This window comes from Salvelinus namaycush, chromosome 10 (genome assembly GCF_016432855.1).
Source record: "Salvelinus namaycush isolate Seneca chromosome 10, SaNama_1.0, whole genome shotgun sequence".
NCBI classification, from domain to species: domain Eukaryota; kingdom Metazoa; phylum Chordata; class Actinopteri; order Salmoniformes; family Salmonidae; genus Salvelinus; species Salvelinus namaycush.
Window position 1 is genome coordinate 24,831,489 of NC_052316.1, and position 72,089 is coordinate 24,903,577.

The window sequence follows — 72,089 nt, forward strand, 5'->3', positions numbered from 1 at the left end:
TCTTGATTACTTTCTTATGTCATTCTCTCTGGAACCAAAAGTTTAAAAAAGTGTTGATAGGGGACAGAATACGGTCGGACCATCACATAATTGGCATATATATTACTCTTACAGAATTTCCACGTTGGCAAGGATATTGGAAATTTAATAAAAGGATGATAACTTGTTTTTAACTAGGACAGGAGAATTTATAACTGAGTTTATCCGACATAACATTGTCACGGCCGTCGTAGGGAGGAGACCAAGGCGCAGCGTGGTAAGCGTACATTCTTCTTTATTTAAAGAACGAACACTGAACAAAAGAACAAAACGAACCGTGAAGCTAATATGGATAGTGCAGACAGGCAACTTAACATAGATCAAGAACCCACAAAACCAAAAGGGAAAATGGCAACCTAAATATGATCCCCAATCAGAGACAACGATAAACAGCTGCCTCTGATTGGGAACCAATTCAGGTCCCCATAGACTTACATATACCTAGATTTACCAAAACCCCTAGACATACAAAAAACCCTAGACAATACAAAACAAGCATACCCACTCTCGTCACACCCTGACCTAACCAAAATAATAAAGAAAACATAGATAACTAAGGTCAGGGCGTGACAAACATAGATACAGCAGATCCCCTTATTGTAGGGACACTTTTAAATGTGCCTTTAGAGGCCATGTAATTCAGTACTATCTATAAAACAAAATACATTTAGATCAAGAGTCAATATTAACAAAGGAAATTGAAGGACTAACAGTACAGATAGATAGCAATAAAAACTGTACCATAGAGGCTCAGAGTAAGTTAGAGGAAAAACAAAAATAAATGGAGGAACTTATTCAAGAAATATCCAGTGTAATATATTTTAAAAAATAAAGAAAGCTGGATGGAATATGGGGGAAAATGCACCAAATTCTTTTTCAATCTTCAACATAGAAATGCTACCAAAAATGTTTTACTGAAACTTGTTACAAATGATGGAGCCATTAATGATTGACCAAACAATATTTTGAAAGAGATAAAATCGCCCTGATTATCACAGTGTACCTATTTGCTTATGATTTTGCCTACACTTAGTGACCTGCTTTATAAATTATATGAGCAAAAAATATTACATTTTATTTGGAATGGCAAGCCAGACAAAATTAAAAGGGACTATTTATATAATGAACATGAATTCGGAGAGCAGAAATTATTAAATATTAAAGCATTAGACCTGTCACTAAAGGCATCAATCATACAAAAGTTATACTTAAATCCGAAATGGTTCTCTAGGAAATTAGTAAGAATGTCTCACTCCATGTTCAAGAACGGCCTTTTACAACCGCTCACTTACGGTTATTTGAAAACAAAATTATCTCCAAAGTACTGTTATTTTTTAAACAAGCCATAGAAAGTTGGTTGCAATTTCAGTTTAATCCACCTGAAAAGAGAGAACAAATAATACAATAAATATTGTGGTTAAGCTCAAATATACTAATTGATCAAAGAAATACATATTTTTCAATAAAATGTTTTTAAAAAGTATAATCTTTGTAAATTATATCATAAATAAGACTGGTGTAGTTATGTCACACATGCAGCTAACACAGACATATGGAAATGTCTGCCCTGCTCTAACTAATTGCAGCATTACCATAAAAAATGGAAGAGGCAAGTGGAAGGGTGAAAAAGTAAGGAATTTGTCTGCAAAAAAAAGAAAATTGTGATAAATAAAAATATATACCAGCTTCATTTAAGGACCAAAAAATGGACAGCTGTGCCATATAAATTGCTAAATAGTTGGGAAGAAATTTTCGATGTACCGATTCCATGGCACATGGTTTATGAATTGACACGCAAAACGACGCCAGATTCAAAACTTTGCATTTTTCAATTTAAACGATTATACAAAATTCTTGCAACCAATAGAATGTTATATATATGGGGGATACAATCTTTCCAGCTCTGCAGATTTCTCAATGTCTCAACGTCAACAGTGAAGAGGCAACTCCGGGATGCTGGCCTTCTAGGCAGAGTTGCAAAGAAAGAGCCATATCTCAGACTGGCCAAAAAAAAAGATTAAGATGGGCAAAAGAACACAGGAACTCTGCCTAGAAGGCCAGCATCCTGGAGTCACTTCTTCACTGTTGACATTGAGACTGGTGTTTTGCAGGTACTATTTAATGAAGCTGCCAGTTGAGGATTTGTGAGGTGTCTGTTTCTCAAACTCTAATGTACTTGTTCTCTTGCTCAGTTGTGCACCGGGGCCTCCCATTCCTCTTTCTATTCTGGTTAGAGCCAATTTGAGCTGTTCTGTGAAGGGAGTAGTACACAGCATTGTACGAGATCTTCAGTTTCTTGGCAATTTCTCGCATGGAATAGCCTTCATTTATCAGAACAAGAATAGACTGACGAGTTTCAGAAGAAAGTCTTTGTTTCTGGCCATTTTGAGCCTGTAATCAAACCCACAAATGCTGATGCTCCAGATACCCAACTAGTCTAAATAAGGCCAGTTTTATTGCTTCTTAAATCAGCACAACAATTTTCAGCTGTGCTAACTAAATTGCAAAAGGGTTTTCTAATGATCAATTAGCCTATTAAAATGATAAACTTGGATTAGCTAACACAACGTGTGTCACGTTCCTGACCTTATTTCCTTTGTTTAGTCTTTGTTTAGTTGGTCAGGACGTGAGCTGGGTGGGCATTCTATGTTTTGTGTTTCTATGTTGGGTTTGTTGTTTGGCCTAATATGGTTCTCAATCAGAGGCAGGTGTTTGTCATTGTCTCTGATTGGGAACCATATTAAGGTAGCCTGTTTGCACTGTTGGTTTGTGGGTGATTGTTTTCTGTCTTTGTGTTCTGCACCAGATAGGACTGTTTTCGGTTTTCACATTTATTGTTTTGTAGCTTGTAGTGTTCACGTTATTATTCTTTATTAAACATGTTGAAGACTAGCCGCGCTGCGTTTTGGTTCTCTCCTTCATCCCAGGAAGAAAGCCGTTACAACGTGCCATTGGAACACAGGAGTGATGGTTGCTGATAATGGGCCTCTGTACGCTTATGTAGATATTCCATTAAAAATCTGCCATTTCCAGCTACAATAGTCATTTACAACATTAACAATATCTACACTGTATTTCTGATCAATTTTATGTTATTTTAATGTGCAAGAAATGTACCCATAATGTTCCAGCGCCATTTCAACTTAAAACATTTAAACATCATCAAATCAACAAGGCTATATATGCTTAGTTTAATACACTGAAAACAAACTTAAAGATAACAAAAACAATTTAGTTCTATCAATGTTGCTAAATATCATCTCGATTGTGTGTGTGTGTGTGTCACGCCCTGACCTTAGTTCCTTTTTTATGTCTCTATTTTGGTTTGGTCAGGGCGTGAGTTGGGGTGGGCATTCTATGTTTTGTTCTATGTTGTCCTTTTCTATGTGTTTGGCCGGGTGTGGTTCTCAATCAGAGGCAGCTGTCTATCGTTGTCTCTGATTGGCCAGTACAGAGAATTAAGTCAGAACCACAAATCCAAATCTCCATCTCCATCCAAAGGAGGCCAAATGCTTGCTGGCATCAATCAATCAAATGCTACGGCGGCAACATGTTTTAGTCTTTTGGTCCAGACAGCATCATATCCTAAGTGGTGCAGCGGTCTAAGGCACTGCATCACAGTGCTAGAGGTGTCACTATAGACCCGGGCTGTACCACAACCGGCCATGATTGGGAGTCCCATAGGGCGGCGCACAATTGGCCCAGTGTTGTCCGGCTTAGGGGAGGGTTTGGCTGGGGTAGGCCGTCATCGTAAATAAGAAATTGTTCTTAACTGACTTGCCTAGTTAAATTTTAAAAATACATGGGCTACACATACTGAGACAGAGGGGTGTTAGTTTCCTTTGCTCTGATGATTTCTTCGGTGAGATTCAGCCACTTGCGAATTGACTGAATATTATGTAAACACAGAGAGAGATGAAAGATATTCTTTTATAATTTATCATTTAAAACATGTATGGATAAAATATTTGGGGAAACCTGGCTTCCCTTGCCAAGCATGAAAACAAAACATTGGTTGGGCTCACCAAAAAAACGAACTAAATGGAATTCAAGTAATTTAACCGACTTCGGTCAATTAGTTGTTTAATAACTGGGGGGAAAATGACTCCTTCATAGCACAGCACTACTAATATGTGAACATGTTATTATTGGCTTTGTTGATCCAAGGTCCTCGTCATGCCTGGATGTGAATTGGAGTGTTAGGGAGGATGGAGGTACAGACGGAAGGAACACAGTCAGGGGATCAGAGCCACTACCTCAAACAGCACACTGGAACTTCAGGAGTTGTTTTTTTATATTTGTTTCTAGTTCATCTAAAAAAAACACTGTATGATTATGTTACGGTATCTTAGATGCATTCACAGATGTAGGATCTTCATTTTATCCAGTTTGCTACAGCAGGAAAATAGTCCTGCTGAAAATGGACATGTGAATAATTATGGGGTTATAATTAATGGGCATTTTTGTAGGGGATGATACATTTTTTGTAACGGAGGTTCAAATCTGAAATGTCTAAGTGAAAATTACAAACTTCTCCTTCAACAGGGTGATCAAATTAAGATCCTACATCTGTAAAAGCAAAGCACCAACTGGCTAGCTAATTTGCACAGTTTCGTTCATATCAAACCTGTCTAATCCAGTGTTTGGTAGTGGTGTTACAGGTTTAATAAGGGATGTCCTGAAAGCATTATGGAAAAATCCCTCAAATCCCATCAACAATATTCATACATTACCAGGTTCCATCCTGGGAGTACAATGTCTTTGACCACAACAGGTTTACCCACACTCTGTTATTGTCTCTCTTTAGAGGTGGACAGGGGACTATAAATAGAGTGTTGTTGTGTACCGTAGGATCCTAAGAGCTCATGGTGACAGGCAGTGTGTGTGTCTGACAGCATGTTCCAGGAACCAGCGGCTTAGAGGGCTGGCCTGCTTATGGAGGTAACCAGTTTCCGCCCCCAGACCCCAGCCTCACCTCATCTGCTTTATCTCCCTGAACCATCAGTAACAGGGGATCAGAGTTCTACGACCTCATTTGACATGCTGCAAAGGCCTCATGAGCTACGTGTCAGTAGCCCTTTCCTACAGTCAAATGTCCTAGTGGCTTCATTGTTGGAATGTTATTAATATGTTTTATAGTTTCATAATTAATAAACGTTTTTCTCTTTTTTACGCAGAAAATCTGGTGTTTCTATGTCAAATAGAAAATGGTTATACTTCAGTCTTCTGTGATGTATGTAAAGTGTAATATTGGGATGGAAACTCATCATTTAATACATTTGAACTCTATATCTGACATGGCACAGGTGTCTTTATTTTTAAACCCCATAGCCATGTGTGAGGTGTATATTTTTGTTTCAAAGTATATTTGTTTAAGACTACCAAGAAATACTCTGTGTGACCCTGATTTAGCCCAAAAGGTTTTAAGGAAAACATAATGGAGTGTATGTTGGGTCAGGCTTAGCAAGGCGATACAAACACACTGATGCATGTTTGCTGTATAATGAGCTATGGATACACTGTAAGACTGAAATGGGTTTGCACTTGAGATTTGTAATCTGAGGAGTTGTAGCTTAAAGGTTTAGGGTAACTGTAATCACAGTTGACACACAATAACAAAGGAAAGGTATCCTTGAGATTAGAGGCAGCATTCAATCAATGTGGCACAGTCACATTGTTATTCTTCCCCTGAGCAGATTTAGCATAGTGCTGCCAACCATCTTAAAGTTAAACTCACTGCATTGAAAGTAGTACGGCCATGTTAAACTCACTCACTGTGAAAGTAGTACGGCCATGTTAAACTCACTTACTGTGAAAGTAGTACGGCCATGTTAAACTCACTTACTGTGAAAGTAGTACGGCCATGCATAACACATGGATTCAATAGTTTGCTCACCACAATACACAACAAAGCACATGACACTTCAGTAAATGCTGCTCAATTCAGATATCCATTTTATAGCTCAGGGATTCTTGAAAGTCGAGACAATCCTTGTCCTGCAGGGAAACTTTATTTTGTAGTTGAAAATGTGATAATATTGTTTTATAAGTGGAAAGATTTGCTTTTAGAATTTTCTCAATATTTTCAATATTATACATTTTCATGTCGGCTCTATGCCCAGAAATGCCCTTATCCGGAGCAAAGAATCTCAATTTCAACTCTCCAAAAGTGTTAAAAATGATAAAATTTGACAATAATGAAAATTAACCGGACAACAATCTTATGACTTCAAAGAATACAGTATTTCTCTCAAAACTGTAATTCCTAACAAATTTGACGGAGATGTGTTCAACTCTGTCAGATTTGTATAAAATCCTAAATGAATCAGGAAAGAGCAGGGCCGACTACACCATAAGGTCCCCTTCTTCATGTTCTCACATTACATGTAGTGCAACAAGAGTACTCATGTTCTAAAGTTCTGTATTTTTGATAGATTTAATCAAACAACAGATTAAGGATATTAATTTTGGTTCAAGTATGTTTATTTTAATTAGGTTTTACTCATGAAACAACTGAGGAAAAACAAAATCCCTACTTTGTATACCACTTGAATGAAGAAGACAATTCAAAAATATGTAAACTCCATAACCTCCTGTCCAACGTCTACTCCATCTGACAAAATGGCCATGTTTTTATTGGAGATATTCAAATTAATCATTTTCAATATACAACATGTCTTTTTTAAGTATTTGTTGTCAACTCCGTCAGTGATGGCTAACGATCGATTTTAATCACTGTTCTGTAACATGCTTATACAATTGAAACATTTTCTGTGCTAGATCAAACAGATAATTTTTGGTTTATATATGTTGTTTAATGTTCTTCATCTTGAAAAACATGCCAAAACGCGAACAAAATTTGCCCTGGAGCATTATATACGTCAATGCATTATTTAACAACATTTTTTATTTGTATTTCATATTTGAATAATCTAATGTTAGAATTAAACATTCAAGGCCTTTAAACAGTTGTTCGACAATAAATGTAACAAATTAAATGCCTTTTTTGGTGTCTAAAGGAGTTGACAAATCAGTTAGTTGCATTTTATGAAGAACATTGTGTGATGGCTGATATTTGGTCAAAATATGTTTCAAATGTTGTTAATATTAAGAAAAATATTTGAAGAGTTTATTTCCAAAATTCTGCGTTCACCAATTTTTTTACATTTGTGTTTATTCACTAGAAAGTATTTCATATGGGTACCTTCATGTGTGTATAAAATATTACTGTTATCAGATTTTTTATTTATTGAATTTAGTTTTTATTGCAAAACGCTATATATCCATTGTTTAGCTGGAATGGAATGTTTGTATTTGACTGTGACATTTGGTTGTCTGACCTAACTACAGTTGAAGTCGGAAGTTTACATACACTTAGGTTGGAGTCAACATTGATGAATACGCTGATTCGGTGAGCGGGTTTATTAGCAAGTGCATCGGCGATGTCGTACCCACAGCATCTATTAAAACATTCCCAAACCAGAAACCAAACTAGAAACCGTGGATTGATGGCAGCATTCGAGCAAAACTGAAAGAGCGAACCACTGCTTTTAATCAGGGCAAGGTGACCGGAAACATGACCGAATACAAACAGTGTAGCTATTCTCTCCGCAAGGCAATCGAACAAGCTAAGCGTCAGTATAGAGACAAAGTAGAGTCGCAATTCAACGGCTCAGACACGAGAGGTATGTGGCAGGGTCTACAGTCAATCACGGACTTTTAAAGGAAAACCAGCCTCGTCGCGGACCAGGATGTCTTGCTCCCAGACAGACTAAACAACTTCTTTGCTCGCTTTGAGGACAATACAGTGCCACTAACACGGCCCGCTACCAAAACATGCGGGCTCTCCTTCACTGTAGCCGACGTGAGTAAAACATTTAAACGTGTCAACACTGTGTCAACGTGTCATCACTGGGGCCTCACAAGGGTGCGTTATATATATATACACTGCTCAAAAAAATAAAGGGAACACTTAAACAACACAATGTAACTCCAAGTCAATCACACTTCTGTGAAATCAAACTGTCCACTTAGGAAGCAACACTGATTGACAATAAATTTCACATGCTGTTGTGAAAATGGAATAGACAAAAGGTGGAAATTATAGGCAATTAGCAAGACACCCCCAATAAAGGAGTGGTTCTGCAGGTGGTGACCACAGACCACTTCTCAGTTCCTATGCTTCCTGGCTGATGTTTTGGTCACTTTTGAATGCTGGCGGTGCTTTCACTCTAGTGGTAGCATGAGACGGAGTCTACAACCCACACAAGTGGCTCAGGTAGTGCAGCTCATCCAGGATGGCACATCAATGCGAGCTGTGGCAAGAAGGTTTGATGTGTCTGTCAGCGTAGTGTCCAGAGCATGGAGGCGCTACCAGGAGACAGGCCAGTACATCAGGAGACGTGGAGGAGGCCGTAGGAGGGCAACAACCCAGCAGCAGGACCGCTACCTCCGCCTTTGTGCAAGGAGGAGCACTGCCAGAGCCCTGCAAAATGACTTCCAGCAGGCCACAAATGTGTATGTGTCTGCTCAAACGGTCAGAAACAGACTCCATGAGGGTGGTATGAGGGCCCGACGTCCACAGGTGGGGGTTGTGCTTCCAGCCCAACACCGTGCAGGACGTTTGGCATTTGCCAGAGAACACCAAGATTGGCAAATTCGCCACTGGCGCCCTGTGCTCTTCACAGATGAAAGCAGGTTCACACTGAGCACATGTGACAGACGTGACAGAGTCTGGAGACGCCGTGGAGAACGTTCTGCTGCCTGCAACATCCTCCAGCATGACCGGTTTGGCGGTGGGTCAGTCATGGTGTGGGGTGGCATTTCTTTGGGGGGGCCGCACAGCCCTCCATGTGCTCGCCAGAGGTAGCCTGACTGCTATTAGGTCCCGAGATGAGATCCTCAGACCCCTTGTGAGACCATATGCTGGTCCGGTTGGCCCTGGGTTCCTCCTAATGCAAGACAATGCTAGACCTCATGTGGCTGGAGTGTGTCAGCAGTTCCTGCAAGAGGAAGGCATTGATGCCATGGACTGGCCCGCCCGTTCCCCAGACCTGAATCCAATTGAGCACATCTGGGACATCATGTCTCGCTCCATCCACCAACGCCACGTTGCACCACAGACTGTCCAGGAGTTGGCGGATGCTTTAGTCCAGGTCTGGGAGGAGATCCCTCAGGAGACCATCCGCCACCTCATCAGGAGCATGCCCAGGCGTTGTAGGGAGGTCATACAGGCACGTGGAGGCCACACACACTACTGAGCCTCATTTTGACTTGTTCTAAGGACATTACATCAAAGTTGGATCAGCCTGTAGTGTGGTTTTCCACTTTAATTTTGAGTGTGACTCCAAATCCAGACCTCCATGGGTTGATAAATTTGACTTCCATTGATAATTCTTGTGTGATTTTGTTGTCAGCACATTCAGCTATGTAAAGAAAAAAGTATTTAATAAGAATATTTAATTCATTCAGATCTAGGATGTGTTATTTTAGTGTTCCCTTTATTTTTTTGAGCAGTGTATTAAATAGCAAAGCAGGTTTTTAGAATTTTTTGCTAATTTATTAGTTTAAAAAAAGTTAAATATCACATTTACATAAGTATTCAGACCCTTTATTTAGTACCTTGTTGAAGCACCTTTGGCGGCGATTACAGCATTGAGTCTTCTTGGGAATGGCACTACAAGCTTGGCACACCTGTATTTGGGGAGTTCTTCTCTGCAGATCCTCTCAAGCTCTGTCAGGTTGGATGGGGAGTGTTGCTGCAAAGCTATTTTCAGGTCTCTCCAGAGATGTTCGATCGGGCTCAAGTCCGGGCTCTGGCTGGGCCACTTAAGGACATTCAGAGACTTGTCCCGAAGCCACTACTGCGTTGCATTGGCTGTGTGCTTAGGGTCGTTGTCCTGCTGGAAGGTGAACCTTCGTCCCAGTCTGAGGTCCTGAGCGCTCTGGAGCAGGTTTTCATCAAGGATCTCTCTGTACTTTGATCTCTTCATCTTTGCCTCAATCCTGACTAGTCTCCCAGTACTTGCCGCTGAAAAACATCCCCACAGCATGATGCTGCAACCACCATGCTTCACCGTAGGGATGGGGCCAGTTCTCCTCCAGACGTGACACTTGGCATTCAGGCCAAAGAGTTTAATCATGGTTTCATCAGACCAGAGAATCTTGTTTCTCATGGTCTGAGAGTCTTTAGGTGCCTTTTGGCAAACTCCAAGCGTACTGTCATGTGCCTTTTACTGAGGAGTGGCTTCCGTCTGGCCACTCTACCATAAAGGCCTGATTGGTGGAGTGCTGCAGAGATGGTTGTACTTCTGGAAGGTTCTCCCATCTCCACAGTGGAACTAGAGCTCTGTCAGTGTAACCATCGGGTTCTTGGTCTAGGCCTTTCTCCCCCGATTGCTTTCTCCTTCACCAAGGCCTTTCTCCCCCGATTGCTTAGTTTGGCCTGGCGGCCAGCTCTAGGAAGAGTCTTGGTGGTTCCAAACTTCTTCCATTTAAAAATGATGGAGGCCACTGTGTTCTTGGGGACCTTCAATGCTGCAGAAATGTTTTGGTACCCTTCCCCAGATCTTTGCCTCGACACAATCCTGTCTTGGAGCTCTACGGACAATTCCTTTGACCTCAGGGCTTGGTTTTTGCTCTGACATGCACTGTCAACTGTGGGACCTTATATAGACAGGTGTGAGCCTTTCCAAATCGTGTTCAATCAATTGATTTTACCACAAGTGGACTCCAAGTTGTAGAAACAGCTCAAGGATGATCAATGGAAACACGATGCACCTGAACTCAATTTCGAGTCTCATAGCAAATGGTCTGAACACTTATGTAAATAGGGTATTCATGTACATTTGAAGAAAAAAAAATGTAAACTGTTTCTTCTTTTTCATTATGGGGTATTGTGTGTATAGATTGATGAGAAAACATTTTTTCATCATGTTTAGAATAAGGCTGTAACGTAAAAAAAATTGGAAAAAGTCAAGGTGTCTGAATACTTTCCGAATGCACTGTATATTGATGTCACAAATGTATCAATTGTACATTTCTTTACAAAAAAATGTAGGTAGGCTATTTGTGTCACGACTTCTGCCGAAGTCGTTACCTCACCTTGTTCGGGCGGTGTTCGGCGTTCGACCTCACCGGTCTTCTAGCCATCATCGATCCATTTTTCATTTTCCATTGGTTTTGTCTTGTCTTCCCACACACCTGTTTTCAATCCCATCCATTACCTCTTGTGTATTTAACCCTCTGTTTCCCCTCATGTCTTTGTCAGAGATTGTTTCTTGTTAGTATTGTTTTTTATGTGTATAGGTGCGCGACGGGTCTTCGTACCCATATTTGTTTGTTCGTTTCTTATTAGTGTTATGGAGCATGTATTTGGACTTTCATTAAAAGACTCCATTTTACACTCCGTTTGACTCTCCTGCGCCTGACTTCCCTGCCACCTATACACACGACTCAGACAGAATCTCTGACCATAATATGAAGTCAGCAGGAGAGGACACTACGCTCATGGAGGTGGAGGAACGCGTCCGGGAACAAACGGAGGAGATTGAATGTTTGAGCGCAGTCATGGATCGCATTGTCCAGAATATGGACCGCTGGGAGAGACAGGGAGTTTCTCCAGCGCCTCCACTCCCACAACGAGGGTATTCCTTGAACACTTTTTCCCCTCCTGAACCAAACAAAATCCATTTACCCCTACCCATTGGATACAACGGAGATACTGCCGGCTGCCAGGGTTTCCTCCTTAAACTTAAGTTGTATCTGGCCACGGTCTCCCCAGTACCATCGGACCGTGAGAAGAGTTGCGCCCTCGTCTCATGCCTCACCGGGAAAGCCCGGGAGTGGGCCAGCGCTGTGTGTAGAGAGGAGGATGCGGCGTTGGACCATTTTGAGGAGTTCATCCGCCATTTCCGGATGGTATTCGACCACCCACCCGAAGGCAAAGCGGCGGGTGAGCGCCTCTATCATCTGAGGCAGGAGACGAGGAGTGCACAGGAGTTTGCTTTGGAGTTTAGGACCTTGGCTGCCGGCGCTGGATGGAGCGACAGGGCCCTGATCAGCCATTACCGCTGTAGTCTACGCGAGGACGTCCGTCGGGAGCTGGCCTGTAGAGACACCACCCTCAACTTCGACCAGCTGGTGGACATGTCCATCAGGCTGGACAACATGCTGGCTACTCGTGGACGTCTAGATCGGGGTCTGGTTGTTCCATCCTCCCGCACCCTCTCTCCCGAACCTATGGAATTGGGAGGGATGGTGCGCAGGGAGACCGGAGGGGGTTCCCGCTCGAGCACTATCTATGGTCGCAGAGATCACACTGCTGGTCGGTGCCGGGCTGGTTCCTCTGGGAATAGAGAAGGCAGGCAGGGCACTCTGGCATCACCCCAGGTGAGTAGGCACCATTCTCATCCAGAGCCCTCTGTCGCACTAATGTTTGTCTCTGTCACTTTTCCGGATTTTTCCCTGCATTCCCAGTATAAGGCGCTAGTAGATTAAGGCGCAGCTGGGAATTTCATTAATAAAGATTTAGCTCATAGTCCCTATTGTTTCTGTGGATATGCCTTTCCCTATTCATGCCTTAGATAGTCGACCATTAGGTTCAGGGTTTATCAGGGAGGTCACCGCACCTTTGTGTATGATAACGCAGGAGGGTCACAAGGAGAAGATTAGTCTTTTCCTTATTGATTCTCCTGCGTATTCTGTGGTGCTAGGCCTACCCTGGTTAACTTGTCATAACCCCACTGTTTCTTGGCCACAGAGGGCTCTCACAGGGTGGTCGCGAGAGTGCTCAGGTAGGTGTTTAGGGGTTTCCGTTGGTGCTACTACGGTGGAAAGTCCAGACCAGGTCTCCACCGTGCGCATTCCCCGCGACTCAATTACCACCCCATCGACGGGGGGATTGTGCGATAGATCTCCTGGTAGACGCTGCATATCCCAGGAGTCACGTGTATCCCCTGTCGCAAGCGGAGACGGTGGCTATGGATACATATATCTCTGAATCCCTGCGTCAGGGGTTCATTCAGCCATCCATTTCACCAGCCTCTTCGAGTTTCTTTTTTGTGAAGAAGAAGGATGGTGGTTTACGCCCGTGCATTGATTATCGATGTCTCAATAAAATCACGGTGAAATATAGTTACCTGTTACCTCTGATAAATACAGTTATTGAGTCAATGAACGGGGCACGCTTCTTCACAAAATTGGATCTCAGGAGTGCGTACAATCTGGTGCGTATTCGGAAGGGTGATGAGTGGAAGACGGCATTTAGCACCACCTCAGGTCATTATGAGTACCTTGTCATGCCATATGGGTTGATGAATGCTCCATCAGTCTTCCAATCATTTGTAGATGAGATCTTCAGGGACCTGCATGGGCAGGGTGTAGTGGTGTATATCGATGATATTCTGATATACTCCGCTACACGCGCCGAGCATGTGTCCCTGGTGCGCAGGGTGCTTGGTCGCCTGTTGGAGCATGATCTATATGTCAAGGCTGAGAAATGCTTGTTCTTCCAACAATCCATCTCCTTCCTAGGGCATCGGATTTCCACTTCAGGGGTGGAGATGGAGAATGACCGCATTACAGCAGTGCGTAATTGGCCGACTCCAACCACGGTAAAGGAGGTGCAGCGTTTTTTAGGGTTTGCCAATTACTACCGGAGGTTTATCCGGGGTTTTGGTCAGGTGGCTGCTCCCATTACCTCACTGCTAAAGGGGGGCCCGGTGCGCTTGCAGTGGTCGGCTGAGGCGAACAGGGCTTTTGGACACCTGAAGACTCTGTTTACCTCGGTGCCTGTGTTGGCTCATCCGGATCCCTCTTTGCCATTCATAGTGGAGGTGGACGCATCCGAAGCTGGGATAGGAGCAGTGCTCTCTCAGCGTTCGGGTGTGCCACTGAAGCTTCGCCCCTGTGCTTTCTTTTCGAAGAAGCTCAGCTCGGCGGAGCGAAACTATGATGTGGGGGACCGGGAGCTGTTAGCTATCGTACAAGCCTTGAAGGCGTGGAGGCATTGGCTTGAGGGGGCTAAACACCCTTTTCTCATCTGGACTGACCACCGCAATCTGGAGTACATCCGGCAGGCGAAGAGACTGAATCCTCGCCAGGCAAGGTGGGCCATGTTTTTCACTCGTTTTGTGTTTACCCTTACTTACAGACCAGGCTCCCAGAACGTCAAGGCAGACGCATTGTCTCGGCTGTATGACACAGAGGAGCGGTCCATGGATCCCACTCCCATACTCCCAGCTTCGTGTTTGGTGGCGCCAGTAGTGTGGGAGCTGGACGCGGACATTGAGCGGGCGTCACGTGCAGAGCCCTCTCCTCCTGAGTGTCCAGCTGGTCGTCTGTACGTTCCGTCTGCTGTCCGCGACCGATTGATCTATTGGGCTCACACGTCACCCTCCTCTGGTCATCCTGGGATAGGTCGGACGATGCGCTGTCTTGATGGGAGGTACTGGTGGCCCACTTTAGCTAAGGACGTGAGGATTTATGTTTCCTCCTGCTCGGTGTGCGCCCAGTGCAAGGCTCCTAGACACCTGCCCAGAGGTAAGCTTCAACCTTTACCCGTTCCTCAACGGCCGTGGTCGCACCTGTCGGTGGATTTTTTGACTGATCTTCCACCTTCACAGGGTTACACCACGATCCTGGTCGTTGTGGATCGGTTTTCGAAGTCCTGTCGTCTCCTCCCTTTGCCCGGTCTCCCTACGGCCTTACAAACTGCAGAGGCCCTGTTTACACACGTTTTCCGGCACTATGGGGTGCCTGAGGATATAGTGTCTGATCGGGGTCCCCAGTTCACATCAAGGGTCTGGAAGGCGTTCATGGAACGTCTGGGGATCTCGGTTAGTCTTACCTCAGGTTTTCACCCCGAGAGTAATGGGCAGGTGGAGAGAGTTAACCAGGATGTGGGCAGGTTTTTGCGGTCCTATTGCCAGGACCGGCCGGGGGAGTGGGCGAAGTTCGTGCCCTGCGCAGAGATGGCCCAGAACTCGCTACGTCACTCCTCCACTAACCTCACTCCTTTTCAATGTGTATTAGGGTATCAGCCGGTTCTGGCTCCTTGGCATCAGAGCCAGACCGAGGTTCCTGCGGTGGACAATTGGTTTCGGCGCGCTGAGGAAACCTGGGAGGCAGCCCACGTCCACCTTCAGCGCGCCATAAGGCGCCAGAAAATTGGCGCAGACCGTCGCCGCAGTGAGGCCCCGGTGTTCGCACCAGGGGACAGGGTCTGGCTCGACCCGAAACCTGCCCCTCCGCCTGCTCTGCCGGAAGCTGGGTCCGCGGTTTGTGGGGCCGTTTAAAGTCCTGAGGAGAGTGAACGAGGTATGTTATAGGTTACAACTGCCCACTAATTACCGTATTAACCCCTCGTTCCATGTGTCTCTCCTCAGGCCGGTGGTGGCTGGCCCGCTCCAGGAGGCTGAAGTGCGTGAAGTTCCTCCGCCTCCTCTTGACATCGAGGGGGTCCAGGCGTACTCTGTTCGATCCATTTTGGATTCGAGACGTCGGGCGAGGGGCCTTCAGTACCTCATGGACTGGGAGGGGTACGGGCCGGAGGAGAGATGCTGGGTTCCGGTGGAGGACGTTTTAGATCCTTCCATGTTAAAAGAATTCCACCGCCTCCATCCGGATCGCCCTGCACCTCTCCCTCCGGGTCGTCCCCGAGGCCGGTGTCGACGCGCTGCTGGAGCCGTGCGTCAGGGGGGGGGGGTACTGTCGCGACTTCTGCCGAAGTCCTTGCTTCTCCTTGTTCGGGCGGTGTTCGGCGGTCGACGTCACCGGTCTTCTAGCCATCATCGATCCATTTTTCATTTCCATTGGTTTTGTCTTGTCTTCCCACACACCTGTTTTCAATCCCATCCATTACCTCTTGTGTATTTAACCCTCTGTTTCCCCTCATGTCTTTGTCAGAGATTGTTTCTTGTTAGTATTGTTTTTTATGTGTATAGGTGCGCGACGGGTCTTCGTACCCATATTTGTTTGTTCGTTTCTTATTAGTGTTATGGAGCATGTATTTGGACTTTCATTAAAAGACTCCATTTTACACTCCGTTTGACTCTCCTGCGCCTGACTTCCCTGCCACCTATACACACGACTCTGACAATTTGTTATATTTGACTGTGTAAAACCTTGGAGTATTACTTATTTTTCTGAGAATGAGTCAGATATATAGTGTTTTGCAAAAAATATATAATTTTTCTTTCAAATGACAACATCAAGTGATAGATTTCAAACAAATACATGTCTGTCATTTAACAACCCAATTTATTTATTTAACCTTTATTTAGCTAGGCAAGTCAGTTAAGATCAAATTGTTATTTACAATGACGGCCTACCCCGGTCAAACCCTAACCCGGACCACTTGTGTGCAGCCCCGTGGGACTCCCAATCACGGCCAGTTGTGATACAGCCTGGAATCGAACCAGGGTCTGTAGTGACGCCTCTATCACTGAGATGCAGTGCCTTAGACCGCTGCGCCACTCAGGAGCCCATGCCATGATTAGATAGTGAAAAAACACACCAATCTTATTCATAAGTTCTTTAAAACAATAAAAGCTCATTTACCAACATTTCTGAACATGAATAGATAGCATTTTGTGATTGTCCTGTCTTTCAAGAATCCCTGAGCTAAAGATGTCTCCAGTATCCTGGTCTTGAGCTGAGCTCAACAACAAGACTCTCCTGTAGACCAATAAAAATAAAAATAAATTAAATAAATAAATTGCACCTGTAGTCGACATTCAGTAAGCTCAACCTACCCAGCGATGATACCTGTGCTGTGGGCATAGAGAGCAGAGTGAGAGGAGAGGACTGCTACATGGTGCTCCAGTCTAGTTAATCCTCTGGAGCCTGTGGCCATGGGAAGTGTCACTGGTTCTTTGTAACAAGGACTCTGTATGGGGTGATGTGGAGGTGGAGGGGAGTAACACGACACAGCACTCCCAACATGGTGACATCCCATTGTGGCATCTCTCCACGGCCAGGGTGTCCCTGAGGGTGATAGCTACCTCACATTACCACCCCTTTTTTCTCTTTCCCCCTTTTCCCTCCTTCCCCCTTTTTACAACTTGTCCGGCTTGGCACAGTACAGCATCAAACTGCGGTGCCGACACATAGCCGGAGAACATTCTAGGTCATTAGGGCTTAAATGAAAGAGGTCTGAGACTAGCACCCACACTGGCACAGTACATTGTGTTCCAGCCAGGAAGGTTGGTTATGGAACAAAGAGTCATGATGGCACATTCATCATTCTGCACACAGCCTCTGCGTCAAGCGACCCCTAAGCTATGGCCTTGTTCCCAAAACATTTTATATTTATGCAGAGTGTACGTGTGTTGAGACTACTTAATCTCATCAGATCCAGAGTCAAAACAGAGGACAGTTTTGGCGTGTGCCCTGACAAAATAGGTTTATTTACAGCATTTTCAAAATCGGTAACAGGTGTGTTACAAAAATGCATAATTATCTGACTATATTACAGAGATGGGAAAGAGCTCATTTACATTGCTCTATGTCTCTTGTGTTGGAAATATCAGACAACTTTATATCCTCATCACAATCAAACCTGATGATAGAACATCCTGCTATTAAACATGTCACACCCCCATCTGCCACAACCAACGTTCATTATATCCTTTACCAAATGGCCCTACCCAGTAGTACATGCATTCCCATACTGTTTATAGAGTGAGTTTGGAGGTTTTGGTTTGTTTTGTCAGATGTTCCTGGCATGGTGCAGAATCTGCAGAATCATTCCCACAGCACTGCGAGGCGAGGGTGTTGTTCCACCTGAGGTGACCACTCTGTATCTCGACACTAGCGCTACACCAGCCATCTACAGCAGACCCAATGTGGTTGTGAGGAGCATTGTTAGCCTGCCACTGATGCCAACAATCAGAAGGCTGAAGCCAAGCTGCTACTAGAGAACAGACTCCTTGTGTAGGTGCCAGATGCACAAATGGTTCTTGGGGAGTTACTATGCTACGTAAAACAAAACTGAATAACAGTGTTACTGTTAGTCTGCCAGGGAACAATCACTGTTTAAGCTCTTGGATTCAAACCTAACTTACAATGGAAATATAACCTCTAATGCTACATAATTCACAATGGGCTTGTGAAATATTTTAACTTAGTAGGCATTAACATCAACGATTAGCCAATTTACTTTACATTTGGGGATGTAATGATTTCTTCTGAGCATTACATAAGTGCCTTCATTGTGTTCAAACGTGGCTTTCAAATGTTCTCCTGTTATTACGCATGTATGCCTCTACACTATTTTATGGCCTGTCGCTGGGGATAAGAGTATCAACTAAATCAGAGAATGCAAATATTCCCCCGGCAGGTTTTTCAGATTCAGGGAGGAGACAATTTGATTTGCATCTTAGTTCCTATTTCCAGGTGTCCCACTTATAATTCATTGGATTTTCTCTCACCTCCAATATTCATAAAACAACACACTAAGATGGTCACATTTAACATTATACTGCTAACAACTGCTTATCAGACAAAATTTCTCCAATTATATTTAATATGATAACTCCTCTGCTGTTGATTAAGAAGTCAATTGGGGTAGGCATTATTTGTGGTCGGCTTCTCAAAAGAACACATCTCTGTTAAGAATGTCTGAGTAATTTATAATAATATATAATAATTAGGTTTATATTATTGCTGCTCTTTCCCTTTTCTGAACACAGAACAAGTTAGGCAATCATTCGGGGAAAATAGGTCATTCACAGCAGACCCAAATATCCAATGCACAAAAAAAATCCACCCTTTGGTTGGAGTAGCACAGAGCTCCTAGAGGAAAATGTCTGGGGCTCCAAAGCACTTCACTTTCACAGAGATTTGAGGGAGAGGGGCACAGGGCAAGCAAACGTTTGAGAGGACTAACAGCACAATGACAACAGTGTGTGTTTATACAAAGAGAAAACAAAATCCTGTGTAGCTACCCCTTCAGGGAGTTATCCAGTCCTACTCTCCTTAGTCACTGATCGCCCAAACAAAACATTTGAAGGTTATCCGTTTTTTTGGAGCACGTGACGGAAAAAGGGAGAAGTCTGGCATGAAATATAACCTCTTGTCTCAGGGGTGACTGTAATTCTGGACCCAAGATTGCAACAGAACAATCAATGACGGGTGAAGTGGGTTTCTATGCACCATTCCCATGGCAACCAGTCACATGGCTTCTGGGAAATGGCAGCATGGTCTCTTATTGCATTATGGTGAGACAGACGGCCCCTCCTCCACAGCTCCTCTCTACACTCTCCTTATCTCTCATTCAATTCACATATTGATTCACCAACACAAAAAGAGCTACAGGCGTAAAATGCTCCTTTAATGCAGGAGATCAATTGTAAAGCTCCGTTACTTGAATTCTCTGAAATATACATAAAGATTCTAGACACCTTCCATTCATTATTTACATGAGGTAACCCAGGGACATAGTGGTGAGAGAGACCACTATTGATCATACTAGTACATCGTTAATGTAAAAGACCTGAAGAGTGGATTCAAAACAACATGCCTGGTTCATTAACACCTGTGGCCAGTCCACCAAAATAAACACTGAATTAATTAATCATTAACGTAATGTGCTCTACTGAAAACCACTGTCTCAGGGGGCCAGAGCTGGAGACCACTGGGGTGGGAGAGGAAATTGTATAATTGCCTCTGACCTAATAACAAATTATATGATTGAGTGTAGTCTGGCCCAGGAGTGTGAAGGTGAACGGAAAGGCTCTGGAGTAACAAATCGCCCTTGCTGTCTCTGCCTGGCCGGTTCCCCTCTCTCCACTGGGATTCTCGGCCTCTAACGCTATTACAGGGGCTGAGTCACTGGCTTACTGGTGCTCTTTCATGCCGTCCCTAGGAGGGGTGCGTCACTTGAGTGGGTTGAGTCACTAACGTGATCTTCCTGTCTGGGTTGGCGCCCCCCTTGGGTTGTGCCGTGGCGGAGATCTTTGTGGGCTATACTCGGCCTTGTCTCAGGATGGTAAGTTGGTGGTTGAAGATATCCCTCTAGTGGTGTGGGGGCTGTGCTTTGGCAAAGTGGGTGGGGTTATATCCTTCCTGTTTGGCCCTGTCCGGGGGTATCATCGGATGGGGCCACAGTGTCTCCTGACCCCTCCTGTCTCAGCCTCCAGTATTTATGCTGCAGTAGTTTATGTGTTGGGGGGCTAGGGTCAGTCTGTTATATCTGGAGTACTTCTCCTGTCTTATCCGGTGTCCTGTGTGAATTTAAGTATGCTCTCTCTAATTCTCTCTTTCTCTCTTTCTTTCTTTCTCTCGGAGGACCTGAGCCCTAGGACCATGCCTCAGGACTACCTGGCATGATGACTCCTTGCTGTCCCCAGTCCACCTGGCCGTGCTGCTGCTCCAGTTTCAACTGTTCTGCCTGCGGCTATGGAACCCTGACCTGTTCACCGGACGTGCTACCTGTCCCAGACCTGCTGTTTTCAACTCTCTAGAGACCGCAGGAGCGGTAGAGATACTCTTAATGATCGGCTATGAAAAGCCAACTGACATTTACTCCTGAGGTGCTGACTTGCTGCACCCTCGACAACTACTGTGATTATTATTATTTGACCATGCTGGTCATTTATGAACATTTGAACATCTTGGCCATGTTCTGTTATAATCTCCACCCGGCACAGCCAGAAGAGGACTGGCCACCCCTCATAGCCTGGTTCCTCTCTAGGTTTCTTCCTAGGTTTTGGCCTTTTAGGGAGTTTTTCCTAGCCACCGTGCTTCTACACCTGCATTGCTTGCTGTTTGGGGTTTTAGGCTGGATTTCTGTACAGCACTTTGAGATATCAGCTGATGTACGAAGGGCTATATAAATACATTTGATTTGATTTGATTTGATGATTGTTGGTGGAGATGATGAGTGTGTATGTGATGAATGGAAAATATTCTGTCCTTTATAAAGACTATGGTTTTCAGATGTCAAAGCACCCTCATCCCCCAACAACCAACTCCCCCCCCCCCCCCCTTGCTGTGAAGCAATCCCCATTTCTCTGTATGGCATAACAACTGGTACTATGACAAAATCTTGGAGTCCACAGCTGTGTACTACTTACTGTTCATTATACAACGCGTGGGTCTAATCCTGAATGCTGATTGGTTAACTTCTACTTGCACACAATCCCGGATCCGGGAGCACCCCCATCAGTAAAAAAGCTGACTAGCATAGCCTAGCATAGCGTCACAAGTAAATACTAGCATCTAAATATCATTAAATCACAAGTCCAAGACACCAGATGAAAGATACACATCTTGTGAATCCAGCCATCATTTCTGATTTTTAAAATGTTTTACAGGGAAGACACAATATGTAAATCTATTAGCTAACCACGATAGCAAAAGACACAACTTTTTTTTCTCCACCATTTTTTTCCTGCATAGGTAGCTATCACAATTTCGACCAAATAAAGATATAAATAGTCACTAACCAAGAAACAACTTCACCAGATGACAGTCTGATAACATATTTATTGTATAGCATATGTTTTGTTAGAAAAATTTGCATATTTCAGGTATAAATCATAGTTTACCATTGCAGCCACCATCACAACTCACCAAAGCAACTAGAATAACTACAGAGACCAACGTGAATTACCTAAATACTCATCATAAAACATTTATGAAAAATACACAGCGTACAGCAAATGAAAGACAAAGATCTTGTGAATCCAGCCAATATTTCAGATTCTTTAAGTGTTTTACAGCGAAAACACAATATAGCATTATATTAGCTTACTACAATAGCCAACCACACAACAGCATTGATTCAAGCCAACAATAGCGATAACGAATAAACCAGCAAAAGATATTAATTTTTTCACTAACCTTCTCAAACTTCTTCAGATGACAGTCCTATAACATCATATTACACAATACCTATAGAGTTTGTTCGAAAATGTGCATATTTAGCGGCACAAATCGTGGTTATACAATGAGAATAGTAGCCAAGCTGCCAACAATATGTTGGGAGAAATCTTGGGAGAGGCACCTAATCTAATCACTAACTAATCATAAACTTGACTAAAAAATACAGGTTGGACAGCAAATTAAAGATACATTAGTTCTTAATGCAATCGCTGTGTTAGATTTTTAAAATTAACGTTACTACGACATACAGCGTGCGTTAAAGCGAGACCGCACCGAAATTAATGGCGGAATATGAGTTTTACATTTTTCAACAGAACAACAAATTAACATCATAAATAGTTCTTACTTTTTGATGAGCTCCCATCAGAATCTTGGGCAAGTTGTCCTTTGTCCAAAAGAATCGTTGCTCGGTTGTAGATTGTCGCCTTCAACTTTGGAATTAGCAGTAAACATTAGCCATGTGGCCCAGACGTGCCCAACTCACTAGAACGCAGCACAAATAAATACCCGAAAATCGCAATATACTGATATAAACTGATATAACTCGGTTTAAAATAACAACATTATGATGTCTTTAACACCTATATCGAATAAAATCAGAGCCGGATATATCTAAGGGCTATAACGGGAGCTTTCTAGAACGCCATCCTGAGGTCTGTCTTGCGTCATGGCGAACGAAGGAAGGAGAGGACCCCACGTTGCCAGCCCATTTATAAGGCCTCAGATCTGCCTAGCAACTCCATTCCAATTCTCACTATTTGCTGACATCCAGGGGAAGGCGTATGCAGTGCATCTCAACCAATAGAAGACATGCAAATTATTAAACTGACCTCAGAACAGCCTGCAGATTTCAGATTTCTCACTTCCTCATAGGAAAATTGCTCCAACTCGAGTTCTGTTTTACTCACAGATATAATTCAAACGGTTTTAGAAACTAGAGAGTGTTTTCTATCCAATAGTAATAATAATATGCATATTGTATGAGCAAGAATTGAGTACGAGGCAGTTTAATTTGGGAACGAAATTTTTACAAAGTGCAAACAGCACCCCCTATTGAGAAAAGTTAAACTACATTTCAGCCGATGTCTATTCTACAAGTTACCACTGGCTAAATCTATGATGTTAAAATGCCTTTTTTATCTGTTCCATCTGACTATGCAATCCACTGTCTCATCAGCCCAGCCAGGCTATTTATAAACTTGATCTCCACTATAAAAAGCATCTAGACATTATCTCACATTTCTTTTAGACTAACATCTAGTTTTCAACAGTGGAGATTTGTGTTAACCTTGCTGTCTCTCTGAAAGTTGCAACATTGTTTCAATATTCATTTGATCTCCAGCTGTCCCATAGTAATGAACTTGTCATAAGTCGGGACGAGACAGACAGACAGGCAGGCAGTGTTTCTTAGCCAGTCGAAATCATGAATCAACTGACATAATTTTTATGGATATAAACAAAGAAATGTAAATTGAAAAAAGGTTCAACCAAACGAAGTGCAGCTAGTTTTCAGTCTTTCAAGCTTCAGGGTGAAGTGTTTGTGTTAGCTGAGTTGTTGGCTAGCTCCTCTGAACGACAGTGTCCAGTGAGCACATTTTTTATGCCAGGTGAAATCATGCCTCATTACCTCATTGTTATGGATGCATCCAAATAAATGTCAATAGAAAACAACTTGCAAATGCACCTACTTTGCTGTTATTCTGGCTGCACTTTTGGCATGACTATAAGTTAGCCGTAGTTGACTAGCTAGCAAGCATGAGATAAGAACGTTGCCAGCCAGTATGGCAATGGAACATTTAGAATGAACGACTGGGTCGAGTCCATAGATACTGGGTCGTGTCTCTGGCAACCGAACCGATAGAATGAACGACCAGCTGGCTTGGGAAGCAACACTAGATGTATTTCGGAATATATCTTGTGGAAGGATGAAATAGTATTAATAAATTCATCAAAATAAAGTTTTTTAATGAAAATATGTTGATCATTATCTCAATATGTTGGTAACCCGTTGTATAAAAGTGATAATGCCCCCAAAGCCGGTGTTTGGATGATAAACACAGGCTTCTCGGGCATTATCACTTAATTATAAAACTGGTTATTTGGATCTTGGATGCTGATTGGAGAAGCAGTGCTATACTGGACAAGCAGTGCTATTCCAAGCCGTGCTATACTCACAGGTACACTATGCCTGTTAACAGTTCACTGTGCCACCATAAGAATATCATGTTCATGTTGCTGTCCGAATCATCTCTTGTTTTTATCTCTACTTGCATATTATTTCCCCTTGCTTCCAGCCTAGCACTTAGTTTGGTACAGTGGGGGTTAATTTAAGCCTCGCTGTCTGCCTGTCCGACCTCGGAAACAATGTTTCACTTTTGAATGTCGATCTAGAGAGTGAACGGTGACCAGACGAAACGAGACAACTTTTTCTGAACTAGGCAAAATCACCCAATAACGTCAATATCATGGACAAATCAAAATAAATGCCAATAGAAAAAACCTCAAATGAAAATACAGCTAATGTACTGTGTATCCAGGTTCTATGTTTGAAGTGACCGAGTTAGCTGAAGTTGGATAGCTAGCTAGCAAGTGACAAGCCTGTATAGCAACCATTTTGTTTAGAATGGACGAGCAGTCATTTTGCATAGAAACTATGCAAAGAGAATTAAAGACTTGTATCTGTAGAAACATGACCAAAAGAACAAACAAACAAAAATAGCTTTGTATGTATAGGCCATATATCTTTGTATGTGTAGGCCTCCCTTGATAATGAAAAAAAAATAAATAATAGCCTATCAGTGTTGAGCTAAACTGAGTGAGCTGAACTGTGAATGGTCCTGGCGCACCAAAAAAAAGCGTCAAAGGAAGTCAGTTTGGATTTGGCTTCACTCCTATCACAGAGAAATACGTCATGATAGAAACAACTTGAATTGTTGCATCTAGTTGTGTTGTTGTCCTCCGGTGGTTAGCTAGCTAGCTAACATTGTGTCACGACTCCGACCGAGGCAGGCTCTCCTTCCCGCTCGGGTGGCGCTCGGCGGTCGTCGTCACCGGCCTATTAGCTGCCACTGATCCTTTTCTCCCCCTCCTTATGTGTTTATTGGTTACACCTGTTTTGTATTTGTTGGTAATTAGTTGGGCTTATCAGTCAGCCGGCCCGCCCGTTTCTTTGTGCGGGATTGTTATTTGGTAAGCGTGGTGTTTGTGTCAATCTACGTGTGTACGTTGGTACTGGACTGTTTTCGTTCCCCCCGTGTCTGGGGTAGTTTTATGTGAGCACCCAGTGTTTAGAAGGGTGGCCTAAGTTGCACAGTGTTCATTAAAAGAACATTTGTTATTGCACCCTCTGTTTCCTGCGCTTGACTTCGCACTCCGACACCCAGTCCTTACACATTGGCCCTTTCCTAAATTAGCCATGGATGGAGATAGGGATTTGGACTTGTGGTTTTACTTAATTCTCCGTACTGGCCAATGATTATAACGGCAATTCTGATCCAATCATAAAATACATTGAGGAAGGAAATCAATATGTTGCTAGATGTAGAGGGATAATGTTAACTAGCTAACCTTGCCCATGAAAGGAAGTTAGGATAGGGAGCAAGTATTTTAGCCAGGTGGACTAGGACAACAAAAAATAAAAGCATGTACTGTATGACGAGTCATAGACCTTTTTGTCAACATGACGATGGCATTGGCGATTCTCCACAAGTAGGGTGTCAACATGTTTTTTCTAGGCTACTTACACTAACTCACACACTCACACACACACAAATCAGAACGATGGACAGCCACATCATATTTAGCTTACTTTGATTGGACTAAATTGTTTTTGGTATCTTTTAGTTGTCACTGTATTAGACTAAGCATAGGTGATTCGATATTGAAATGGTGCTGAATAGTGGAGGCAGCTCCTGTTTTCTTTGCGAATTGCAGTAACTCTTTGAGGTTCTAAATCAATAGTTGTTAAGTTGTCCAAAAATGTTGGAAACATGAACATTCTTTTATTTTTTTTACTCCTTTTTCTCCCCAATTTCATGGTATCCGATTGGTAGTTCAGTCTTGTCCCATCGCTGCAACTCCCGTACAAACTCGGGAGAGGCGAAGGTCAAGCGCCTTGCGTCCTCCGAAACACAACACAGCCAAGCTGCTTCTTGACACAACGCCCACTTAACCTGGAAGCCAGCCACACCAATGTGTCGGAGGAAACACCGTACACCTGGTGACCGTGTCAGCGGCCCGCCACAGGAGTCACTAGTGCGTGATGGGACAAGAACTTCCCTGCCAGCCAAACCCTCCCCTAACACGGACGACGTGTGGCCAATTGTGCACCACCCCATGGGTCTCCCGGTCACGGCTGGCTGTAACAGAGCCTGGACTCTAACCAGGATCTCTAGTGGCACAGCTAGCACTGTGATGCAGTGATGCATCACAAGTGATGCCACTTTAGAGGCCAACATGAACATTCTTGACCATGCTGTAGGTCATGTAAGTGTTTGTCACATGCAATATGCTTTGGGGCGGCAGGTAGCCTAGTGGTTAGAGCGTTGGGCCAGTAACCGAAAGGTTGCTGGATAGAATTCCAGAGCTGACAAAGTAAAAATCTGTCATCCTGCCCCTGAACAAGGCAGTTAACCCACTGTTCCCCGGTAAGCAGTCATTGTAAATAAGAATTTGTTCTTAACTGACTTGCCTAGTTAAATACAGGTAAAAAAAATAAAAAAAATTGTGGGCTTCACCGGATGGAGGTTGCTCTCCGGTTTCTGTGATGAAACAAAGGTGTGGTTGAATTTATTCTGCCTCTGTGTCTTCTTATTGTCTCGGCCTTAGGCATATATCACGGTTGCGAGGCATGAACTAACAGATTATAGAGCAAACAAAGCAATTATCAGAACACATATGTTGTAATATGTTTGTTTTTTCTGTCTTGGCTACCCCAATGATTTTACCCATGCCCTGCTACTGGTCCGGACTATATCTTCTGGTGGAAGAATGAAATTGTATGAATTTACTTATCAAAATAACATTTAAATGAAAATTAAATAAAAATCAATGAGGCACACAAGGCAGTGCTTTATCGTGAATACAGTCACAGGTAAATGGGTTGACTAGCCCTCAGCTATTGCGTCGGGCTGAACAACGCCATGTACCTTACTTCCATTTCCACACACACACACACACACACACACACACACACACACACACACACACACACACACACACACACACACACACACACACACACACACACACACAAACACACGTCTTTGATAATAGAGCAGGCTTGACTGTGTTGCCATGCCAACGGGGTAGAACAAAGACTGGAGACATAATGCCAGCATTCATGCGAGATGTAACAACTATTGCTGTAGCCACCAGAAATAGAAAAGCAATTCAACCTTTCAATTAGTCTCTTTGCTTCTTACTCTATATTATTTATTTGCTTTGCATAGCCTAGATTGATTTCTCTAATATGTGTATTCTGTATTCGACTGTGACTTGAATGAGACGTCTTCTAATTAGTGAGAAAACCATTAATATGGTGGAGCTGTGAAACACCAAGAGCACGCAAAGAGGAATCGCCAAAGGCCTCGTCTTCCCCCATGCTGTTTTGAACTGGCAAATCCTAACAGGTTTTCCTTTCTTGCCTGATTAGTATTTAGGTCACTCCATTTGGAAGGCGGGGGAAGTGGAAGGGAGCATCGCCCCGCCACCCTCGCTGACTATTCGTTTTTCAGATGCCATTCACATCTCCCTGTGGGATAAGCCTTGTATCCTCTGTTCTGTTCTGACTGCAGCAGCATCTCATCAACTATCACACGATACCACAGTTAAAGACCAACCCCCATTCAACAGCAACTAACCACTACTTATATATCAAACAATGATGACATGCTCATTACTATCTGAACATGGCAAGCATGACCATAAAAACATACAGTATGACTCTTTTAATGCCATACGCTGCAATGAGCACATGGCCTCCAGGGCACATTCTTATGCTCTGTGTAGGAGTCTGCGCCGATACATCCTCTGCATGAGAGAGTTTCCGTGTCAAAAGTCTTAGCTATTTTTATTTCTTAGTCTCAGCTAGTATTTTCAGTCCAGGGGGATTTGCTGTTGTGATTTTTTATTTTACGCTAAAGGCTGTCAGCTGGAAGCGCAGTGCCAATGCGAAACAGTTTGAAGTACAATGCAGTGGCATGTTTATATAGATGTGGTTGCATGTTGTGTGTGTTTGTCATGGGTTAACAATGCAGCATATTATGTTTGAGTTTCATCCTCAGCCATAATCAATCATATTATTTAATGTCCTGTAAATAATATAGTGTCATGAGATTTACTTCAAGCTGATGTGTAACAGTGGTACCAGTTATGCATTGGGCATACCCTCACCAACTCTAACACAATGGTCCAAACCACACCATAGCAGAGCATGTTGAGTCAGCCACATGCAACCAAGAGAGGGAAGAGGAAGGGAGGGGCCTCTGTGGATGTCAGAGTATGCCACACCTCCCCATAGGCATCACTGCCACAGTCTCCCTCCCGCTAGACGCTCCTTTACCTGAAAACAGACACCGGGCCACATATGGTGTAGACAAAGCACTGCCAAGAAGAAAGTTAAACAACCCACATCTAATCTCTCTGTACTCCCGCTCTCTTACACCCCCCCCCCCCCCCCCCTGTCTCACACACACTCTCTCCCTCCTCTGCCTCTCTTGCCCTCTTTCACTCCCTTTTCAGTCATGAGATTCCCCTTAGATGGTGGAGCCACTTGGTTGGTAGGTTGGCTTGCATGAATAAGCAATTGACTTTCCCTAGGCATGATCGTGGCTGGCCTATCTCTAGATTCCAGGCATTTTGGAGGGAGGGCTGAGGGCAGGCATGTAAAAAGCAGTCTTATGGGCGGCTGAGAGGGGCCTGGCACTCCCTGCTCTAAGACTCCCAGTCTGAGTCCCTGGCCACGTGGCTCTCCCTCCACACTGCTGCTCCACTCCAACAATCTGACCTACATTCTCTGTAATACAGTACCTCTCGCTCCCTCCAAACTGAGCTCAGCACAACACAACCCAAATGGATCCCCCACAACTACCTACAGTGCATCTCATTACTGATCATGGCATTTGTTTGCTTACACACCGATTACGCTGGTTAATGCTGTTAAAATGGTCTCCATAATGGGGAATCAATGGATATCTGTTGGGAGTTATCCATTACGGAGTCATTAAAACATGTGATTCCACTATTCTTATCCTTGTGTTCATTCCTCCAGTGCCAATGTTTGGAGACTTTTATGTGAGTATGACCGCAAAAGAAGCCATTCTCATTATGCGGCCCAGTTTTAGTGGCCTTGTTTTGATGAAAAAAATAAAATAATTTGAAATCAATGTTCAAGGTGTGGTTTTTGAAAATAGAAGGACAAAATCAAGGGAACATTATTCCAAAGAAAAGAAGAGAAAGAGTGCTTGAAGAAAACATAAGGCCACTGCTGGAATTTTTATGGAAAACATCAGGCCACTGCTGGAATTTTTATGGAAAACATCAGGCCACTGCTGGAGTTTTTATGGAAAACATCAGGCCACTGCTGGAGTTTTTATAGAAAACATCAGGCCACTGCTGGAGTTTTTATAGAAAACATCAGGCCACTGCTGGAGTTTTTATGGAAAACATCAGGCCACTGCTGGAGTTTTTATGGAAAACATCAAGCCACTGCTGGAGTTTTTATAGAAAACATCAGGCCACTGCTGGAGTTTTTATAGAAAACATCAGGCCACTGCTGGAGTTTTTATAGAAAACATCAGGCCACTGCTGGAGTTTTTATGGGAAACATCAGGCCACTGCTGGAGTTTTTATGGGAAACAGGCCACTGCTGGAGTTTTCATGGAAACAGAGACACCAACTTAAGGCAGCTGAAGCATAAACTGTTCAGAAGGTTGTACTGGACAGTAGGTTGTACTGGAAGAGACAACACTGTAAATAAAGAGAACATATATCAACATACACTGTGAAATGTGCCATGTCAATTGAAGATATAACTGTTATTATGGCAGTGGAAAGAATGCTTATAATGTAGCTATGTATCATGTGATACAATAAAGCAAATTTTATCTAAAAGCCTGACTTTGCCTTACTTATAAATGTATTAAACTTCAAATTGTATTTTGTTGTGTGCTACTTACATGATTTTCCAAGATAAGTTGCTGGTGAAACAGTCACTGTAAGAACAGGTAACCCTCCTGACCTGTATGAATCCATACATCCCCCTAGTGGACAACAATAAAATAACTAGACAATACGTTTTAGTTCCTTTCTTATCAGGTGTCTAACTGCTCCTCCTACTGATGAAATCAGGGCATTGAAGTGTGGTTCTTCGTTTCCTGTAGCTCTTACAGGATTTACAGCAGTGGGGGCTGCTGAGGGGTGGACACCTCATAATAATGGCTTTGAATGGAGTCAATGGAGTGGTATCAACCACATGGGAACCACATGATTGATGTGTTTGATACCATTCCATTGACTCCATTCCATCCATTATTATGAGCCGTCCTCCCCTCAGCAGCCTCCACTGATTTACAAATGTGTAAAACAATAGGCCACCACTATATACACTATATATACAAAAGTACGTGGACACCCCTTCAAATGAGTGGATTTGGCTATTTCCGCCACACCCGTTGCTGACAGTGTATAAAATCGAACACAAGGCCATGCAATTTCCATAGACAAACATTGGCAGTAGAATGGCCTTACTGAAGAGCTCAGTGACTTTCAACGTGGCACCGTCATAGGATGCCACCTTTCCAACAAGTTAGGTCGTCAAATTTCTGCCCTGCTAGAGCTGCCCCGGTCAACTGTAAGTGCTGTTATTATGACGTAGAAATATCTAGGAGCATCAACGGCTTAGCCACTAAGTGGTAGGCCACACAAGCTCACAGAATGAAGCTCACAGAAAGGGACCACCCAGTACTGAAGCGCGTAAAAATCGTCTGTCCTCAGTTGCAACACTCACTACTACCAAGTTCCAAACTGCCTCTGAAGCAATGTCAGCACATGAACCGTTCGTTGGGAGCTTCATGAAATGGGTTTCCATGGCTGAGCAGCCGCACACAAGCCTAAAATCACCATGTGCAATGCCATGCATTGGATGGAGTGGTGTAAAGCTCACCGCCATTGGACTCTGGAGCAGTGGAAACGCGTTCTCTGGTGTGATGAATAACGCTCCACCATCTGGAAGTCCGATGGACGAATCTGGGTTTGGCAGATGCCAGGAGAACTCTACCTGCCCCAATGCATGGTGCCAACTGTAAAGTTTGGTGGATGACGAATAATGGTCTGGGGCTGTTTTTCATGGTTCAGGTTAGGCCCCTTAGTTCCAGTAGAAGGGAAATCTTAACACTACAGCATACAATGACATTATATACAATTCTGTGCTTCCAACTTTGTAATAACAGTTTAGGAAAGGCCCTTTCCTGTGTCAGCATGACAATGCCCCTGTGCACAAAGCGAGGTCCATACAGAAATTGTTTGTCGAGATCGGTGTGGAAGAACTTGACTGACTTGCACAGAGCCCTGACCTCAACCTCATCGAACACCTTTGGGATGAATTGGAACGCCGACTGCGAGACAGGCCTAATTGCCCAACATCAGCGCCTGACCTTACTAATGCTCTTGTGGCTGAATGGAAGCAAGACCCTGCAGCAATGTTCCAACATCTAGTGGAAAGCCTTTCCAGAAGAGTGGAGGCTGTTATAGCAGAAAAGGGGGGACCATATTAATGCCCATGATTTTGGAATTAAATGTTCGACGAGCAGGTGTCCACATACTTTTGGTCATGTAGTGTATTTATCGGTATGATCAGTTAATGATTCATGTCAATAAAACAGTCCCAAAGAAACATAATATACTCCGTTTTAATATGCAAACTGCATCGCTCATGCCTGAATGTAATCATTGAGTTGACATGGGAGGTAACAGACAGTAAAAATACAGCAAAAGATGATGCTGTACCAACAATGACAGACAATGGTCAAAGTCCACTGACAAATGCCCACTGGCAAATTTGGCTTGGAATACAATTTGTTACCATGGCTCTTACTAGCGACCTTCCTGCATTAACGTAAGAACTTCCTCTATTTCTTCCCTCTTGGAAAAAACACTGGAGGCCCTGCCAGAGTACAACGCCATGAAACAAGACAGTTACGCCAGACGACACCAAGGGAGAGTGGGGTGAGCTTATGTCTTTCTTTCTCTATTTAGCCTTTCAGCTTTTGAAGAAATGACTACCCATAGACTTTATCTGTGATTGTGGCTCCTGTTCATTAACTTTTGTTCAGTCTAGCTGTCCTATGCTATTACTCTAGATCAGTGCTTAACAAGAGGGTACTAATAGATTAACAATGAGGACAAACATGATGAGGAATGTAGAAGTTACACTGTAACTTCCATTGTGTAATCACAATTTCATGTAGGACTTTTTCTATCTTTTATTTAACCTTTATTTTAGCAGGGAGTCCCATTGATATTTAGATCTATTTTACAATAGATCATCAACAAGACTGATTTTAGGAGTGTAGACAAAAAACAAGTAGTTTTGAGACTCCAATCATATATACCTGACATACAGCCACTTATGAATCTGGGTTCATGTTGATGTTCAGTTCCAGAACAGTGTCCTTCCTGGAGCACAATTGTACTGTCTCCTGTAACTCACGATTGCATTGGTGTACTTCTAACACTAGATGGCAGTAGAGGAATGAGTGTAAGCATCCTCACATCGTACATGGCACTGTGTTTATGCACCTCACAGTATACCCCGTTCAGTGGGTACAGTAGGAAGTTAGAACGTTTGGGATTGCTTAAATACGCTTGTAATTAGATATATTTTCGAAGCTATCTCTGTTTTATAATGTATGACTAAATCTAAATTTCTGCAGTGAAAACGTGTTTATTAATATTAAACAGATTCCTGACAAAAGATCCAAACTAGAAGTCCAAAATATAAAATCTTGAAGAGACAATATTCAGACGACATTCCTTCCGCCAGATATCCACTCTAAAGACACAGACTCTCTCTCTCTTTCTCACACACACACCAAATACTTTTAAGCATGAGCAAGGGATAGTCCATTGTGCCTGTCACTCGTATGGCTCTGTAAGGTATGTGAAACATTTTGAGCACACAGGCTTACAACAGGGGTTAGCAGGACTATGTCACTAATAGCCTACCACAGAAACTGGCTTCAACAATAGGACATCTGCAGAAAAGTTAAAACAACTGCTGACAGTCTCTCCTGTCCTCAGCTTGGTATGGGATTATCAATAAGAGAAATTTGCAGCAAAATCTGGACGCCTAAAGGTAGGACCTGACAAAGTCTTAGCACCAAAACAAAACACTGTTTCAACTGCCGTCTCCAACTGCTTTGGGGGACTAGATAGATAGATGAAAACTCTCTTAAACTGTTAATTGAATCACTGATAGACATGTAACTGGTTTGCCTTCCATCAGCCCAGTGTTGTATGATGTATTCTTGTTGTTGCTGCTTTTCCATCAATTGGCAATGCCATATTTCACTGTCATTATGTGAGTTTGTTTGATTGCTTGAAAGGAGGCAGAGAGAGAGAAAGTATAAATGCCGTTATGTGCATCCATGCAAAATGTTAACAGCCTGGAGATATGAAAGAGATACTATTTTCCACTTTTTACCCTCACATTTAGGATTCCTCTTCATCGTTAATTAGACTTAAAGAACACTTTGAAGGTGCCTCCTCTCCTCTGGTCTGTCATTGTAAGACGCTGACTTGACCTCCTGACCCAGAGTGAAGTCACTCGCTGACCTTTAGAATGACAGCGATCCGCCAGGTGCAGCTGTGGCTCTATTTTCAGTCCTCTTATGGTGCGTTCAAGACAACTGGGAACTCGGGAAAAAACTAGATCTAATCATGACGTCAGTGATCTTCAGGTCGGAGAATTCTAGAAAGATGACCTAGTTTCCGACTTAGAATTCCGAGTTGGATGACCATTCAAAACAATTTTCCCAGTCGGCGCTCTTTTTTTCTGAGTTCACAATTGTCTTGAATGCACTGAGTTCCCAGGTGTTTTAAACGTGGCATTACTGCACAGTCTGCCCAGATATCCAGAGCGGCACAGCCCATTAGCACTTAGTACGCGGGGGAGACGCCAGCACTCTCACCACAGACATCATTAACGCTCCATTCTGTCACTCCAGCCGGGGAAATTAATGCTTCAGGCAAATATAGCCTATAGACGAGGTAATGCCTCCTGCCTGCCTGCCTCTTACTCTAAACTGATTCTGAATGGATTTGTTCGTCTGGGGTTGGTACTGTAGCTCAATTATATTCAGTCATGTGAGGAGTAAATGATATACAAATTTAGTAAAAGCCTGCTGGTGAATAGATACAGTAATGGTCAAACTACGACCTCTTTTTTTCAAAGCCAAGTTATCCTTCTCTTAAGGATTCTTGATAAAAATCCAAAGATGTTATCACTTTTAATGAAAAATTATAAATAATACATGCAATAAAAAACATGTGTATGCCTGTACAAGAGCAGTCCAAGGAGCGCAACTACACAGCAGGGCTGCTTCATATGTCCCCGATATGCAATACAGCTGTCTATACTGTCTTCACTGTTACTATTAGGTACAGTTCATTTATCAAATAGCTTAAAAAGGTATGTTATTTAACGTATAACACAAAGGAAAGAAGATTGTCTCAAGGCCATTCTGAGTAAACAGTCAGGTGCCTGTGCCTGTGCCATGTGCCAACTGCACAGCCAGCAGACAGAAATAGCACTCCAGAAACAGTCAATGACATCAATTCAAATCAAATTTTATTTGTCACATGCCCCAAATACAACAGGTGTAGACTTCACCGTGAAATGCTTACTTAAGAGCCCTTTCCCAACAATGCAGAGTTAAAAAGTAAGAAAAATGTGCTAAATAACAAAAGGAAATAGTAACACAAAATAACAATAACGAGGCTATATACAAGGAGTACTGGCACCGAGTCATTGTGCAGGGGTACGAGGTAGTTGAGGTAATATGTACATGTAGGTAGGGGTAAAAGTGACTAGCCAATCAGGATAGACAATAAACAGAGTAGCGCATGTGAAAAGCGAGAAAGAGTGGGAAAGTGTGTCTGTGTGAGTGTGTGTGTCATTGTAGTATGTGTGAATGTGTGGGTAGAGTACAGTGAGTGTGCATAAAGTCAGTCCAAAAGAGTTAGTGCAAAAAAAAGGGGGTCAATGCAAAGAGTCCGGGTAGCCATCTTATTAACTGTACAGCAGTTTTATGGCTTGTGGGTAAAAGCTGTTCAGGAGCCTTTTGGTCCCAGACTTGGCGCTCCGGTACCGCTTGCAGTGCAGGAGCAGAGAAAACAGTCTGACTTGGTTGGCTGGAGTCTTTAACATTTTTTGGGGACTTCCTCTGACACCGCCTGGTATAGAGGTCCTGGATGGCAGGGAGCTCGGCCCAGTACGCACTACCCTCTGTAGCGCCTTACGGTCGGATGCCAAGCAATTGCCATACCAAGCGGTGATGCAGCCAGTCAAGATGCTCTCAATGGTGCAGCTGTATAACTTTTTGAGGATCTGAGGGCCCATGCCAAATCTTTTCTGCCTCTTGAGGGAGGAACATCATGGGTTTTCTCTGATGGGCATAATGTGTCGGGTGATGAACATGTCTACTATGATAGCCACACAGTTTTAGCATATGACAACACCTGTCTGTGCAGTGTGCATTCTGTGTGCCACCTGATGCTCAATGTCTTCTCGGAAAGCCCTGGGTTTTATATATCAAAGCGACAAGTGCTGGTGGGTTATTTGTTGTTCTTGTGTTACACAGAGGGGTGTCTTGGTCTCCTGACAGACCTTTTGGCAAAGAAATAAGTGCATTCTCCACAGTATACACCCTGCACTGTTAAGAGTCAGCTGCCGCCCGCCATGCTGTGGTTTGGCTCTGCTATGAGGGGAATTCCTGTCCAACATGCAGACCATTTGAGTATTTGCCCACAGAGTCATGCCGCCATGGCCCAATGGTATTACAGAAAGGCACATGTTGCCAGTGACCTTTTTAAAAGAGGTGAAGATCTATTTAAAATAACATCAATCACCAATGAAACCCTATAATATCACGCTATCTGATACAGCTTTTGTGAAAGGGTATACATAGTATTATTAGATACAATCATTCATTTATGCATTCGTTCACACACTCATTCAACAAACCATTAATTCATGCATTTATTCTGCATTTTTCCTGGAATCTACGCAAGATACTGTGGCATCTTTCCGTAATTCTGATTGCCACTGTTTGAGGGATTGGGGTAGTGATTTGAGTCAAACTTTTCTTGGGTAATACAGGAGAAAAAACTTTTTGTGTAAATACTGAACTATATCAAATAGATTTTGTGACAAAAGACAGAGTGGAGTAGATTACTGCTGTGGAGCTCAGAGAGTTTATTAATTGGTGGATGGTGCTTTTAATGATAGAGATTCTGAGAATGGCTGAGTGGGAGGAGAAATATCTAGGGACAAACCGAAAAAGCAGTTACTTCCAAATATAAAACAATATACATGGTCATAAAAGAAGAGATGGTGATGAGAAGGTGCAGAGAAGGTGATGGGATGGTTTGTTTGTGTTCTACCTGTGTTTAGTATTTACTATAAGTGCTGTATGACTAATGGGAAATAGAGGATGGTATAATTGGCTAATTCCTGAGAGACTCTGCAAATTACTGTGAATCAGTCATTACGAACTTCTGACAAGCAAAAACAAAGAGCTGCAGTTCAGAACTAAATCAACCAAACTTTTCCAAGAGACGTATTATTCATGTTGCTAATTTGCTTTAGGGCGCTATAAAAAAAAAATATCGTTCATTCAACCTTTGCCTCAATAGCAAACCAGTTGACAAGGACAGTTGAGACAGAGGCAATTGTGCTTCAGAATGTAGTAGAAATAGTGAGGGATATGAGGCTTTCAGGATGCATATTATTGTCCCAGTCGTGATATAAGGTCATTGTTGGAGTGTCATTACCTTGTTGCTGCAGCGGGGCCTCTGTAAATGGGCCTGAATGAGTGTTATTAACAGCCTGCAGAGTGAATTCCTGCCTTGAGGCATTGCCTGAGGAACACCACAACATTCACCAATTGATGGCTGCTGCCGGGCGCCACCTCTCTCCACTCACAACAATATTGACAAATGCTCAGACTGCATTCACAAGAGTGGTGTGTAAATCTTGTTGCCAGTCGCTGTCAAATAATATCCTGGCAGACACTGCATGGGAAGTCCCAGTGGTAGTGTAGCGAGCGGCCATGTTGGATAACTCAACAGAAACACTGACCCCTGACTCTGACTCCCTCTTCCCTCTTTGGACCAAAGGTGAGATTCAAGCTGTTTCTATACTCAGGGTAGGGTTAGGGCTACCCTCAGTCTGGCTACACTTCTACTGCATGGTTATAAAAAGCTGAAAGCTTGATGAAACAGAACAGACAGGGCTTTACCACGAAGAGCCCGAGTCACCTGAGTGCACTCACCCTCAGACAAATATTTACAATGACATTGCTTACATTGACCACACTCATTCTTTCAGCAGGTGTGTCTTTCGTGATGCATTTATTAATGGAGTGATCATGCTGTTGGACTGTTCAAAGGTTTCTTTGTTTAATATTTACTCCAACATGTTAACTCCTGTTCCTGTTATAGCCAGGTGCTTACGAATGGTCCCAAAAGACCAACCATGATCAATGGGAACCTACTTGTGTTTTAGTCTCATGATGTCACATGATTGTAAATTGGGAGTGATTGTGTACTTTTATCAACATTGAAACAAACAAGGATATGCACTTAAAAAATATAAATTAAGTTAACATTATAGAATATAATCTCTGTGTAGAATCACCAAGCATGGATGGTCCAGTGTATATGGAGAAGTTACATGTGTTTATTGTCTTCTACTTTAACAGTGTCCTGTTTGACCCAAATATTTTAGAAAATGTGTTGAACATCTACTGTCTGGGCTATGATATCCTACAGTATGTGATGCCCCAAAAATGAAATAAAAAATATATGAAGAGTTAATTTGAGCTTTATGTATTCTCCCATAAAAAGCAGAGTCCTAATAGTCTTAAATTAACAACATCCCTTCTTGATATAAACAGATGCTATGTGATGTGATCTTTATTCACTCTATTTGCCTCATAACAAAAATAATAGTGTATAAACTTCATTCCAAAAACAACTACATTTCTTACCATGATTTCTTACTATAATAAATGCAAGCAAGCATAAAGATTGGCACCGGAGGGGATGGCTGCCGTTTTAAGAGCTCCTAACCAATTGTGCTATTTTGTGTTTTTTCGCATAGTTTGTAACTTATTTTGTACATAATGTTGATGCTACCGCCTCTTATGACCGAAAAGAGCTTCTGGATATCAGAACAGTGATTACTCACCTCGAACTGGATGAAGATTTTTTATTTAATGAGTCTGACGCGAAGGATATAATGTTGCTCCCAGACAAGGCCCAAATCCCCGTCATTCACATGAAGAAAATAGGGAAATACAGGGGGCAGAGATCGGGGTGCCTTGTGAGAATTAGTCGGCGAGTGAGTAACCTGCCTCTACCATCTGTTCTATTACCCAACGTGCAATCACTGGAGAATGAACTGGATGAGCTCCATTCGAGACTATCCTGCCAACAGGACATTAAAAACTGTAATATCTTACGTTTCACTGAGTCGTGGCTAAATGACGACTCGGATAATATACAGTTGGCTGAGTTTTCCATGCATCGGCAGGACAGAACAGCTACGTCTGGTAAGACGAGGGGTGGGGGTGTGTGTCTATTTGTCAATAACAGCTGGTGCGTGATGGCTGGTGCGCAATATTTTTCGTAGCCGTCTATTTACCACCACAAACCGATGCTTGCACTAAGATCGCACTCAACGAGCTGTATAAGGCCATAAGCAAACAAGAAAATGCTCATCCAGAAGCGGCTTTCCTAGTGGCCTACTTTCTACCAGCATGTCACATGTGCAACCAGAGGGGAAAAAACTCTTGATCACCTTTACTCCGCACACAGAGACACGTACAAAGTTCTCCCTCACCCTCCATTTGGAAAATCTGACCATAATTCTATCCTCCTGATTCCTGCTTACAAACAAAAGCTAAAGCAGGAAGTACCAGTGACTCGCTCAATACGGAAGTGGTCAGATGACGTAGATGCTATGCTACAGGAATATTTTTCTAGCACAGACTGGAATATGTTCTGGGATTTATCCGATGGCATTGAGGAGTATACCACCTCAGTCACCGGCTTCATCAATAAGTGCATCGACGACGTCGTCCCCACAGTGACCATACGTACATATCCCAACCAGAAGCCATGGATTACAGGCAACATTCGCACCGAACTAAAGGCTAGAGCTGCCGCTTTCAAGGAGCAGGCCACTAATTCGGACACTTATAAGAAATCCCGCTATGCCCTCAGACAAACCATCAAACAGGCAAAGCGTCAATAGAAGACTAAGATTGAATCCTACTACCCCCCCGGCTCTGACGCTCGTCGGATGTGGCAGGTCTTGCAAACTATTACAGACTACAAAGGGAAACTCAGCTGCAAGCTGCCCAGTGACGCAAGCCTACCAGATGGGCTATATGCCTTTTATACTCGCTTCAAGGCAAGCAACACTGAAGCATGCATGAGAGCACCAGCTGTTCCAGACGACTGTGTGATCATGCTCTCCATAGCCAATGTGAGCAAGACCTTTAAACAGGTCAACATTCACAAGGCCATGGGGCCAGACGGATTACCAGGACGTGTACTCAGAGGATGCGTGGAACAACTGGCAAGGGACTTCACTAACATTTTCAACCTCTCCCTGACCGAGTCTGTAATACCTACATGTTTCAAGCAGACCACCATAGTCCCTGTGCCCAAGAAAGCGAAGGTAACCTGCCTAAATGACTACTGCTCCGTAGCACTCACTTCGTTAGCCATGAGGTGCTTTGAAAGGCTGGTCATGACTAACATTAACACCATCAACTAGGAAACCCTAGACCAACTCCAATTCGTATACCACCCCAACAGATCCACAGGTGACACAATCTCAATCTCACACCACACTATGTGAGAATGCTGTTCATTGACTACAGCTCAGCATTCAACACCATAGTGCCCACAAAGCTCATCACTAAGCTGAGGACTCTAGGACTAAACACATCCCTCTGCAACTGGATCCGGTGATGTAATGGACTGTGTTGAGTTTCAAGTTCCTTGGTTTCCATATTACCAATAAACTATCATCAATCAATCAAATTTATTTATAAAGCCCTTTTTACATCAGCTGATGTCACAAAGTGCCGTACAGAAACCCAGCCTAAAACACCAAACAGCAAGCAATGCAGATGTAAAGGCATGGTGGCTAGGAAAAACTCCCTAGAAAGGCCAAAACCAAGGAAGAAACCTAGAGAGGAACCAGGCTCTGAGGGGTGCCCAGTCCTCTTCTGGCTGGGCCGGGTGGAGATTATAACAGAACATGGCCAAGATGTTCAAACTTTCATTGGTGACCGGCAGGGTCAGACAATAATAATCACAGTGGCTGTAGAGGGTGCAACAGGTCAGCACCTCAGGAGTAAATGTCAGTTGGCTTTTCATAGCCGATCATTCAGAGTTAGAGACAGCAGGTGCGGTAGAGAGAGAGTCCGGGACAAGGTTGCACGTCCAGTGAACAGGTCAGGGTTCCATAGCCACAGGCAGAACAGTTGAAACTGGAGCAGCAGCATGACCAAGGAGCCAGGTAATCTTGAGGCATGGTCCTAGGGCTCAGGTCCTCCGAGAGAAGAGAGAAAGAGAGAGAAGGAGAAAGAGAGAAAAAGAGAGAGTGAGAATTAGAGGGAGCATACTTAAAGTCACACAGGACACCGGATAAGACAGGAGAAATAGCCCCCTGACACATAAACTATTGCAGCATAAATACTGGAGGCTGAGATAGGAGGGGTCGGGAGACACCGTGGCCCTGTCCGACGATACCCCAGGACAGGGACAAACAGGCAGGATATAACCCCACCCACTTTGCCAAAGCACAGCCTCCACACCACTAGAGGGATATCTTCAACCACCAACCTACTACCCTGAGACAAGGCAGAGTATAGACCATGAATATCTCCCCCACAGCACAAACCCGAGGGGGGCGCCAACCCGGACAGGAAGATCGCTTCAGTGACTCAACCCACACAAGTGACGCACCCCTCCTAGGGACGGCATGGAAGAGCACCAGTAAGCCAGTGACTCAGCCCCTGTAATAGGGTTAGAGGCAGAGAACCCCAGTGGAGAGAGGGGAACCAGCCAGGCAGATACAGCAACGGCGGTTCATCGCTCTAGTGCCTTTCCGTTCACCTTCACACTCCGGGGCCAGACTACACTCAATCATAGGACCTATTGAAGAGATGAGTCTTCAATAAAGACTTAAAGGTAGAGACTGAGTCTACGTCTCTCACATGGATAGGCAGACCATTCCATAAAAATTGAGCTCTATAGGAGAAAGCCCTGCCTCCAGCTGTTTGCTTAGAAATTCTAGGGACAGTAAGGAGGCCTGTGTCTTGTGACCGTAGCGTACGTGTAGGTATGTAAGGCAGGACCAAATCAGAAAGATAGGTAGGAGCAAGCCCATGTAATGCTTTGTAGGTTAGCAGTAAAACCTTGAAATCAGCCATAGCCTTAACAGGAAGCCAGTGTAGAAAGGCTAGCACTGGAGTAATATGATCAAATTTTGGGGTTCTAGTCAAGATTCTAGCAGCCGTGTTTAGCACTAACTGAAGTTTATTTAGTTCTTTATCCGGGTAGCCGGAAAGTAGAGCATTGCAGTAGTCTAATCTAGAAGTGACAAAAGCATGGATACATTTTTCTGCATCATTTTTGGACAGAAAGTTTCTGATTTTTGCAATGTTACAAAGATGGAAAAAAGCTGTCCTTGAGATATTCTTGATACGTTCGTCAAAAGAGAGATCAGGGTCCAGAGTAATGCTGAGGTCCTTCACAGATTTATTTGAGATGACTGTACAACCATCAAGATTAATTGTTAGATCCAACAGAAGATCTCTTTGTTTCTTGGGACCTAGAACTTGCATCTCTTTTAAAAGTAAAATCTTTTTTTAAAGTAAAAAAATTGCCGCCATCTACTTCCTTATGTCTGAAACACAGGCTTCCAGAGAGAGCAATTTTGTGGCTTCACCATGTTTCATCAAAATGTACAGCTGTGTATCGTCCGCATAGCAGTGAAAGTTAACATTATGTTTCCGAATGACATCACCTAGAGGTAAAATATATAGTGAAAACAATAATGGTCCTAAAACGGAACCTTGAGGAACCTGTGGATGGTCAGAAGACAAACCATCCACAGAGACAAACTGATATTTTTCTGACAGATAAGATCTAAACCAGGCCAGAACTTGTCAGTGTAGACCAATCTGGATTTCCGATTTCTCCAAAAGAATGTGGGGATCGATGGTATCAAAAGCAGCACTAAGGTCTAGGAGCAAGAGGACAGATGCAGAGCCTTTGTCTGACGCCATTAAAAGGTAATCTACCACCTTCACGAGTGCAGTCTCAATGCTATAATGGGGTCTAAAACCAGACTGAAGCATTTCTTATGCATTGTTTGTCTTCAGGAAGGCAGTGAGTTGCTGCGCAACAGCTTTTTCAAAATGTTTTGAGAGGAATGGGAGATTCGATATAGGCCGATAGTTTTTCATATTTTCTGGGTCAAGGTTTGGCTTTTTCAAGAGAGGCTTTATTACTGCCACTTTTAGTGAGTTTGGTACACATCCAGTGGATAGGGAGCAATTTATTATGTTCAACATAGGAGGGCCAAGCACAGGAAGTAGCTCTTTCAGTAGTTTAGTTGGAATAGGGTCCAGTATGTAGCTTGAAGGTTTATAGGCCAAGACTATTTTCATCAATGTGTCAAGAGATATAGTATTAAAACACTTGAGTGTCTCCCTTGATCCTAGGTCCTGGCATTGTTGTGCAGACTCAAGACAACTGAGCTTTGGAGAAATACGCAGATTTAAAGAGGAGTCCGTAATTTGCTTTCTAATGATCTTTTCGTCAAGAAGTTCATGAATTTATCACTGCTGAAGTGAAAGCCATCCTCTCTTGGGGAATGCTGCTTTTTAGTTAGCTTTGCAACAGTATCAAACATTTATTTTGGATTGTTCTTATTCTCCTCAATTAAGTTAGAAAAATAGGATGATCGTGCAGTAGTGAGGGCTCTTCGATACTGCACGGTACTGTCTTTCCAAACTAGTTGGAAGACTTCCAGTTCGGTGTAACGCTATTTCCATTCCAATTTTCTGGAAGCTTGCTTCAGGGCTTGGGTATTTTCTGTATACCAGGGAGCTAGTTTCTCATGACAAATGTTTTTTGTTTTTAGGGGTGCGACTGCATCTAGGGTATTACGCAAGGTTAAATTTAGTTCCTCAGTTAGGTGGTTAACCGATTTTTGTACTCTGACGTCCTTGGGTAGGTGGAGGGAGTCTGGAAGGGCATCTAGGAATCTTTGGCTTGTCTGAGAATTTATAGCACTGCTTTTGATGATCCTTGGTTGGGGCCTGAGCAGATTATTTGTTGCGATTGAAAACGTAATAAAATTGTGGTCCGATAGTCCAGGATTATGAGGAAAAACATTAAGATCCACAATATTTATTCCACAGGACAAAACTAGGTCCAGAGTATGACTGTGGCAGTGAGTAGGTCCGGAGACATGTATGACAAACCCACTGAGTCGATGATGGCTCCGAAAGCCTTTTGGAGTGTGTGTGTGGACTTTTCCATGTGAATATTAAAGTCACCAAAAATTAGAATATTATCTGCCATGACTACAAGATCCGATAGGAATTCAGGGAACTCAGTGAGGAACACTGTATACGGCCAGGGAGGCCTGTAAACAGTAGCTATAAAAAGTTATTGAATAGGCTGCAGAGATTTCATGACTAGAAGCTCAAAAGACAAAATCGCTGCAATTTTCTTTTGTAAATTGAAATTTGCTATCGTAAATGTTAGCAACACCTCTGCCTTACGGGATGCGCAGGGTATATGGTCACTAGTGTAACCAGGAGGAGAGGCCTCATTTAACACAGTAAATTAATCAGGCTTAAGCCATGTTTCAATCAGGCCAATCACATCAAGATTATGATCAGTGATTAGTTCATTGACTAAAACTGTCTTGGAAGTGAGGGATCTAACATTAAGTAGCCCTATTTTGAGATGTGATATCAAAATCTCTTTCAATAATGACAGGAATGGAGGTCTTTATTCCAGTGAGATTGCTAAGGCGAACACCGCCATGTTTAGTTTTGCCCAACCTAGATTGAGGCACAGACACGCTCTCTATGGGGATAGCTGAGCTGACTACACTGACTATGCTAGTGGCAGACTCCACTAAGCTGGCAGGGTGGTCCAAACACACCAAGAAAGACGTCAAGAGGGCAGGACAACACCTTTTCCCCCTCAGGAGACTGAAAAGATTTGGCATGGATCCCGAGATCCTCAAAAAGTTCTACAGCTGCACATTCGAGAGCATCCTGATCGGTTGCATCACCGCCTGGTATGACAACTGCTTGGCATCTGACCGTAAGACGCTACAGAGGGTAGTGCTACTCGCTGTTTATTGTCTATGCATAGTCACTTTACCCCCCCTACCCTGTACCCCCACACATTGACTCGGTACCGGTACCCCCTGTATATAGCCTCATTATTGTTATTTAATTGTGTTACTTTTTTACATTTTAGTTTTAATTTCTTACTTTAGTTTATTTAGTAAATATTTCCTTAACTCTATTTTCTTCAAACTGCATTGTTGGTTAAGGACTTGTAAGTAAGCATTTCACAGTAAGGTTGTATTCCTGTTGTACACAACCTGTTGTATTCGGCGCATGTGAGAAATAAAATTCCATTTGATTTGAATTGTTACTTCTTGTCGCATACTGTAAGTCCTCATGCTATTATGTTATGTTTAATTCATGTCTTACAGATTTGTCTCTAATGGAGAATGATTGATATCAAAATGACAGAAGGAATAGAAGGATCTTTTGAAGATGCCTCAGAGCAAAAAACACACAATTACAATCATCATGACATCACCACAGCCTGCTATTCCTAAATCACAAGAAGTAAAAATATGCCCCAATGTACAGACCAAAGATAGTATAGAACCTGCCATTCAAACACACTCCCTCACACAACACTTTGAACTTGACAAACTGGCTATCTGAGAGGGAAAATCCCATACTGGATTCAAGCCATTACTGTAAGAAAAATGTAAACATTGAGAGAGTAATCTCTTAGTCCAAACTGGCCCCTCGTGCAATAACAGGCAAGCAGACCTACTGTAGTTTAGGTGGACCCAGGGTAATGCTTATTAATATTTAAGCATTGTGGATTTATTTTTATTCATGAGCACATTAAAGTCTCTCTTTGTGGAAGTTAATGCTTAATTAGAGGCATTTTGCAGGTGCAATGCCTTGGCCAAGCTGGAAAGAACTGCAAGGTGACATGGGGCTTTTAGATGTAAACAACTGGCTCTAAATGCAGAAAGATGAGAGAGGGCATGGAGAAACCTCCCTCAATTTCCCAGAAAACAGCTTTATTGTAAGCCATAAAACATTCTCAGGGTTCCCCATGTTCGGTTCTTTTGCTTAAATGGTACAAGTCTGGCCGTTGGTACACTTTAAATTCACTGCATGACTCATGCACTTTGGAGGCACTTTGAGTTCTGCTGAGGACACTATGGGAGATATGTTTAAGTCTCCAAAATTAGCTAAAGGAAAGTAAAGCCCAAAAGAGACATTTGTTGGTGTTGTACAGAAGACATGTCTGGGAGATCTTCTTTCTTGGTAACAATTAAGTACCTTACTGTGATTGTTTTTAATTAGAATGGTCAAGAAAAAACAAATATTGCTTCTTAGCAAGATAAACTTCTCAAGCAATAATTTTGCTAGGACTGTCTGGGAGTGGTTGAGTGGGAAGGGGGAAATTGAAAACTAGCTGTTATTGGCAGAGAAGTTTGTAACTCTGTTTCTTATTGGTCTATTAACTGGTCAAAACTCCATCCCACCACAACAGGTATGAATTTCAGGCGGTCTTTTCAAACAGCTCTTACACTAAAAGGGCATTATCATCATTTTCACAATTTCACAGTATTATTCCAACCTCAGTATGGAAATATATATAAAACGCAGAAAAATCACATATTTGACTGTACTGCGCATTTAAGGTGTTCATTTAAGGACAAATCTGAAAGTCACTGTGCGAGGCATGATGGTGTCCAGGGAGTGTTGTTCAGAAAGCTCTGGAGGAGTTTCACCCAGCTGACCTTTCTGAATGAACAACATGGTTTTTCCACATGATCTTAAGGCTTAACACAGCGGAATGGCTAGTATGTGCGGCCGCCTGCATGTCAGCACCATCCGCTGTCTTGAAGCACTGTCCTGTTTTACTGTGACACCCCCCTGAGTCATTGATAGTGGGCTCTGGCTGATGCCTCCTGGTAGGCCTCTTAAATCAGGGTTGTAAAACACACCTTGGTCATGTGTGTGGTGGCACCTGTGTTTCCCTATGTGTCCCAGACAGCAGAGCTGATGGGTGCTCTTGTTCACTCTGCAGCCATCAGCCTCCCCAGATGACCAGCGGTGGACAAAGTTTCCATAATTAAATTCTAATTAGAGTAATAGACCTGAAAAATGCTCCCATTAAAATATAATTATAATTGCCTGATGATGACAGTAAATGAATACATGCAGACAGGACTAGGTTTGTTTCATTATTGTGTAAAACTAGTGAAGAGAGCATGACGCACCACAAGCATGTAAATTAAACGTAGTACTAGTGTCACAGCTTCTTTGAATTGATCCTTCTCTGTAGAACACATTAAAAAAGCTGCTTCCCATATTGCACACGTGCACAGACAGACTATAGTGAGACAGACAAGAGAATGAGCAAGCACATTCCAGTGAATCCCCCTAATGTAATTTATCTGTCGTATTACCCAGACTCCTGAATTTTCTGTCACTATTTCATGACATGAGGCACAGACTCAAGATAAAGCATCAGTCTGTGATTTCTCAAAATCATCTACAGTGTAATTGGTCTACTGTGAACAGAGATGGAGCTATTTCACAGTAGCCAAAAATACTGTCAGCATCTAAGAAGTGAAGGCACAAATAAATAATAGGATACAATACCGCTTTATCTCTATGTTTTAATCTCATCAACAATGCTGTCCTATGTTTACCTTCCATGATGTCATTAGTTCTATAATTTCATGCAAGATTAGGCATGTAATTATGTGTTAAATATGAGAGGTGAGCAGATCACAGGGTTAATGAAGTCAGCTTTGCTAATGGGAAACTATGGACACAGCTAATCATACTGCTGAAATACTAGGAGGCAACAGGTTGCCCCTTTAAAACAGGATGCATTGTTTTCTACATTTGCTCTGACTCAACAGCAGGTATATAACTTGCCTTGTGGGTACACATTGTCAATGTGTATGTTGGTCTCATGTAACTAACCCCTCTTAATGAACAATCCTACTTTCATAAAGACAGAGGTCATATGCAGGACTGTCCCAAACACATTGCTAGATCCTCCTATGTGCCACATCTGCGGGCCTTGGTGACATCCAGCACGTAGTTAGTTGAGGATAGTGCAATAATCTGTTCTCATTTCAATGTGTCAGTGCTCCAGAAGGCAGTATTATCACGTTTCTTGGCTAAAGACACAGTGACACAAAGGTACGCCCCCCTGAATCTTCTCCCAGGCATCCCCTGATGAGTGTGTGAAGCCATCTAAATAAGTGTTTATTTAGAGAGAACCCTATTGAATGTAGAGACTGTAAGATTACATGTACTGCTTGGTTTGAAAGTTAACAAACCATGAGCATTCCCAAGGTTTGATAAACATACAATGTCTCTCGATTTCATATTTATATCCAATTCTCATTAAATAAATTACCTCTATTTAAATTTGTTGAATCATAACAGCCAAAACAATTGATTGATATTGAACATTTGGTCTGGTACAACAAAGATGTTTATAACCCACAGTAAAATTGATGCGCAAGTAAAAACTGCATCAATAGTCCAGATGTTGCTAGTACTTTGCAAATGGTTAGAATGCAGGGTGAGGCATTACATTTTCTACAAGGTGACTGGAAGGCCAAAGTTCCAGCTTGGCAACCATGCTTTTGTGTAATGGGTATTTCCATCGAAAAGGACTCATGAGCACCAACATGTGAAGTTCATAGGAGCCTATCAAATTGGGTGTCAAATGAAAGCTAAGAATCTATGTTTTGGGGAAATGAAGGCATAGATACATGTTTCAACCATTTTCCATAAAAAAAATGTGGCATGAGTAAAGACTGATTTGTGGATAAACAGATGGAAAAGAGGTATTAGAAACATCTACCAGAAAGTCTTAAACGGTATCAGAAATACATCAAAACACAATAATGTTGACATAAAGACCCTTTCCAACTATTATCAACACTTATATTTCGTTTTGGATCATTTTTTACCTTCTGTACATTTACAAAAGATTGCCTTGTGCCTTTATCTTTAAGATAGCTTCAAATGTTTCTCTCAGGAGGAGGGAGGATAATGAAAGTTCACACACATAAGAAGCAATGGTAGACCTACCAATTAGTTATAGTGATTTTACTGATATCAAATTTGTTTATAAATTAAGTAATTAAAACTCGTAATTCCGTTACCAACAATTGGTAACGGAATTACCCCAAAATCTGTAATGGAATTACTGCAACTGAATTGGCTACAAAACCACAGTTGGGTCAACCGCTAGTGTCCTCCCTTCTACTGGCATACTGTTATATTCAGCTGATAACTGTTTTCTTTCTGTTTGTTGTCTGGTGGTCAAACCAAGAGTTTGGACAACCCCTCTCTCTCTCTCTCTCGCTCTGCTTTTCTCTTTCACTTTCCATTTACTGCAACCAGCATCCTCACCCACTGAGCACCGACCGACACCGGACGTCCATGGACGTAGAAAAGTAGTTGAAATTGGGTCAGTCCATCCTGGCCTTGATGTTAACGTACACAGACGGACCAACCTGGACCAAATCTGGACCTATCATAGATGTATATTTCACAAGTTTGGATAGCACAGTACAATAGAGTACAGTGAGTAGAGCACAATAGAGTACAGTCTAATGCAATACAGTAGTAGAGTAAAATACAGTACAATACAGCACAGAAAAGTAGAGTATAGTACAGTACTCTACTGAACTCTACTCTGATGTGCTGTATTGTACTGCACTGTTGTCTACAGTGATGTCCAAATTTGTGAAACATGAAGAGAATGACATTCATATCTATAATTATTCATATCCATAGGGCGGCAGGTAGACTGGGGGTTAGAAGCATTGTGCCAGTAACCGAAAGGTTGCTGGAGCGAATACCCTAGCCGACAAGCTAAAAATCTGTCATTCTGCCCTTGAGCAAGGCAATTAACCCTAATCACCCAGGGTTGCCGTAGATAATGGCTAATCCCATGGCTGTGACCCCACTCTCCGAGGGAGTCTCGAGGGGAGTAGGACATGCAAAAAACACATTTCCATTTCACACCTGTACAGGTTACCCACTTGTACATACAGCGAAACAAGACTATATAAGCACCCCCTAATTATTTATTATGCATTTCTGTGTAGTACAGATCAGAGACCCATTATATAATTCTGCTACCATAATTCCGTTACTCTAATTCCATTACCAGATGTAAATCCACTTCACTTACTGTAGTTCAATAACCAATTTTTTTTTTAACTCAAGGCGCCATGTCATAGCTGACACCCCATTCTTTCTTCAGACATCTGTGAATCTCACTCAATTCAGAGCAGATATTTAAACAGAGTTTTTGGAATATGTGTTTGCATAAAAACCTGAGGGAGATTTTACTGTAATTCTGTTACTAAAGTTTGCATCTGCATAGTTCTTCCATTAAATTAGTTTTTGTAAATTTTCTGTGGAAATTGTTAAGTATTTCTTGTGCATAGAGTTCTATGGTTTGTTCAACTTTGAAATCAATAGTTTGTTTGGCATTCATTTTAAAGTGAAAAGTGAAAAAACTGAGTCAAACGTAATTCCGTTACTGTGGATTTGGCCTAATCTGTAATAAAAGCCCCAGCAGTTACAGCCTACTTTCTTTTGAGTCCCCATTTGTTAAATGGTTTATCATCATGTATAAATATTGCAGATTGCTTTATAGTTTACACATTCTGTAAATGTAAGAGTTCTGAGCCAGACAGATGAAGGCGAGAGAGACGGTGAAAATCTAGCTGTGAGCTCTACAAGGACTTTAGCCCAACCAGCAGGAATCTACACTGTCAATCACCAGTAAAACCTGTCCACTCTTGAGTTAGATCTACCACGTCTGCCTCTGCAGATGTCTGCTCTACTATTTTATAGACATTGGCGATTCCCCCACAACGTGGCCAAAAAGTTCTGGCAATAGCTTACTTTTAGACATATGCTTTGGAACAATATACTCTTGAAACATGTACATTTTTCACATTTCATGCACAAAAGGACTCCATCCTTATCTGTGACATCCACCACATTCTGCAGCAGTCTCAGTCCACACTTATTTAATATGGCTTATTAAACCCCCCTCTTCATTGTGAAAATTCACACAACATTGAATTCCCCTGACACAGTGTGGAAGCAGGGTCGTTGCACATGTCAACAAATAACCCAGCCACAGGAGCACACCTCTGGCAAATACAATTACATGCATCTGAAAACAGAATGCATTACTTTGCATTGGCACATGAACTGTTATCTCTCCTAAATATGCAGCCAGAGATCCCATGTGTGTACATGCGTGCTTTGACAGACCCAGAGGACTATGGAGGGGTTAATGAAATATTTACCACAAAGTCTTATCCCATGCCTTTAAGTTACAAGACACACAAACACACACACTGACACGCATGTGTGCACACACACACAAACAAAAGTATTTTTTAACCTTATCTACATAATGAGTGGATGTTTGTGTATTTTTTTAAATCTCCTAATCTAAGGCAACCAAAAGGGGCTGGGCAATCTTACTACTTTCCTTACTATGCCGAGCAGTTAGAAATTTTCCCTGAAAACACCAGTGCAACTACGTTGCTAGGGGGCTCTCCATCAATGACAATCAACAGAGGGAAGTTGGGGAGGAGGCACAGGGTAGGGAGGCTTTGAATGCCTCTTGCCTCTTACTGCTGAACAGTCGGAAGGGATGAATGCTGTTGCAGGTCCTCTCTGCCTGGAAACCTCATCATTATTCCACCAGCCTGCCGCTGTAGCTCGGACTATGAATAGTCAATAACAAATGAACAGGCAGGAAATGAAGTGCCAGACGAGTGGGCTTGACGCACACAGGGAGGCGTGTGTGCCATGAACGCTATGCGTGTGTCTCAGGTGCATAAGTGCTGCTGCTGCTCCCGCTCCACCTCTCCGCCTCTGTGAACTTCAGCTCTTCAAACAGTCCAAGGATTATTTCTACCTTCACTTATCCCAGTGGACGGTGATTATCCCAGTGGATGGCGAGTGGCTCTGAACTCTGTGGGAAAGTGGCTTTCCCTTTCTGCAGAAGTTGAATGGGATTGATTTAGTGAGAAAACTCTTGTCACTTGGCTGTGGGGTGTCCTGACCAGGCTCTGTGGGGGTGGCACTGTCAGGACAGACGTGTGAAGACTGAGGGGCATATGGGTCACTGAGTGTGTGTGTGTGTGTCTGTCCTTGGAAGGTGGTCTCAGCAGCCCTGTGTGACGCCCTCTGTGAGTGGTGGTGGGCACAGAGTGTCCTCAGGGAGGATGTTTCTCTGGACAGGAAGTAAAGGAGCTCAGGGATCAGGAGGTGAAAGAAGGTACGGTACCCTTAATATTTTACACAACACGAAGCATCATGGGAAAGATGTATGATGCACTTGTGAAAAGTTTATTTTTTTGAAAGTCAAATAACAGACAAAACTTAACTTGTGCACTCAGCTTTCAGCAACAATAATTGTGTATAAAAGGGAAAAGCTTGTCAGTTTGTATTTGTAAAAACAGAAAGTGCTTTCTCGTACAAAAGATCTAAGGGACAATAACAACTATTACCATTTTAGCCTCCAGACATCTCATTATCTATAGGTCTACCAGTCATCAGTATTATTCGCTATGACATTTAGACTATTCACATTATTCATGAGGGAAAATGTATCACATGATCAAAGTGAAAAATGTGGAAAATAATTGATTGAAAGCGTTACATGTTCATGCCTAAGAGAAGAGCGTTAAATACATACCCTTAAAATGCTATTGATTATGCATTGATATGGCTAATGCCATTTGATCAAGCCAGATGGCCTCATGACACATTCCCGGTAAATGTTAAAAAATAGCTTTTAGGGGTGGAATTACTTGTCACTGTGTGTTTACAAGTCTGTAATCCCTAACTTGGTGTGTGTGTGTGTGTGTGTGTGTGTGTGTGTGTGTGTGTGTGTGTGTGTGTGTGTGTGTGTGTGTGTGTGTGTGTGTGTGTGTGTGTGTGTGTGTGTGTGTGTGTGTGTGTGTGTGTGTGTGTGTGTGTGTGTGTGCGTGTGTGTGTGTGTGTGTGTGTGTGTGTGTGTGTGTGTGTGTGTTGTAATGCATGTGTCAGGACTATTTATCAGAAGGTTCGGGAGTATGACGTGCTAGACAAGAGGAAGACAGTGACAGCACTGAAGGCTGGGGAGGACAGAGCTATTCTCCTCGGACTCAGCATGATCCTTTTCTCTGTGATGATGTACTTTGTGCTGGGCATCACCATGGTGCGCTCCTACTCAGACAGGTAATGTGCGCTCACTCACCAAGTCACTCACAACGTCCTGATGTTTGTTTTTCCTTTTGTATCGGCTGTTAGATGCTCATCATGTGCCATCATGTGTATTTTACTTTTGCTATAAGGATAATGGCTCATATGCCATCTGAACTGTTACTGAACCACACCACTTAGCCAAAATGTGTTAATGTCAGTCAGGCTATGATGTAAAGTGCATGGGAATCTTCATAATCCCCCTATATTAGCCCCTCCCCAGGAGCTAATACTCGTGAGCTAAAACTGTGCGTTCCAAATGCTGTTGATATGAGCCATGACTAGCCTTTCAAAGCATTTCATGGCTACAGATGTGAGTGCTTTGGGGGGATAGTCATTTAGACAGGTTACCTTGGCATTCTTGGGCACAGGGACTATGGTGGTCTGCTTGAAACATGTAGGTATTACAGACTGGGTCAGGGAGAGGTTGATAATGTCAGTGAAGCCACTTGCCAGCTGCTCAGCACATGCTCTGAGTACACGTCCTGACAATCAATCTGGCCCTGCGGCTTTATGAATGTTAACCACATCAGCTACGGAGAGCGTGATCACACAGTCCTATGGAGAAGCTGGTGCTCTCGTGCATGGTTCAGTGTTGCTAGCCTCGAAGCGAGCATAGAAGGCATTTAGCTCATCTGGTAGGCTCGCGTCCCTGGGCAGCTTGCGGCTGGGTTTCCCTTTGTAATCCGTAATAGTTTGCAAGCCCTGCCACATCCGACGAGTGGCAGATCCATTGTAGTAAGATTCGATCTTAGTCCTGTATTGACATTTTGCTCCTTTGATGGTTCGTTGGAGGGCTTAGCAAGATTTCTTATAAGAGTCCAGATTAGTGTCCCGCTCCTTGAGAGCGGCAGCTCTAGCCTTTAGTTCAGTGCGGATGTTGCTTGTAATCCAAGACTTCTGGTTGGGATATGTACGTACGGTCACTGTGGGGACAACTTCATCGATGCACTTATTAATGAAGCTGGTGACTGATGTGGTAAACTCCTCAATGCCATCGGATGAAACCTGGAAAATATTCCAGTCTGTGCTAGCGAAACAGTCCTGTAGCTTAGCATCCACTTCATCGGACCACTTCCCTTTGAGCGCGTCACTGGTACTTCTTGATTGAGTTTTTGCTTGTAAGCAGGAATCAGGAGGATAAAGTAATGGTCAGATTTGCCAAATGGAGGGTGCGGGAGAACTTTGTACGTGTCTCTGTGTGTGGAGTAAAGGTGATCTTGAGTTTTTCGCCTCCAGTTGCACAGGTGACATGCTGGTAGAAATGAGGTAAGACGGATTTCAGTTTTCCTACTGTATAAAACCACCAGCCACTAGGAGCGCTGCCTCTGGGTGAGCATTTTCTTGTTTGCTTATGGCCTTATACAGCTTGTTGAGTGTGGTAATGCCAGCATCCGTTTGTAGTGGTAGGTAGACTGCTACGGAAAATATAGATGAAAACTGTCTCGTAAATAGTACGGTCGAGTTTCCCCGACGCTGCCATTCTGTCCTGCCGATGTATAGAAAAAACAACTCGATTTATATTTTCCATGTCCTTGTTCAGCCACGACTTGGAGAAACATAGGATAGTTTCGTCAGGTATCCCACACGCCGGCCTCTATAACGCTGCCTCTTCCTTCTTCGAGTGCTCATCCCGAGCATGGTCCGGGCCTGGTCCGAGCCTGGTCCGGGCCTGGTCCGGGCCTGGTCCAAGCCTGGTCCGGGATTTAGCAGTATGTCATTCGCCTCCGACTCATTGATGTAGTCGAGGTTAGTGATCGCTGTTCTGATGTCCAGAAGCTCTTTTCGATCATAGGAAATGATAAGAGGAAACATTATGTACAAAAAAAGTTAAGATCAGCACAAAAGAACACAAAATAGCACAATTGGCCAGGAGCATGTAAAACGGCTGCTATTCCCCACAGAGCTTTCTATTTGGATTCAGTGAAAAAGGCTTTCAATTTCAAAGGCAGTGCAACATTCATCCAATAAGAGAAAGTGAAAATTAAGTTATTCAAAATATGTTACATAGATATTCAAAAGAGACACACGCTGCTGGATTACTAAGATCCATTTACAAATATCCATACATACACTATAAAGCATACTGGGCTATTCAAAAGGTTAAGAGACTTTGGAATTCAGCTAAAGATAATCACTATAATCTGCTATTTGCTAGTGTGGTCAATCATTTCTCCCTTTTCTACTATTCAACTGATTCACAGTCTGCTTCACATCATGCAGTCCCTTGCAACTTCCTACAAAATTCCTCCTTTTTCATTAAATCCAATGTTATTCATTGTGTTGTTGGATACAGTTGTTTTTGATGTTGAACTAATCTTGTGTGGCATCCAAACACCAATATTTGGAAAGGCACCTGGGTAGAGCTACAGTTGAAGTCAGAAGTTTACATACACTTAGGTTGGAATCATTAAAACTTGTTTTTCAACCACTCCACAAATTTCTTGTTAACAAACTATAGTTTTGGCAAGTCGGTTAGGACATCTATTTTGTGCATGACACAAGTCATTTCTCCAACAATTGTTTACAGAGATTATTTCACTTATAATTCACTGTATCACAATTCCAGTGGGTCAGACGTTTACATACACTAAGTTGACTGTGCCTTTAAACAGCTTGGAAAATTCCCGTAAATTATGTCATGGCTTTAGAAGCTTCTGATAGGCTAATTGACATAATTTGAGCCAATTGGAGGTGTACCTGTGGATGTATTTCAAGGCCTACCTTCAAACTCAGTGCCTCTTCGCTTGACATCATGGGAAAATCAAAAGAAATCAGCCAAGACCTCAGAAAAAGAATTGTAGACCTCCACAAGTCTGGTTCATCCTTGGGAGCAATTTCCAAATTCCTGAAGGTGCCACGTTCATCTGTACAAACAATAGGACGCAAGTATAAACACCATGGGACCACACGGCTGTCATACCGCTCAGGAAGGAGATGCGTTCTGTCTCCTAGAGATGAACGTACTTCGGTGCGAAAAGTGCAAATCAATCCCAGAACAAGAGCAAAGGACCTTGTGAAGATGCTGGAGGAAACAGGTACAAAAGTATCTATATCCACAGTAAAAAGAGTCCTATATCGACATAACCTGAAAGGCCACTCAGCAAGGAAGAAGCCACTGCTCCAAAACCGCCATAAAAAAGCTAGACTACGGTTTGCAACTCGTACCATTTAGAGAAATGTCCTCTGGTCTGATGAAACAAAAATAGAACTGTTTGGCCATAATGAGGAAAAAGAGGGAGGCTTGCAAGCTGAAGAACACCATCCCAACCGTGAAGCACGGGGGTGGCAGCATCATGTTGTGGGGATGCTTTGCTACAGGAGGGCCTGGTGCACTTCACAAAATAGATGGCATCATGAGGAGAGAAGATTATGTGGATATATTGAAGCAACATCTCAAGACATCAGTCAGGAAGTTATAGCTTGGTCGCAAATGGGTCTTCCAAATGGACAATGACCCCAAGCATACTTCCAAAGCTGTGGTAAAATGGCTTAAGGACAACAAAGTCAAGGTATTGGAGTGGCCATCACAAAGCCCTGACCTCAATTCTATAGAAAATGTGTGAGCAGAACTGAAAAAGCGTGTGCGAGCAAGGAGGCCTACAAACCTGTGTCACGACTTCTACCGAAGTCGGTTCCTCTCCTTGTTCGGGCGGTGTTCGGCGGTCAACGTCACCGGTCTTCTAGCCATCGCCGATCCATTTTCCATTTGTTTTGTCTTGTTTTCATTCCCTCATTACATGTTGTGTATTTAACCCTCTGTTCCCTCCATGTCTTTGTGCGGAATTGTTTGTTGTAAGTGCTTGTGCACATTGTTGTCTGGTGCGCGACGGGTTTTGTACCCATACGTTGTTATTCTGGATGCCGGTGGTTTGGTATATTAAACTGCTCCGGTTATTACCCAGTTCTGCTCACCTGCGTCTGACTTCTCTGCCACCAGTTACGCACCCCTTACAACCTGACTCAGTTACACCAGCTCTGTCAGGAGGAATGGGCCAAAATTCACCCAACTCATTGTGGGAAGCTTGTGGAAGGCTACCCAAAACGTTAGACGCAAGTTAAACAATTTAAAGACAATGTTACCAAATACTAATTGAGTGTATGTAAACTTCTGACCCACTGGGAATGTGATGAAAGAAATAAAAGCTGAAATAAATCATTCTCTGTACTATTATTCTGACATTTCATATTCTTAAAATAAAGTGGGGATCCTAACTGACCTAAGACAGAGAATTTTTACTAGGATTAAATGTCAGGAATTGTGAAAAACTGAGTTTAAATGTATTTGGCTAAGGTGTATGTAAACTTCCGACTTCAACTGTATACGCAGGTCAGTAACTATTTAATTCTAACCCATACCCCCACCCCTAACCCCATGTCATGTAGTGTGTGGACGGAGGAATCCAGCTGCACTGTGCTCAACTCGACCATCATGGCGGAGATTAACTGTACCTACAGCTGCGGCTCAGAGTGTTGGAAAAGCTCCAAGTACCCGTGCCTACAGGTGTTTGTCAGTCTCAACACATCTGGGAAGGTTGTCCGACTCTCCCACAACGAGGAGGCACAGGACACCAACCCAAAGGTGAGACAGAGGACATGTGTCACGTTCTGACCATAGTTCTTTTGTATTTTCTTTGTTTTAGTGTGGTCAGGCTGTGAGTTGGGTGGGTTATCTATGTTTTGTGTTTCTATGTTGGGTTTGTTGTTTGGCCTGATATGGTTCTCAATCAGAGGCAGGTGTTTGTCATTGTCTCTGATTGGGAACCATATTTAGGTAGCCTGTTTTGTCTTTTGGTTGGTGGGTGTTTGTCTTCCGTGTCAGTGTTTGTCGCCACACGGTACTGTTTCGTTTGGCCATCGTTTATTGTTTTGTTTAGTGTTCTGAGTTTGAATTAAACGTCATCATGAACACTTACCACGCTGCGCTTTGGTCCGATCCTTCTTCCACCACAGACGATCGTTACAACATGCTTAAACGTAACATTTCTAATAGTAAGCCTTTATTTCACTGTCCTGCTTCAGCTACAGTAATATATGCCTGGTTTTACAAATTATGTGGTAGCAATGTGCAATCAAATGATTCAGCATAAATAGTAAGTACATAATCAGTGCTATAAAATATGTATCTACCATGTAATTAGTGTAACAATGAGAACATTATGGTTTAATCCACCCTAATTCACTACAAATAAATAACTTTATCACAATGCACCACATGAAAATAATTATAATTAGGTAAATTAATGATTCATTGATGATAAATGATTAGGCCTGTATTTAATTGTGAATCTGCACAACATTAACTTAAGATGACTCCCCTCAACACATTACTTGAGGAGAGGGGAAATGGAGGAAAAATCATTGCAGCTGAATAACATTTCTAGAAGTAAAATTTCAAGTCAACTCATCCAAGACTCGTAATGAATCTGTCTTTGTTCTCTTAGTGCTTCTATGTGCCCAAATGTCGGAAGGACTACAACGCGATGCACACCGTAATCATGAACATCTCGGAGCGTCTGAAAACACAGCAGCAGGTGTTGTGTTACACGGACCCAGGTGAACAGCAGGAGAGTGCTCTACTGACACGCATCTATGGCCGAGTGGCAGTGTTCCATTCACTCTTCTGGCCCACCTGCACCCTCATTGGTGGAACCATCATCATCGCCATGGTGAAGCTCACCCAGTACCTGTCCATAATGTGTGAACAGGTGGGCAGAATCAAAAGGTGAGCGACAGGGCACATAGGACAGGGGCCAGACTACAGTAGCAGCACAGCACTGGTCTTCATTCGCTCCCTAGGAACCTTACGGAAACTCTTTGTGTTCCATTTGCGCTAAAGAGAGCTGAGAGCTGAGTGATAGAGTGACAGGGAATCTGGGGGGTTATATTCCTCACATGATTCCTCTGGTTCGTCTGAGGAAAGCAATATGACTGATGTGTGCTCCCGGCAGCTGTGGCAAGGCAAGTGAAACTCAATGACTTTGGGGCACACAGATTTTGTCCTGGAATCCCTTTTATGCACCTCTACAAGTGGTACAATCATACGAGGTGATTGCTTTAAAGAAGTGGCCAACAATGGACCTGATCTGCCCTTGAATCCAAGTCAGCTTTGGTGATCCATTCACAGCGTGACGACAAGGCAGTGACGACAAGGGAGTTTGACCGAGACAACTGTGTTGAAGCCTTCCCCAAAATACATCCAAACTTGGCTCCTCATGGTACTGGTGTTGGGTAGAGGGTTACACAACTCCAGGCGGCTGGGACGAGTCCAGTCCCCTCAGCAAGCTGTTGACTATCTATGTTATACTCCTGGGTCTGTAGAGACTTCATTCCAAGCTAACAGTTCAGTATGGTGTAGCAGTAATCACATATCACAATAGGTGTTAGTCACTAGGACGCTTAAGTACAATGCAACTTCCCAGGGCAAGTGGTTAATACAAAATGCCTTAATTTCAGGTCCCAACACTGTGGTAGATTGCTCAGAGTTTCAGAAATGAATTCTACAGGACTTTCTCTGAAAGGGGTAAACATACTGTGAGGCCAACTACGTTTTCAGGGCCTGGAGCACAAACCCATAATGGACGCGAGTCATGGTGTGTTTTACCACAAATATTTACAGAATGATGATTGATTGAACACATTCAGACCAAACTAGATAAAAATGCCAATATTTCATTCTTGGTTCCATAATCACTATTATTAGTTTGTTATTATTTTGCTGTCACAATCATCAGCAGTTTATCCATGTCTATAATGTGCTACGCTATTGACTGTTTGACTTGCTTTCTTATCAATTAATGCAAACCAATGTAAATGCAATTTTGTCTTGCATTCATAAATTAAAAGGCAAACTCAGCAATTACAGTACTTCCCTGGTTTGGATTTAGTGATTGGGTTGGTCAAAGTAGTTAAAAGGTTCAAGAGATGCATAATAAACTTAGCCTTAGTATAAGAGCAATGTTCATCACCTGTGAAACCAAGTAGAATGTACTTGTATAATGCCTTATTTTATGATTAATAGTGTCTAGGTGAACAATTCATGTCTTTCCTCCCTTAACCCTACAGTCTACTTAATAATGCAGGTCAGCTGATGTTCTTTTGAAGCACAGGTCGGTCCTTGGGATTTACTCTCTCCTCAGCTCAGCAGTATTTCCAGATAGACCATTTGATTTGACCATCCCGGAGAGACGGATTTGCTGTGAATGGTACCTGAAGTGTCTTCAAAGGGCACCTTATTTAAAGTGCAATCAGCTGACTAGCTGTGATGAATCTGTAGTTGGGGAGTAATCAGTCACTGGGCCTGTACGTGCCTTCCACAGGGGGTTGGACCCAGCTCTGGTGACAGTAATTCCTCACAAATAGACCCTCTGAAATCTACCTAGCTATGTTGGTCAGAGGGACAATTTTCAGTGTAGTGACTTTAATAGGAATGATTAAGAAAAGGAAATGCAGCCTAAATCTGAGTGCTTGGTAGATTGAGAGGGAGAGAGAATGGTAATATGGTATAATGTCATTGACAGGGGATAAATGCCCTGACTGATGCAGACGGTGATATGTTCCCGCTTCTTGTACGAGAGAGAGAATGGTAGTAAGGTACAATGACCATGTAATTTCCTTTTCTTTTCTTTTTTGTCACAGGACAGACAGTCCTGCTGAGACCCAGAATGTGCTGTGGGGATTATAGAGTCTGTGAAATGAGACACTATTCAAACCAATGCAGTCATTTAGACCACATTTTATACTTTCAATCAAAAAGTCCCAAAAAATAACAAGAATACAGTGCATTCAGAAAGTATTCAGACAGCTTGACTTTTTCCACGTTGTTACGTTACAGCCTTATTCTAAAATGTATTTAAAAAAAAAAGTAAACTCATTAATCTATACACAACACCCCATAATGACAAAGCAAAAAGCATTTTTTAGACATTTTCGCAAATTTATATAAAAAAAAAAAACTACCTTATTTACATAAGTATTCAGACCCTTTGCTAAGAGACTTGAAATTGAGCTCAGGTGCATCCTGTTTCCATTGATCATCCTTGAGATGTTTCTACAACTTGATTGGAGTCCACCTGTGCTAAATTCAATTGATTGGACATGATTTGGAAAGGCACACACCTGTCTATGTAAGGTCCCACAGTTGACAGTGCATGTCAGAGCAAAAACCAAGCAATGAGGTCGAAGGAATTGTCCGTAGAGCTCAGAGACAGGATTGTGTCGAGGCACAGATCTGGGTAAGGGTACCAAAAAATTCCACAGCATTGAAGGTCCCCAAGAACACTGTGGCATCCATCATTCTTAAAGACTCTTCCTAGAGCTGGCCGTCCAGCCAAACTGAGCAATCAGGGGAGAAGGGCCTTGGTCAGGGAGGTGACCAAGAACCTGGTGGTCACTCTGACAGAGCTCCAGAGTTCCTCTGTGGAGATGGGAAAACCTTCCAGAAGGACAACCATCTCTGCAGCACTCCACCAATCAGGCCATTATGGTAGAGTGGCCAGACGGAAGCCCTTCCTCAGTAAAAGGCACATGACAGTACGCTTGGAGTTTGCCAAAAGGCACCTAAAGGACTCTCAGACCATGAGAAACAAGATTCTCTGGTCTGATGAAACCAAGATTGAACTCTATGGCCTGAATGCAAAGCGTCACGTCTGGAGGAAACCTGGCACCATCCCTACGGTGAAGCATGGTGGTGGCAGCATCATGCTGTGGGGATGTTTATCAGCAGCAGGGACTGGGAGACTAGTCAGGATCGAGGCAAAGATGAACAGAGCAATGTACAGAGAGATCATTGATGAAAACATGCTCCAGAGCGCTTAGGACCTCTGACAGGGCCGAAGGTTCACCTTCCAACAGGACAACGACCCTAAGCACACAGCCAAGACAATGCAGGAGTGGCTTAGGGATACGTCTCTGAAAGTCCTTGAGTGGCCCAGCCAGAGCCCAGACTGAAAATAGCTGTGCAGCGACGCTTCCCATCCAACCTGACAGAGGTTGAGAGGATCTGTAGAGAAGAATGGGAAAAACTCCCCAAATACAGGTGTGCCAAGCTTGTAATGTCATACCCAAGAAGACTCAAGGCTGTAATCGCTTGCAAAGGTGCTTCAACAAAGTACTGAGTAAAGGGTCTGAATACTTAAGTAAATGAAATATTGAAGTTTTTTTTATTTTGAATACATTTGCAAAAATTTCAAAAAAACTGTTTGCTTTGTCATTATGGTGTATTGTGTGTAGATTGACGAGGGAAACCATTTGATATTTTTAGAATAAGGCTGTAACGTAACAAAATGTGGAAAAAGTCAAGGGGTCTGAATATTTCCGAATGCACTGTATATCTACTGTACAAAATAAAGCTCTTTCTATGTTAATGATCGTAACATGGCTCTGTCAATTACATATTAGCTCAGAAGAGTGAGACTTAAAGGATGCGTTTTGATACATCTGGTTTTTGGCTATGTTGAACATTTCTTATATGTCACTGTGAATATGGAGTAAAAGCCTTCTAGAAGAGGACCAAATGGCTCTTCAGCTCAGTTGTTTTTGTTGCATTGAAACAGATTAAATATCAATACAGATTTATATGTTATTCCTGCTTTTACACCTATCTTTATTTTCTTACTGTAGCTGAGAACAGTGGTGGATAGAGGAGGCTGACGGGATATGAGGACATGGTATTGAAATAATCCTCATCAGTGGCCATTGTGTCAACTACCAAGGCCAATGCAAACAGCACAGCTCTAGGAAGCTGGAGGAAACTCAGCACTTCCTCTCCTCCCTCCCAATCAGCGGAAGAGAAGTTAAGCCAGTGCGAGACTTGCTTGCAAATGTCCACTTCCTCTGTATTACCATGGGAACACTGTGTTTACTTGAGCTTTTTTCCTTATCTTTAAAGGAACCTGTTTAAAATCCAGAGTGTTATGCACTTAGAAGCCAGGGGGGAATTTAACAGAGGGTAGATAGAGGATAGTGGGGAGGGTTAGCATAACAACAACTAATTTCATATTTCTAATGGTACTTCAGTCTAGAGAACATAATTATCATGAAAACACGTCCTCGTCTCTCCTCCTAAATTGAACATATGGCACTCTCCAAGCTCAGATACAAACCCCTCCACCCCCCTGCATGTCTCTTGGATACAGAGACCTTGGAGCCTGTTGGTTCCGGCTCTTAATGACTTAGTGTTTGTTTTACAGGACCCACTATGCCTCTGTGTCTTTCCCTTCACCTTGGTGATCAAAAGTGTCCACAGTTAAACAGAACTAGCCGAGAGGTCACACGTATCACCGGCAGCTGTTTGCAGGTCTGTGACTATGTATACAAATGCCTGCTGTTGTATTGTTCGTTGACCAGTGTAGACTAGTGATGGCCCCCTCCTACAAAGGACTTATCAGGTGCATGAGGCCTCCATGGAGCTCAATGTGACCATCGGGCACCCTCTGCTGTCCAGACAAGAGTCAGCTATACTTCTTACATAACAATTCACATAGCTAGCTAAATTCCTTATCCATATCTAAAATAATACTGGAGGTATTTTGGTTGTGAATCCTGCCCATGCATTTAGGACAGTAGTTCTAATATCTGATAAAGAAATTACATTGATGTATTTCCTTTTTATGTTGCACTGACAATATCTCAATAGGCATCCTTGCTCTTTCACCCTCATTCCCCCAACAATCTATGGTCATTCCCCAACTGGCAACTTTCAGTTTTGGTAAAATCATAAGTATTTTACCCAGACAGTAGATATGAAACATCTCTTTGTCAGGTTCCTGAGGTCACCCTTTGCTTCAGTGGGAAAATATTCTAAACTCTATCAGGGATTTAATCTGTCCGGCTGGCACCAGGCCCAGTACCCTCATGCTCTGTATTTACTCTCCCTTTAAGAAAAAGTTAAACTCTCAGGAGACTTCAAAAGCATTTTTCAATGAGAGAATCATATACATTACTAGGAGGTTGCCTGGAACATCTGGGTATCTGAAACGTAAGTTATCTATCGTTCAGGAGTGATTCATCAGTGGTTTCCCATTATGAATAGGCTATTAGCCAAACTAAATCCACAAGCAGATGGTGAAATTATACACACAGCCCATGTAGATCATGACAAAAGCTTGTTCCAACCTGATTTCCTGGGACTGCGGGTCCTGTAGTTTGAGGGTTCTTTAGATGATGGATGGATGACTCTCTATGTAGACAAACACTGGATGGAGAATGATTACTCTTTGCAGATTTTATGATGAACTGACCACAGCTAGAGCAGCAATGCATTAACTCAACTACTTCCTTTTCTCTTTCAACAAGTAACAAATATCTTACCGATCAGAATAGAGCAAAGTAGTTGCTATGTAAATAATCAATTAGCATTACAATCCCAAAAAACGGATTCACCATATTTTAGAACTACACAACATTTAGAAAACAATGTATCCTATTAAATAGTCATTTCAATCATCCATTCAGAAAACCTAATCTTTGCCATTCTTTATCTGATCAGTAGAGGGGGTAAAAAACAAAGATATTTGAGGCACATATTTTGGCTTCTAACCAAGTTCAACATTTCACCAGAGAGATGCTTTATTTTTCTCACTGCTAAGTATTAGAACGGTTATCATGCCTGCAGGGCACACTGTAAACCACCATATTAACAGGGAACACAAGTTGGTCAGCTGACCCTGTCATACAATGTGCCCATACACACATTCTCTCACACACATGCACTCCCCAATGCAACTCCCAATCCCCCACCAAGTCTCTCAAGCAAATAACAAGTATAACATTTTTTATTAAATAGTTAGCCAATATTGTACAGTGACTAAAATAATTGTTCCAATAGTTTCTAAAACAACTGTTTTCATTCTGTTATTCTTCAAATATACATACATTCAAGACAATTAAATAATTGTTATACAATTATTTTCTCTAAAGGGAAGTCAATCCAAATGAATTGGTGCCTTAGGATCACACATTTTCCATATTGCACCAGCAGCAATATTTCTTCCTCCAATGGAAATGAAGTCGATTGTTCTGAAGAATCATGTTTGCGCCCAAGGCAGCCATGATATGAAATTGTGTGGCATTAGAAAGGCACTGCAGCTAACGCTTATTTTATTCCCTTATCCCTAAATATAGTTTACTATCTCTGACATTATAAAACCATCTATCTTAGAGAGGTGATATTTCTGAGCAGCAGATAGAGAGCCAAACTCAGAGCCAGCCATACGTAGCTGAGGAGAGGATATCCATAATGGCCTGAATACACAGAGCTCCATTTGGAGAGTGTTTGTTGTGCCTGTGTGGATCTCCCTGGGGTAAGTTCCCATGCCGGGTCACCACTTCCTGATAGAGCGGCAAACAGATGTGCTGCTGCAGCACTACACTACGCCCAGCAAGGAATGGCTCCTGCCTCACGCCACAGAGGACAGAGCACAGCCTGCACAGCTACAGCTACTAGCACAGTCAACACAGCCTGCACAGCCTAGCATGGATGGATGTGTCGCAGCAGTCAAACACATCTCCACTTACTATAACAGAAATAGAGCATTGAATGAGATATGACTACTCACATTAGACTAATGAATTGCACTCAGACCCACAATATACACTCTGAGTAACTTCCTTGAAGTTTTGGGAGATACACACTCCCATTTTAAGTGGTATGCTACATAATTGTAAACTAGCATAATATTATGACTTCAAAGGTATCATTATGAAAGTGGTTAATTCAGCTGCTGTGCTAGTTCCAAATAGAAAAGGCTTCCTTGCTCTGGGTGGTTAAATTGAGCAATGAACCAGATGAAGTAGATCACTTCATGTGTAACATGTTCAATGCAGCCCATTTAATTACATTGGTTTGAACTCCGAAGAAAAACAGCCCTGGCTGCAGTCCATCACAAAAGTCATGTTCAGAGGCACTGAATATGTATTAAAGCAGCATTTGAAAAAAGTGGATTTAAGATTACTGGAAGATTACTCTGCATTGTTGGAAAAGGACCCGTAAGTAAGCATTTCACTGTTGTTTACGAAGCATGTGAAATTTGATTTGAAGAGTAAGACAAGTAGAGTAAATCAGGTGCAATTTAGAAATTTGATTGTGCATCAGAGGTTTTTCTCTTGTTATATCAGTCACTCAATTAGACATGTTAGCTGACAGTTTTTAGATTGGTAGTTAGTCTAGCCAGCTATCTAAACTTGTAGTAATCATGGCCGAATACCGACCGGGATGCAGGGCATGTGCCCAGGGGCCCTGAACTCCAAGGGGCCCCCATTGATTTTGTTAGTCATTATCACTCAGATATATTAACATGGCACAAGTCATGACAAAATGTGTAGAATTGCAGGAAATTAGCTTTAAAACAGCAAAACATTCTCTCCAACCCATGGCAAAAGGGGGTAGAATTGCATGAAATTAGCTGTAAAACTAATTTAATGTAGGTCTGCCCCATGGCAAAATGAGTAGAATTGCATGATTTTTTTTGGGGGGGGGGGGGTGTTCTCACGGACCGATGGAAATATATGTAGAATTGCAGTAAACTTGCTTTAAAACTGCAACATCTCTACACCCCTTGGCAAAATGTGTAGAATAGCAGGAAATTAACTTTAAAACTTTTTTTCTCGACCCTCAAGAGGGGGGCCACTAAAATTTGTTGGCATGAGGTAGGGGTCCCCCAACCAAATCTCACTCAGGGCCCCTAGAGCGGGCTAGAGCTGGCCCTGGATGGATCCAACATTAAATGTGATCGACTTCCCTTTAGACCACTCTCTGTAAACATTTGGTATGAATCAGATCGAGACGCATCAATAGAACTTCAACAAATAACATTAATCAAAGCAAATCAGTATAAAAATCCACCATCTCCTCTATAACAACAAGTGCAATACTAATGTAACTCATTCCCATTCAGTACTTTGTGTCCAATATAATGGTCCCGTCTCTATCTCTGGAGAATTGGCCTAGTTCCTACACTCCCACTAGTAGGATATTCTGAATAATTAAATATATTTATATTCTAATAATATCATGCACAAATGTAAATTTCACAAACATAATTTATACAGTGAAATATTATAACATAATAATTTGTGTACAAATAAAGTGATGTTGCACATGAAGCTCAACTACATTAGATAACAGTAGATTTTTTTATACAGCTAATTGTCTGTAAAAACAAACACTCATAAATAGAAAACGATATAAATCATATAAACCATTTAAAAAAGATATATAATAATAATGATAAAAAATACACTTCTTAAATTAAAACAAAGAAACAAAGAAACTATGGTCAAGAGCAACAAAAAAGGCTATATTAAAATAGTTTACAAGGGCATTTATGATACAGAAAAGCAAATCATCAGAGGCCCAGTGTAACCCAACTATGAATGCCTCGATTTATTTGTTGATGTGCCAATCAGCAGTTGAAATAATAACAAAGTGTTTTCCCGGCCACTGTTTCGGTAAAAACACTGAGGAATGGGAAAAAAAAAAAAATGTATCTCTCAAATTCATGAACGTAAATTATAGTTTCGACAATGTTTTGAGGCTAAACAGTGTTTGTTAACATTTACATTGTTTACAAACATTGGAGTAAAACAAGCTTATACTGTATGTTGGGTTCTGATGAAGTACAAGAATCAATGGGTACATATAATTATTTATAAGTCCAAAGATCGATGTAGCAACTGCTGATTGCCCCTTTAAAGGGGCAGATATATAGGAATATGAACTCAAGCTTTGGTTGTGGTTCTCATCTGAACAAATTGGTCTTGTATAAAATCCTAAACTCCCTTTGCTCTAAATGAGACAGAGTAGAGGCCTTGTGGAAATAACCCTAAGCCACCCAATTAAAAATAGTCCTGCTCTGTATTCTCCTGAGGTACTCTGCTTTCGGAGAGCAGACCTCCCATAGGGAAGTCAGGAGCTTACAGCAGCTGGCTTTTACAGCATCCAAGAATAATAAGGGACCAGGACAAAAGGCTGAGTTTACTGGGATGTTCAGGATGCTTGGAATCGTACCAAACCCATGTAAACATGCATAAGGAAAGAGAACAGTCAGTCAGATTTTGTAAATAAATAAAAAATATCCATTGTTTGTTTGTGCAAAGCCTACTGGGGGAAATAATTGTCACCGCAATCACAGTACATTCACCTGGACCCGGTTTCCCAAAAGCATCTTAAGGCTAAGTTCATCATTTGAACCATAGGATCCTACTGTAGTCACATCCCCGTAGTTCTCTATAAACTATAGACAAGATGCTTTTGGGAAACTGCCTCCTGGTCTGGTAGAAGTCTGGAATAGAACTTTTCTTTCCTCTACTACATATGCACTACATGACCAAAAGTATGTGGACACCTGCTCGTCGAACAACTCATTCCAAAATCATGGGCATCAATATGTTGGGCGATTAGGCCTGGCTCGCAGTCGGCGTTCCAATTCATCCCAAAGGTGTTCGATGGAGTTGAGGTCAGGGCTCTGTGGAGGCCAGTCAAGTTCTTCCACATTGATCTCACAAACCATTTCTGTATGGACCTTGCTTTGTGCACGGGAGCATTGTCATGCTGAAACAAAAAAGGGCCTTCCCCAAACTATTGCCACAAAGTTGGAAGCACAGAATCGTCTCTAACATCATACTATGCTGTAGAGTTAAGATTTCCCTTCACTAGAACTAAGGGGACTAGCCAGAACCATGATAAACAGCCCCAGACAAATATTCCTCCTACACCAAACTTTGCAGTTGTCACTATGCATTGGCATCTGCCAAACCCAGATTCGTCCGTCGGACTGCCAGATGGTGAAGCGTGATTCATCACTCCAGAGAACATGTTTTCACTGCTCGAGAGTCCAATGGCGGCGAGCTTTACACCACTCCAGCCGACGCTTGGCATTGCGCATGGTGATCTTAGGCTTGTGTGCAGCTGATCGGCCATGGAAACCCGTTTCATGAAGCTCCCGACAAACAGTTATTGTTCTGGCGTTGCAGTTTGAAACTTGGTAGTGTGTTGCAACCAAGGACAGACGATTTTAAGCGCTACGCGCTTCAGCACTTTCCGGTACCGTTCTGTGAGCTTGTGTGGCCTACCACTTCACGGCTGAGTTTTTGTTGCTCCTAGACATTTCCACTTCACAATAACAGCACTTACAGATAACCGGGGCAGCTCAAGCAGGGCAGAAACTTGACGAACTGACTTGTTGGAAAGGTGGCATCCTATGATGGTGCCACGTTCAAAGTCACTGAGTTCTTCAGTAAGGGCCATTCTACTGCCAATGTTATTCTATGGAGATTGCAGTGTGCTTGATTTTATACACCTGTCAGCAATGGGTGTGGCTGAAATAGCAGAATCCACTAATTTGAAGGGATGTCCATATACTTTTGTATATATAGTGTGGAAATGTCCAGCTACTCAAACTCAAATAATAACTAAGGCTGTGACAATACCAGTATAGCGATATTTTTTTCCGTGGCAAACATGAAAACACAAAGCAGACCAAACACTTTGGTCCCTTAAAAATCTGCCGTAAATAAAATATTATGTGCTATAGCTTGGAAATAAATAAATGTGAATCTAGTTGACAACATAATGATCTTTGTTTCCAACATTAGGGCTGTTTTCCTAAAGAAGTTTAACTCACTTCATGTTTTGTTTCCTTGCCAAGCTATTAGTATCGCAATACTGGTATTGTCCCTGGCCCTAGTCATAACAAGGTTTAAACCGGGGAAAGAAAACCGATTGTGAGATAAAATATTCACCAATATACCCCACAGCATGGTAGGTTCTTCATGTAGGCCTACTATGGGTCAAATTCAGCGTGAAATATGGACAAATCCCTGGTTTCATCTGAGACGCAAAATGCATGGTAATCACACACAGGCTCGGGTCAGTACAGGCATACAGAATCAAGCAAGAGTGAAACATCCACAAGTGTACCAGCAGGTGGACATTCTGTGCACACCTTAAAATATTTCTAGAAATGTCATTCAAATATGTACACTACATTAACAAACTAAAACAGGAACAGAAGATCAATAACTTATACACATTAAGGAAAAGAGTGGAAGAGTGGTTTATGTATATAATTTACATAAATGTACCCTCCTCTTCCACACATTTTAGTTTGCTGCAGAACATAGTCTCTACCCATTCTACTGGCCTCTAGCGTACAGTGCATGATGAAGATAGTCGTTGCCTCCCCCTCCCCCTCCCTCCATCCCCTCTCCTCCCCGTGCTGCGGCGCTGCCCTCCTAAGTGTAGCCCAGATTCTCCATCTCGCTGCGGTAGCGCTGCTCCGACACCTTGCTCTTGTGCTGCTTGCTCTCCAGGTGAAGGCGGAAGTCGGCCTCCTCACTGGCCCCAGAGTTGCACATGGAGCAGTAGAACTGGCCGCTGGGCGTCACACACATGGCCAGGTCCCTGGGGATCCTCTGCCTGGGCCGGGGGTTGTAGTAGGGGCCTGGGACACACACCAAGACATACATACCATCAGAGGAGAGGATAACCTCATTAAAATGATGGAGAGTGAGTGAGCTGCTGCTCACCAGTGAACACAATACCAGAAGATGGGAGTGGCAGAAGGATGCCAGGTGCTACAGGGGATGGAAGGCTGGCTGTGCATAAATAGGAGAAGCTTTCCACTGCCATGGTCATATGAATGTTACAAGAAGAAATACAAATGTGTCCCTCATAGAGTACCACAGTATGAGTCATAATACCCATAAGATCTAGCGGTCAAACAAGGAAATGGTTCCAATCATTTTCCACCATTAATTTTTCTCATTTTAGAAACACTTATAATAAGGGCTGTGTTTTGTGTAGGCTTACGTTGGTGTGACGTTTTTATAACCGTGTAAATCTCTCTAGGACAAGGTGACTTTTATCAATATTTGCCTGTATTTACCCCCCAAAAATGAAATTATAATTAGCTGCTAAGATGGCTATCATAAAGAACTACAAATGCCATGATGATGTGGACGAGAATGCCGAATCGAGACAAAGGTAAGAATCTCTGGATTACCTATCTAATGTTAGTTAAATGTAGTAATGAATAAATAGGCTACATTTCTTTAATGAACAATTCTGTGAACTGTCTTGTGCAAGTTTTAAATTGACACAATACCTGTTAGCAAAGGTATCAGCTGGAGATGACGTGCAGGAGCTTGCAGGGATTTGTAGTTTTGCATGTCTAATTTGATGCTAAGTAGCAATTTCGAATCTGAGAGTAAACAGAGCCAAATATACTGATAAAAGTCACCTTGTCCGATAGAGATTTACATGGTTATCAAAACATCATGCCAGGTTAAGCCTACAGAAAACACATTCCTTATTTGAAGTGTTTCTAAAATCCCCTATTGGAAAAATGAATGGTGGAAAAACGATTGGAACTTATTCCCTGTTTGACCACTAGGTTTTTGGGGTATTATGACACCTCCACTGTGGTGCTCTCTTAGGAGAATGGATGCATGTTGGATAGAGAATAAATGCTCTGCTGTATCTGCGTGTATGTCTGGAGGGAACCATCACAGGCCTTTGCAGAGTAACTCTGACAGACAAACTACATTTTCTATCTGAGAGAGTTTTAAACAACTCTATTTCTGGAATTGTCCATAAAGGACATTTAAATCAGGAAAGTCTCTGAGCCCTGAGGGGAGGCAAGGGAAGGGAGGAGAGGGGGTGCAGTTGTGTCCTATGATTCATCAAGAGGGAGTAGGCCATGGTGGAAGGTATGTGGAGTGGGGGATCGGAAGTGGATACTGGGCTGGACAATAGACAGTGAGGGGTCTGTCTAATGGACTCTCGCCACCTGAGCAGGCTGTGTGACGTCTGTGGGGCAGCAGAGCTGACGTGGGTTGCTGTATCGGTTTACATATCCAAAGCCCTGGTGCCGGGCCTGTGCTTAGTGACTGACCAGCCTCAGCCAACCCCTTAACTTTCTTACAGAGCATTTCCCCTTCAAAGGTGGTGATGAGAGGCGGCTGTTCACTGCTGCTATGACCATGGAGTAGAAAACAATAGCCTCCACCAGCTGTCAAAAGCTTCATTGGTATCAATAAATAGGAAATGGGCAACCACCTCTGCTCTCAAACATACAGTAAAGTATACATTCTCAAGACTAGGAATATCCCTGAATCATCTGATCTTTATGAGCCGTTCTGGCTCGGTCAATCCTTACTTACATCTGACCTTCACAACAAAATTGTGGAATTACAACAAGTTTTCCCCTGTAAAGTAATTTGCTGTTTGGTCATACTTTATTACCGGTATGTCTT

The 72,089-nt window shown here is 42.6% G+C and overlaps 2 protein-coding genes across 2 annotated transcripts in view; one reads left to right on the forward strand and one right to left on the reverse strand.

The window, feature by feature from the left end:
• The first annotated feature begins 32,084 nt into the window (after positions 1-32,084).
• Positions 32,085-59,773, forward strand: LOC120054497 (calcium-activated potassium channel subunit beta-2-like). The gene is made up of 5 exons (XM_039001927.1): positions 32,085-32,151; positions 51,748-51,867; positions 52,641-52,811; positions 57,222-57,417; positions 58,280-59,773. Exons 1-5 carry the CDS (start codon positions 32,108-32,110, stop codon positions 58,562-58,564), a joined length of 816 nt encoding a protein of 271 aa, XP_038857855.1. The 5' UTR covers positions 32,085-32,107; the 3' UTR covers positions 58,565-59,773.
• A 10,294-nt stretch (positions 59,774-70,067) lies between these two features.
• The window catches only part of LOC120054261 (zinc finger matrin-type protein 3-like), a 7,185-nt gene continuing 5,163 nt past the window's right edge, over positions 70,068-72,089 (reverse strand). Inside the window, exons 5-6 of the mRNA XM_039001685.1 lie at positions 71,249-71,261; positions 70,068-70,276 (exon numbers count right to left, since the gene is read on the reverse strand). Of these exons, the coding sequence (XP_038857613.1) occupies positions 70,068-70,276; positions 71,249-71,261 (222 nt within the window). The remainder of the gene's footprint in view (positions 70,277-71,248; positions 71,262-72,089) is intronic.

Excerpts from the sequence above, each read along its gene's own strand:
- LOC120054497 (XM_039001927.1), top strand. The coding sequence starts at position 32,108 with ATGAAACAAGACAGTTACGCCAGACGACACCAAGGGAGAGTGGG. Across the intron at positions 51,868-52,640 it reads GGATCAGGAGGTGAAAGAAG|GACTATTTATCAGAAGGTTC; the intron begins GTACGGTACCCT and ends TGCATGTGTCAG. Across the intron at positions 57,418-58,279 it reads CACAGGACACCAACCCAAAG|TGCTTCTATGTGCCCAAATG; the intron begins GTGAGACAGAGG and ends TTGTTCTCTTAG.